Raw genomic sequence first — 71471 nt, 5'->3', positions numbered from 1 at the left:
GAAAGATCTCATGGAGTAAGATAATCACGGTTGCCACAAGATGCTCATGATTCTTCTTCCATGCTTAGAACAATGCTTAAGTATGGGGGAGGCAGTGCTACACTTCATTACGAGCATCGAGAAGGACGGTAATTCTTCCTCAACTCTCTCTTTTTCTAAATGCTTGTACATATATGCCTTCAACCATAGATGCAACCTTTGTATATACCTCTCAACCTATCACATGGCTTCTAGGAGGACAACCTAGTTTTGTTTTTTTTTTTGTTTTCAATAAGTGTAGGATCACCATCACTTTGAGCTCATCACATTGATACATTTTGGCAATGCCTTATGCTTATGGAAAAATGATGGAAGTTGCCGCTTTGTTTTACCTACGCTATGTTGTATATGACTTGACCATTTGCTCTCAATTAAATGGAATTAAAATGATTAAATACCGGCTCTTTTATTTGTGGAGTTTAAATGACTAAATTCTAAACCCACATATTCTATGTTGCTCTTTGATTTAAGTCTACCGATGACCTTACACCTTGTGATTGTTTAATTTGAAAACTTAATTCCTATGCTATCTACATTTGTGAATCTCTTGCAAATTTCTACCTACCAAAGCCTATACATACATATTCTTTCATGATGAAACCTTTAGATTGCAAACATATATTTTGATGAGTTGGATTAAGATTGATTTCTTTGGTATGAGACTAAGAAGCTGGTCATTCCGTTCTTTTTGTGTAACCTTCTTTTTGCCAGCTTATTTATCCATGCATTGTGAGTTTCTACTTCGGGAATCTTACAAACCTCGCTGGATATCCACCCTAAACCAAAAATATCTTTTTGTGATTACCTCCTTGACCACAACCCACTTTGAGTATGGATTATCATTTCGACGGAATCAAAAGAATCAAGGGCATCATATAAAGAAAAGTTTTGGGAGACAAGGCTCCCCGAGATTCAACTGGTTCTACGAAGAAGAAGGTGAATTTGAGATACTTACCCTAGCTAGTTGGTTCTCCTACTATTCATACTCGAGGACGAGCATTCGTTCAAGCATGGGGGATGGCTGGGTAAGTATTCTATGTTATCAAAAGTTCTAAGGAGCAAAAAGAAAGAAAAAAGAGAAAGAAAGAGGAAAATAGAAAAATGATAGAAAAAGAAAAAAAAGAGAAGAATAAAATGCTCCTTAGCTCTTTTTGGCTTCATTAATTTTCCAAGTTACTTTGAAGAACTATTCCATACTCAAATCTTCCAACCATGTGCAATCCGATAACGAGAACTTCATTTGTGTCTCGGGATCATCCATTTGCCACTTGCACATGTCCACCTATCTAAATGTGTGTGTTTCATCTTTCCCCCTCTCCAACATTATTTTCCAATGGCCTTTTTGACTAGTCTCTGTAAATCCAATAGATCTCTCTCTTAGTTTGACAATATTTCAGATGTAATGTTTTGCTAGGATTGTTTTTACCTACCAAGCTCCACATAAGCCTTCCACTTTTACATATGAGTAGAATAGGTTGAAGACAATCTAATGTAGGCTTGAGCGACTAGATGAGATGAGTATTTCCATGATCTTTTGCAAGAGAACCTCACTTATGTTTGATATGCATTCTTTAGAAAACTCTTCACGATGAAACAAGGTAAAGGTTTGAAGTTCGCTTAAGTTTAAGAGCATTGCATTTATTTATTATTGTGGCTTGTTCTTTAATTGCTAGTCTATCTTCCATAATGAAAAAGTAGCCAGTCACAACATGAACTTAAATGCTTGAGAGAGCAATATGTCTTGTTATGTATGACTAGGTGTAGAGAGGACATTGAGGGGCAACGCTGATTTCTTTATAAGCAAAGCTCCTGGACTTACTCGAGGATGAGCAAGGTTTAAGCATGGGGGGAATGTTGGCGCTCCTTAAGTACCCCTTTTATCCCTTGTTTATCCTTGATAATGGCATGAATTCAATATCAAAATCACTAACCGTCCTAACCCCGGCCTAATTATTGGTCATTTTCACATATGCACATATATTTTGGAGGAACTTCGTTTTTGCAGGTTTTTGGCCTATTTTGGAGCATGAAATGACGAGGCCCGTGATCGAACGCTAACACGGAGAAAGACGAAGGCCAAAGCCCAAAGGAAGGACCAAAAGCCCATGTTGATTCGAAGCACATTCATGCACATCCATCCTCCAAGAGAGAGCCCAAAGGACCAAACCCGCGAAGATGAGATCAAGATACTTCGGGATTAAGCAAAGCAAATGAAGATTTAAGGAAGGATTCCCTATCCTATCCTTTCCTCGAAGATATCTCCAAGATAACGACGTCAGAAGGGGTGCAATCGTGAAGGACATAAACTCTAGAAGATGCGAGGAGTCTGCACGCGAAAAATGAGACCGAGACGAGCCCGAAAGGGGGTAGGCCGGTCGGCCTAGGCCCATGGGGCCGGCCGGCCCAGCCCTTTTCTGAGGCGGTTTGGCCTCCCCTTCGACCGGTGGCTTCCTTGGCTTATAAATAGCTCGCACCTTATTCAACTCGAAGCATCCATCCACCCAGAACTCGACGAAAACCTAGGGTCAAGACCGGAGAGAGACGACGGCCGCCGCAAGTCTTCGAAGTTGTCTAGGAGATGGCTTAGGCCGACCCTAGCCGCCGTGGCCTCCCTGCGTGGTTGTGCCATGGCGGAGTTCAAGAGCTAGTTGGATTCATCTATGGTGTGCACATGGCGGTATTGATCCAAACGAATCTATTATGTGAGTAATGATAATCGTATCTTCCGAATCTATTAGCGATCATGTTCTCCTCTTTCGATTTCGTTCTTCTCTTTGGGTTTGCTTCATCTTAGATCTATTATCAAGATAGATCGCTTAGCGTGATCTTGTAGTCATGGTGGCTAGAGGTTCATGGCGGAACTACCAAAGGGGGTTCGACTTGCTTCAGGGTATCCCGTTGAAAGGGGTGGCGTCGTGACAGGCCGTTGCCACTTAGTAGGTTGAGTATCGAGGGATCGGATTGGAGATTTTGAGTTTAAAGATGCTTTTGATTGAGATGCATGATTTATCCGCTCGTTAGCTTGAACTACAACTAGATGACGATAGGCCTAGTCATATCTTTGGTTTTGCTATGATTAAGCCTATATTCATGGATGAGATCAACCTTTACATATCACTCATATCTATTAAAGGTTTACCCTTTATATGCAATCAATGCTTCATGTTAGGATAGATCCATTAGATTAGATGGAAAACCTTAGGTAGTTCTTTGTCGATCCACGGATTGATAAACCTTGGGGGAATACTCTAAGGGAAAAGCTACACGAACCGTGCGCTTGTGGTATACAAATCGGGGCGCTAAGGAGCGTCAACACCCGCCCTCCTGTGCTCGGGTCTGCTGGGCCGACTGGACCCCCCCGAGCCATCGTCTCTGTGGCGGAACCACCCAAAAGACTGGGCCCGGGTGCACTAATCTTTGTTGCTAAGCAACTCAGACCAAAATCGGCATGCACCGGTAGTTCCTCGAGTGAAGCATCGATAAGAGCCACGCTATTCCAGGATCGCGCAGACAACACTCACATGAAGGTGAGCCCAGAGATTACAACATAAAACATCTCATACATCTCAGAGTGATTGCAGCGGAAGGTAAATTTATTACAAACCGAGTTTAGAATAGTCAAGTACTACATAGTTCAACTACTCAAATTATTCAAGTCTCATTATTTTAGCAGAAGCAGTAAAAGATAACTAGCGAAAGGATGTGACGCATCAATAAAGCCCGTACGAAAGCGTCACTCAGCGGGGGGGTGGTCAGCACCGGCTGAAGGACCATCCCACTCAACAAACCAGCCCGGAGGCAAAGTACACGGTCAAGTAAGACTCGTAATCATATCCTCGAAGTTAATACCTGAAAATAGTGCCACAAGCAAGGCTGAGTATACTAATACTCAGCAAGACTTACCCGTCACCGGATATAACATAGTCCGATAACTAGACATGCAAGGCTTTTTGGTTTGTGGGTTTGCTTTGCCAAAAATGCCACTTATGTGTTGATCCTTACTTTCAGATTTTATTTTAGCCACTTTCTAGTTGAATTAACCATTCTAAGTTTGCAACTATCTCTACTCAAACATGGTAGAGCAGTCATTTAATCATACAGCAGTATTATCATCATCATGTTCCACTTGTTACAGGTGGACGATTCTAAATCGAATTTCAACCTGGCTAAGGGAACCTAGACCACACGCATGGGGATCGACTTCGCTTCCGCCCACGCTACTTTTCCCCTTTCTTTCCAGGTCATGGATCCGGAACACCCCCCCCCCCCCCCCGACTACAGAGTCCGACCACTCTACGCCCGTACGTCCGGACAAAAATAAACCTACTACTACCAAGGGGGTGCGAGATCGTTCCACTTGCTGGTCCAATCAGTTACTTAAGCTTATCGATTACCATATTTCTCGGTATGTGGCTAGTACTTTCAAACGTTTAACGAAATGAGCCACACACCGCGACCTTAACCAATTTGACGACACTAGCAGGGTATCACAACTACACAACCCCGCCCGTTGTCCATATATTTCAGCAGGAATTTAAAGTCAGTAAATTCCTATATGCTCGCGAGAGGCAGGAAACCACTCGACTTCTACCATTCCTAATTAGCAGGGCAACTAGTCGATAAAAAGATCCGGATGTCAAACATAGGTACCTAGGGGTCATGCACCTAAGATTTTCGATCAACACCTAGAAAAACTTAAATGCAGGAAATAAAATTATTACAACACATTATGAATAGTTAGATGAATAATAACTCTGAAAATAATGGGATTATGCACCGAAGCTTGCCTTCTTGGGCACTGTCAGGCAGAGAAACTTCTGGAGCATGGCCCAGGTCTTGAGCTAAGTTAGTGCAGTTCAAATTAAACTCCTGATCAACACGAGAATTCGCGGGCACCAATTCGTATTCTCCGTTAGCAAGATTAACCGTTTCTATATGCAGTGCAAGATGATGAGTTACAACATGATAACTGATTTCTTTTCTTCACGATAAAGTTGTAGTCCAACAAAAATAACTTAGAGATAATCTTTATGACATTATTTACTGGGCAGTCATTTATGGAGTAGTAATTATTATTATGTTTCTTCATGAATGAGTGTGTGGGTTGGTTTTCCTTTTCAACATTAAAACATAGCATGTTTTCACAATTTCATAACAGCAAATCTACTCACAAGCTAGTGTGAAAAATTAATGTAGAACAGTTCAGGTAATCTTGCATCTACTGAGTAATTTTCAGCATCTAACCAAAGAGCATTTAATCATGAAAATTTATGCAAATAGATTACTATGAATACTTCATGATTTTGTACAGAAAGATTAACGTGGGTTCTGGTGCTACTAATTTTACAGGAGCATCTATATAGAATTTACTCAGCATTTTAAAATTTGCAGATTTTATTTCCTTAAGCATCAGAGGTTATAAAATGAACAAAAATAGTAAGCCATTAAATAAGATTAATTTTACAGAGTGTTATACCAGGGATATAGTTCTCAAAATTTTACCAGAGCCTAGATATGAACTAGACATGTTCCAGAAAAATTATCAAGCCATATCTTTACAAGATAAATTATTTATGCATTTAACTATACATGGGCTAGCATATTAATTCAAGATTCAAGATGAGTACTGCATGTAAAACTTTTATCTTGCATTAGAACACAACCAAGACCAGTACCCGATGCATTGCAATAAACATCGTAGGACTTGCCGTTGTCTGGTTGAGCTAAGACTGGTGCTGTGGTAAGATGTGCTCTCAGTGTATGAAATGCTTCATCGCACTTTGCATCCCACTTAAATTTAACGTCCTTCTTTAACAGTTCCGTCAATGGTTTTGCTATTCTAGAGAAGTTCGGAATAAACCTACGGTAATATCCCGTCAATCCGAGGAAACTGAGAATCTGATGAACAGAAGTAGGAGGTTTCCAGTCCATCACCTCTTGGACTTTACTGAGGTCAACTGAAATACCTTCACTGGATATGGTGTGACCCAAAAATTTGACTGTGTTCAGCCAAAATTCACATTTAGAAAATTTAGCGTATAGCTGGTGATCGCGGAGGCGTTGAAGAACAATGCGTAGGTGTTTCTCATGTTCCTCCTCATTTTTGGAATAGATCAGGATGTCGTCGATGAAAACCACGACGAACTTATCAAGTTCCAGCATGAATACCGAGTTCATAAGATACATGAAATAGGCGGGAGCATTTGTGAGACCGAAAGACATAACCAAATACTCATAAAGACTATATCTGGTTGAGAAGGCTGTCTTGGGAATATCACAAGGTCTGATTTTTATTTGATGATACCCCGAACGAAGATCAATTTTAGAAAAGATCTTTGCCCCAGCTAACTGATCAAACAGTACATCAATGCGGGGAAGTGGGTATTTATTTTTTATGGTTACCGCATTGAGAGGCCGGTAATCAACACACAACCTCAGACTGTCATCTTTCTTATTTACAAACAATGCGGAACAGCCCCAAGGCGAAGCACTTGGGCAGATAAAACCTTTGTCTAGTAGTTCTTGCAATTGGATTTTCAGCTCTGCCAATTCTTTGGGTGGCATTCGGTACGGCCTTTTCGAGATAGGAGCGGTACCGGGTTGTAGTTCAATGACAAATTTGATATCCCGGTCTGGTGGCATACCAGGTAAATCATTCGGAAAAACATCTGCATATTCACGGACTACGGGAATATCTTCGATACGAACATCTTTCATGGCATAGGCACACGAATTGACATGTTCCGAATGAGGCAGATATAGAACCGAGTGGCCATAGGTGGGTGAATTAATTTCAACTGCTCGGGAAGAGATATCTAACAGTACCCCATGTCTTTTCATCCAATCCATTCCCAGAATAATATCCATCCCTTCTAGTGGCAATAGGATTAAAGTGGTAGGAACGGTTTTACTACCCAATCTAAGTGGTACATTATGCAGGATTTGGTTTGATGCGACCTTACCACCCAGAGTAGTTATCATGAATGACCCTTTCGTGTGACAAAAATCTAACCCAACCCTTGCTCCAAATTTTGAACTAATAAAGCTATGAGATGCACCAGAATCGAATAAGATAACTGCAGGTTGATGGTTTATAGAGAATGTACACGACATAATCTGTGCGCCTTCCGGAAGTTCAGCAAGATTGGTGAAGTTAAGTCGGCCTTGCCTAACTTGAATAGTTTGTTTCTTGCCCTTGTTTTGGTCATTTCTGCGAGAAGCCTGCCCCTGATTTTGTCCTACTTGCGGGCACATTTTGGCAAAGTGATTCGGGCTCCCACACTTGAAACAACGATTGTTGTTGTCAGGGCGAGCGGCTTGCTGAAAATTTGGCCTAGGGCCGGTCGGCTGCTGCTGCTGTGGTGGAGCATAGCGAGTTTGCTGCTGCTGCTTCTACCGCTGCTGAGGAGGTCGAATAACCTATCACCCTGGCTTAGGGGCCTTCTGAGAGGGTGCAGCTGGAGCATTCTGCACAATGCGATACCTCGGTACAGAGGCACTCGAGGGTCCAGCAAGTGCCTTGTGCTTCTTTTTAGCATGGAGTGCAGAGATAAGATCCTCCTGAGTGATAGCCAAATTCACCAAATCATTGAAAGAGTCCGCACGGACAAGATCTAGCCTTTCCTGTAACTTGGTACTAAGGCCTCGACGGAAGCGTTCACGCTTCTTAGCATCGGTATCCACGTGATGTCCAGCATATTGACACAAATGATTGAAAGATTGTGCATACTGCAACACAGTCCGAGTGCCCTGAGTTAATACCAAGAACTCGTTGAGCTTACGGTCAAGAAGTCCAGCTGGGATATGATGAGCTCGAAAAGCATTCTTGAACTCATTCCAATTAACCACATGATCAGCCGGTAGCATTCCGTGGTAATGATCCCACCACATACGTGCTGATCCGCGAAGCTGCTGCGCGGCATAGCGAGTCTTGTTCGCTTTGGAACAAGGAGCAGTCAATAGAGAAAACTTGGACTCGATTGTGCGAATCCAAGCATCCGCGTCAAGAGGCGCATCCGCTTTAGTGAACAGCGGAGGCTGCGTACTGAGGAAATCCTGGTAGCTCGCTTCTTGCGCTTGATGAACATGATGCCCACCCCGCGGTTGCTGCTGAGCTTGAACCAACTGCCGCAAAATTTCAGTATGTGCGGCAAGAACCTCAGCGATACCCACTGGTGGAGGAGGTGGAGGTGGATTGCCATTCCCTCCAGCTCCAAAACCACTGGGGCTGCCTCGAGTTGAACCAACCATCTGAAATGTGAGTAAGTTGCATTAGGCTCAATATTATCATCATTTCAAATGGAATATACAACTCAAGATATAATGAAAATGGTAAGAATTGCTTAAATCATGTTACATAGAAAAACTGGTGATACGGAAAAGCACATAACAGGAGTTCTGTACATGATATATACTTGAAATTTTTATAGTAGATAGATAAGTTCATGAGCTACAACTTTGGTAGTCAACGCAAAGTCAAATTCCTAGAGTAGTTTAGTCGAAAAATTCAATTACTCCTCCTCTGGTTTTCTGATTTTACAGAAAACAGAGTCTCTATAATTTGCGATTATCTCCTGCTATACCCGTCCGTTTGAGCTGCAATTTTGTGAACATTTCAATGATGAAATTTGGAACAACTTTGGTATTCAACTCATGAGCTAAATCGTAAATGAAGTAAGGATAAAAATTCGAACTAACTGCTGTGTTCAGCTTTTCACAGATTTCCGATATTTCACATGAGTAGCATTAGGGGTTCATTACATACACCACCTTCCCTTATCTACTTGGGTCTTCCTAACATCAGTACTAAGAGTTACTCAACTCTAAGTTAGCCTAGTAGCCATGATCCAAAAGTAGGCTACACTAAGAGCAGTCTACAAAAGCTAAGAAAACAGTGCCTCGGTCTACATGTTGACCGATGCCTCGCTCGCTACGGGAGTGTGAACCTCAACCGGCGCAGGTTGTGGCGCCTGGTCCTCAAAATCCATCTCCGAAACACCCTGGATCTCCTGAGGCTCCTCCTCACCATCCACCTGCATGGGGCCGGGTGGTGCGGGCTGATCGACCTGCATCTAGTGGAGCTGAGCCTGAGCGTCGTCCAGGTCAAGCTGAAGGTCGTGAAACTGGTCCTCCAGGAAGTTGATCGTAGCATCATGATAAATCACCATGTCTTGAAGCTCGTGGACCTGGCCATGGAGCTGAGTGATAAGAGCAGCCCTGCTCTCGAGCTCGGCACTGGCCTCCTGAAGCTGCTCATCCCTCAGCTAGACGGTCAGGTGTAAGGCCTGAGCCTGGTCAACCAGCTGAGCGACGGCGTAGCTCTGGAAAGTCTAAAGTCTGTAGAGACCGTCTAAGCACAATGCTGTCATCCAGAGTGCCCCGACTGGATCGAGGGTCGCGACTGCGTCCACGTGAGCCATCCGGTCAAGCCAAAGCGGGTCGGCCGGATCGGGTGCAAGGAACAATCCGTACGCGGTCAGAACCACCTCCAAAGGGTGCAAGGAGCAGAAAGTGGTCATTGCCCTCATGGCGGTGAGCTCCCAAGTGTCTAGCAGATGGTGTCCGACCACCTGAGTCTCGATCGGATCTCACCCATTGAGAGGGTGCTGCGGGATCACCATCGTCACACTGCAGCGACGAACTCTGTCCTCCACAAAATCGTGGCCATCGTAGAGCGGTGGCTGGAGGTAACCGGCTGCACTCAAAAGCACCCAGAGACGGCGAGGAAGTCCATCTCAGTGCAAGCAAGTGGAGTGCACGTGCCCCTGCTCGTCAACAAGCACCAGCTCGTCCATCTGTCCAACAAAAGTCCGATGGATCAGCTGATGGTAAACGAGAATAACTGATTCTGGACAGTGAAATAAATTGATCGAAACAATAGATAACCAGATCTGAAAATTCTCAAAACTTTATAGGAGATTCCCATGATAATAAGGAACATTTTATCTAGTCATCACTAAGATCAATTCGGATTCCAAGAGGGTGATATGCTCAGGTTTTCAGAGTGATGTCAACCAGGAAATCTGTGTGTCCAAAGAGGGTGTAATTTGACCATAACTACCAAACCAGTTGACCAAGATAATTCAAATTTTTATGGTAAGTTCATCATTAAGTTATCTACAACTTTCGTATTGTACGATTTTTCATTTGAGAAACTTATGTAGGTCGAAAAATTCAGTTTGTGCAAACTGCTCAAAGTTGACAGATTTACAAAGGGTTGTTATAAATTCAAAAACACCAAGCTAGAAGGCTTCAAAAATTCTCAAATGTTTACAGGAGTTTGTTGATTTATACAGCTTCATTTCATCTCACTAACCCAACTTGATTTGAGCAATTTATCATCTGTTTAAAATTCGAGGAAGCCAAATTCCCTGAATTTGCAGACTATCGAGATGATCCTTAGGATAGGATTTTAACCTTTTTGAATACGATTTCTTCCAAGGATTTCTTTGCTAATAAATTGAGGATGAATGCAGAACCTATCCGTCCTCACCAAGGAAAAGAATTGCCAAGTAGCCTTGGAGACTTTGGTGGCATACATATTACATCTCTCTCTATATAACAACTCGATATAGCTAGATAGCCTAAGATTCGTTTTCGAGTTAGCATACCTGCAGAAAATTAACAATATACAAAATGAACCTTTCGTGCCAGCACTCACGAAAGCGTTCCCATGCATTACCGATCACTATAGAACCGGCATCCATATAATTCCCGCCATATAGACAACGTTAAGCATACGTCATCGAAACAACATATTGACTGAGTACCGTCTTAGACGGGGAATTGATTTCCAATTTCGAACCATTACTCCCCATATATTCAACTGAAGTTGGTATATGGGCAGCAGCTCAAGTAGGCCACTGCTTGAGCTCCAGCGTTCGGCTCGCATCATCGATGGGAAGGTCAGACTCCCTCAGCTGACTGAGTAAACATACCTCCGCGGCGACGATGTAGTTGCAAAATTTAAATACAAAATTGTAAAGTGCTGGAAGTTAGCCATACAATATAAGCCACCTGAGTATACCCATAAGTTTTCCCTAGGGCTTTACGTTCTAGACTTGTCCTTGGAGGTCTTAGACTTTTCAAAAACTTTAGTAGTTTTGAAGTCAAATTTTAGTTTGTTGTTTTGAAAACAGGGGTTGCCATCTCTGGTAGGCTGTCGGCGAGCTTTGATACCAGCTGTGGCGGAACCACCCAAAAGACTGGGTCCGGGTGCACTGATCTTTGTTGCTAAGCAACTCGGACCCAAATCGGCACGCACCGGTAGTTCCTCGAGTGAAGCCTCGATAAGAGCCACGCTATTCCAGAATCGCGCAGACAACACTCACACGAAGGTGAGCCCAGAAATTACAACACAAAACATCTCATACATCTCAGAGTGATTGCAGCGGAAGATAAATTTATTACAAACCGAGTTCAAAATAGTCAAGTACTACAGAGTTCAACTACTCAAATTATTCAAGTCTCATTGTTTTAGCGGAAGCAGTAAAAGATAACTAGCAAAAGGATGTGACACATCGATAAAGCCCGTACGAAAGCGTCACTTCGCGGGGGGTGGTCAGCACCGGCTGAAGGACCATCCCACTCAACAGACCAGCCCGGAGGTAAAGTACATGGCCAAGTAAGACTCGCAATCATATCCTCGAAGTTAGTACCTAAAAACAGTGCCACAAGCAAGGCTGAGTATACTAATACACAGCAAGACTTACCCGTCACCGGATATAACATAGTCCGATAACTAGACATGCAAGGCTTTTTGGTTTGTGGGTTTGCTTTGCCAAAAATGCCACTTATGTGTTGATCCTTACTTTCAGATTTTATTTTAGCCACTTTCTAGTTGAATTAACCATTCTAAGTTTGCAACTATCTCTACTCAAACATGGTAGAGCAATCATTTAATCATACAACAGTATTATCATCATCATGTTCCACTTGTTACTCTGTGTGACCGAAAATATTAAGCAATCTCATGCCGTGAGAGGCGGACGATTCTGAATTGAATTTCAACCTGGCCAGGTGAATCTAAACCACACGCATGGGGATCGACTTCGCTCCTACCCACGCTACTTTTTCCCTTTCTTTCCAAGTCGTGGATCCGGAACACCCCCCCCCCCCCCCCTCCGACTACAGAGTCCGACCACTCTTCACCCGTACGTCCGGACAAAAATAAACCAACTACTACCAAGGGGGTGCGAGATCGTTCCACTTGCTGGTCCAATCAGGTACTTATGCTTACCGATTACCATATTTCTCGGTATGTGGCTAGTACTTTCAAACGCTTAACGAAATGAGCCACACACTGTGACCTTAACCAATTTGACTACACCAGCAGGGTATCACAACTACACAACCCCACCCGTTGTCCTTATATTTCAGCAGAAATTTAAAGTCAGTAAATTCCTATATACTCGCGAGAGGCAGGAAACCACTCGACTTCTACCGTTCCTAATTAGTAGGACAACTAGTCGATAAATCCAGATGTCAAACATAGGTACCTAGGGGTCATGCACCTAAGGTTTTCGATCAACGCCTAGAAAAACATAAATGCAGGAAATAAAATTATTACAATACATTATGAATAGTTAGATGAATAATAACTCTGAAAATAATGGGATTATGCACCAGAGCTTGCCTTCTTGGGCACTGTCAGGCAGACATACTTCTGGGGCTTGGCCCAGGTCTTGAGCTAAGTTAGTGCAATTCAAATTAAGCTCCTGATCAACATGAGAGTCCGCGGGCACCAATTCGTATTCTCCGTCAGCAAGATTAACTGTTTCTATATGCAGTGCAAGATGATGAGTTACAACATGATAATTGATTTCTTTGCTTCACGATAAAGTTGTAGTCCAACAAAAATAACTTAGATATAATCTTTGTGACATTATTTACTGGGCAGTCATTTATGGAGTAGTAATTATTATTATGTTTCTTCGTGAATGAGTGTGTGGGTTGGTTTTCCTTTTCAACATTAAAACATAGCATGTTTTCACAATTTCATAACAGCAAATCTACTCACAAGCTAGTGATGAAAAATTAATGTAGAATAGTTCAGGTAATCTTGCATCTACTGAGTAATTTTAAGCATCTAACCATAGAGCATTTAATCATGAAAGTTTATGCAAACAGATTACTTTGAATACTTCACAATTTTGCACAGAAATATTCACATATGTTCTGGTGCTAAAAATTTTACAGGAGCATCTATGTAGCATTTACTCAGTACTGTAAAATTTGTAGATTTTATTTCCTTAAACATCAGAGGTTATAAAATAAACAAAAATAGTAAGCTATTAAATATGATTAATTTTACAGAGAGTTATACCAGGGATATGGTTCTCAAAATTTTACCAGAGCCTAGATATGAACTCAACATGTTCGAGAAATATTATCAAGCCTTATATTTACCAGATATATTATTTATGCATTTAACTATACATGGGCTAGCATATTAATTCAAGATTCAAGATGACCAGTACTGCATGTAAAACTTTTATAATAGCAGATATGTGCTGTTACCACGAACATATCTGAAAATCATGATCAAATATGGTCTATTTTACTCTGAACAAAAATAGTAATCCTAACCATGATATATTAAACATGATTTTTAACTGAAGCAATACTCAACATCTATAGTTAAAACTTTGCAGGCATGATGCCAGAACCAAATTAAGACATCAGAAATAAATATAGATGTTTCTGAGCATAACAACTATATATAGCAAATAAATATAGATTTTTAACAGTCTTGAAATTTATGGATTAGCAAGGTTTCAGTTACACATGCATGTAGGAAAAATTTCAGAGCAAGATCAGGTCCATGTTTTCCAGCATTAAATCATGAAATACATCAATAGATTTGAGAATCTTGATTGTTCTAACAAGTTAACAGTTTTAGTTGAGTTCCATCTTTTTACCATAAGCCTAACATTCCAACAGAATCAACATATCCAAAAACCATGGTCATTTAGTGAACAGAACTTCTAGAACATCCATTAGTTGATTTTCTTATTCTTTTTCATAAATTAAAATAGATATAGTTTCTGCAGATTTAGTTGTTACAAAACTTGTAGATCGTGTTACCAGGATTCCATTTCAGTTGAGTTTGTATTTTTACAATTTTTCTGTGATTTGTTATGCATTTTTGAAGTTCACTGCCAAACTCTAGAAAACTTGCAACCAAACCCTTAACCGAAAAAGATAAATTACAACCGGGTCCTTCGCCGGCCTTCTCCGCCGTTGCATCTTGCCGGTGGTGTTCTACAAGGCAGGGCTTACCAGGGCTGCAACGGGGAGGCTCGTTGGAGAGAGGAGTTCGAGAACAACCTACCCAGGTCGATGTTCGGGTGGATGGTGGCCGGAAACGGGCTCGTTGGCGACGATGGCGGCAGTGGTGCTCGGGTCGTCGTCGGTGTAGGTGAAGGAGAGCTCGAGGTAGTCGAACGTCGCGCGCACGTGCACCATGAGAGCGTGAGGAAGCTCCTGGGGTAGCTGTCGTGCTCGGACTCCCCCGGATTTGGCCGGTCCGCGGCGAGCCTCGAGCTAGCCGGCGGCAGCGCGAAAGGGCAACGGTGCCTGGGTGGGTTCTGGTAGGATTCAGCGCGTGTGTGAGCTTCCTTGGGGTGTTGCGAGGCTGCTGGTGTGGTTGGGTGAGGCAATGTGGGTCTGGGTTGGCCTGCCCACGAGAGCTCGAGCTCGCCGGCAATGGCGGGTGGCGGAGGAAGGGGAAGGAGAGAGGGGTCGGTTGACGGCGGGGGCTCTAGTCCTATTTATAGGCAGGAGGGCATGGCGCGTCACCAGCAGGCCAAGGGCGCATGGCAAGTGATGGGGGCGCCAGCTAGCATGCCAGGCGGCGTGTTTGAGGTCCGCTGGGGGCCCAGATGGTCGTGGACGCGCGTCCACCATATGCCGGCGGCGAGTGGTGCGCCGCGGCAAAGAGCAGGGGAGGGGGAGATGAAGGTAGGGGCTCATTTGCAATTTCTGAAAGTTTAGGGACCTCTCAGTAAACTAAAATTTTCTCTATTTTTTGGGGCTCAAATGAAAAGTTGTTGAATACCAATCTTGCATAACTTTTCAAGATCTACAACTTTTGTTTCATGAAAATTTTCATTTGAAATCCACATTTTGAACGATTTTGAATTTCCAAATTTGCACAAAAGGGCTTTGAGTTTCATTCAGTTTTTGGATGGTTTTGGCTGAAAGTTCCAATGAGCACATGTCATTTAAGGTACCCTTTATGAGCCAAACTTATTTTTGTGCACCTTTTTGAATTGGATTTTGAGTAGGTTTTCACCTATTTTTCCTTCTCATTTTAATTTCTTTTGTGTAGTTTGACTTTTATTTGACATTTCCTTTTTGAATAATTCCCCAATTCTTCTTTAAGTTTTATTTGGATACAGTGTTCTATATTTAAGTGTACAGACACCAGAGGTGTCACAGTCTCTCGGAGCATTGCGGCCGCCGCCTCTAGGGTCTGGTCCCCTCCGGTTGGGGGTTGCGGCGCCTAATGTGGCATAGCACTCGCCCCGATCTTGAGGGCCTTGGTTGGCACGAGGCGGACCGGATCCTTAGTTGTGGCCCTGTGGCTGGACAAAGGGGGAAGAAAAATGCCAAGACCAGCAGGGGCCGCGAAATCAAACGAACATGTATGAAATCGGGATCTCTTACTCTCACAGGGAGCTCAGGCTACGCTTGCCCGTGCCGCTCCTCCGGGCTTGCGGCACACCGGCACCTCCTGACGACTGGCCTGAGGGCGTCACCCTCGGGCCGGCCCGAACCCTCGGGGCCATCCGCCCAGGCGTTTCCGCGCTCGCCGCGGATGCCCCGCCGCCCGTCAACGCCGCGGATGTGGGTGTCCGCCCGCCCGTCGCCAGCGAGGGAAACCTCTGCCCCACCGCAGGTGCGAGTGACCTTTGCCACGTCGCTGGCGAGGGTGAATCCCTGCCCGCCACGAGCGTGGGCGACCTTTGTCCTGTCGCCGGCGCGGGCGACCTCCAACCCGCCGCCGGCGTGGGCGACCTCCGCTCCGCCCTCTCTACGGGCGTCACCACAAGTGTTGCTGGCGCGAGCCTCCTCTCGCCCAGCGTCATCGTCGATGCCTCATCGCCGGCCCCTCACTGGGCCGGCGGGCGACTTGCACCCGTCACCACCTCGAAGTCATCCGACTCTGAGAAATTGACCCCGCCAGTCGAGGAATCCTCCTCCTCGGTGGACTCGGGCGTGGGCGGCGGTGGGACACCCTCCCTCCGCGCTCTGGCGCACGCCCTGTTGTGGTTCTCCTTCCTCTCCCTCTTCCTGGCAGCGGTCTCCTTCTCCTTGTCCTTCCTCTTCTTACTCGCCTCTGCGTGCAGGCGGTTCGCTTCGCGGACCTCGGGAAGTGGGGGTTTCGAGACATAGCCTTTATGGCTTAGTCCCTGCAAGCACAACCAGATCAAGAACATGAAGTAGGGGAAGAAACGATGCGAGATCAACGACAATCAAAATCCAGGCTTACCAAACTGATGTACCCCTTCTCGGGGCGCATCTTGATCTTCCAAAGATCCTCGGGGTCGGAGGGGAACCGCGCCACCGCGCTCCTCGCCCTCTGGGCAACGGCATCAAGGGAGAGCAGCTCGCTCGACATCCTCGAGCCCTCGGCCGTGGCCTCGGGGGTAAAGTCGAAGGTCGGCAACCTCCTCTCCATGAGGGAAATCACCCTCTACCGATGGAAATTCGCGATGACGGCAGCCGCCGTCAGCCCCTTCTTCACCAAATGCTGTAGTGCATCGATGAAAACCTCAAGCCAGGCTTGGCGCTCGTGGACCACCCCCCAAACCCACGAGTCTGGCTTCTCCCGGAGCACCTTGTCGGTGAATGCCAAGTGCCGCTCGTTGTCATTACGCAGGTAGAACCACCCTCAGGTCCACCCGGCGTTGTTCATGGTCATCTTGCTGGGGATGTACAGATTCGCCCTCTGCCCTCGCACATGGAGCATAAGGCCACCAGCGCTGGCATATCTCCTTGGCTGGCCCTGGACGGAGTCGGTGTAGAGCTCGCCGTGGAATAGATGGACCCACAGGTCCTAGTGTGCCTCCACCCCCAAGTAGCCCTCACAGAGGGCGACGAAGACCGCCGCCTGCAAGATGGTGTTGGGGGCGAAGTTGTGTAGCTCCACCTAGTAGTAGTCGCAGAGAGCCCGCACGAACCTGCCGGTGAGGACGCTGAACCCCCGCTCATGGAGCCGCACGAGGCTCACGATGTAGCCGCTCGGGGGCTTCGGATCCCTCTCCTCCGCCCATGGAGCGATCCACACTGGCCGCGACGGATCGGTGTTCGGCGGTAGGAGCCTGTCGCCGACCAATCCCTTCAAGACCGCCTCGGTGGCGGAAGACATCCCCCATGGCAGCGGCTCCTCGTACTGCACCATTACTCCGAATCGACGGGGAACGCAAGGGACAGGCTCGAACAAAGGCAAAGGTGTGTTCGCTCCTCTCTTCTTCCTCCTCTCGCTTCTTGGCTCTGGGATCTGGATGCAGGGGAGATGAAGAAGGCAGGGGAGGCGAAAGCAAATGGCTAGGTGAGCCACGCAAATCCCCCCTCTCTCGCTTTTATTCACCACCCCGGGTGGATTCACCGCGGCGGCCCCAATTCTACCATAATAAATGCGGGAGATTTCGCAAGCACCGACAGCTAGGCCCCACGCGCAGCAATAATCGCAGTGCGGTAACCGACGTGGGCGGTGGCACTGTAGTGCCGTCTCGTCAGCTAGCCACCACCCACGCCTCTCCACCTGCCCGAAATGACCGCCTAAAAAAGCACACCCGCACCGCGCCACACGCACCGGGCCACGTCGCCCACGCCCAGCGGAAGACCCGCGAGCGCGACCGGCAACTCCGTGCCGTTTGCAAACCGTGACGGAATACTCCCTCTGGGGGTTCCTTACCGTCGAAGGAACTTTATTCCGAGGCCTTACTAATTAGGGGTTCGAAGCCTAGCCCGTCGAGGGTTCGATAGGCACCCCAGATTGCCAGAGTCAAGGACTGCATGGATGTGTCGTACAAGCTACCCTTGAATGCGGAGTTCGAGACATCCTACGCAGTGTTCAAGGCCATTCGAGGGTGCCTAGCAGGGGGATCCTATCGAGGAAGAGCATTGAGCCCTCGGACCCTATCGAATGGGTCCAAGCCCCACCTAGCGAACCTTTGCGAGCGCTTTATGTGACATGTCCACGGACCACAAGACGACCCTTATCGAACGGGGCAAGGACGTCCACTTGAACCACCCGCTAACAGCTCACTCAAGCTACCATGGCTCGCGGCCCAGGCATGGGTAGCATGGCACGCTTCACCCCTCCTCCCTGCGGAAGGGCGACGAGGGTCGTAACGAAAAGTCAAGGGGCTCCTTGCACGCCGCGGCTCAGGCCGCACCCTCGAATGAATCGGCTACCGTCGATTGTGAAATCCCACGTGTCGAACAGAACTCCCGCGCTTACACGTGCCTACCGGATTGATCAACAGAGTTGCGGGCCGCCGTACCAGCACGGAAAACGCTGAGGCCGGCTGAAAGGAATGCCGAGGTTGGCTGAAAAAGAAGCTGGGCGATTGCGCACCTGATCAACCATGCAGGGCGACATTTATAGCCCTTGGACGAGAGCAAGCAATCCTCTAAGGCATTAGGGGCTACATCCGTGGGTGCGCTGACGCGCCCCCACGGAGGAAACATCACACATTCGAGGACCATAACCCCAGTCTAGCGCCCGAGCCTTCTCCTCGTTCCCGCTAGTGTTGGGTCCGGGGTCAGACCCGTCTCAACCCACAGCCCCCGGCTCCGAGTAAGGCCGCAAGCACCCGACTCTTCCCTTCGCTTCCATCTGGCTCTGCAACCCAGCTCGAACCTTCCCATCATTACGGCGGTGACACTCCCAGCGGCAACACCATGGTGCCAGAGGCGAACTCCAATCTTGAATGAATCTCCTCTAGCAATACCCGCAGGTGCGCCGACACGCCCTCGCGGGGCAAACCAAACCCACGGTCAGCACACGAGTCACGCCCTCGAGGGATCAAGCCTCTGTAGGGCTGATGCTCACCCAACAAAGGCTCGGGGCTACTGTCGGGTACCATAATTAGGGGCACCCTAACCAGGGGACTAAATCACCTTCAAAATGCAAAACACGTGTTGAGCAATCAGGCCCACAAAGGCCTACAGTCTCCTTCCGATCCAAAGGAAAGGAAAGGACTCAAAAAGGCCCAATACGCAGGCCACCTCCACAGTACGGCCCATTCGAAACCCCCTAGAACCCGGCGGAGCGATCTCCGCTTCGCTCGAGGCCTCCCCGCCGAGACCCTCGATAGCGCACCACAGCTCTGCCTCGCTCGAGGGTAGTGGACCTACCCTCGAGAGAGCAGACCAACTCTGCCTTGCTCGAGGCTACCCCTCGGCAGATGGAGTTAGCGATCTGCCGGCTCACCGTCCGCCTGACAGAAGCAATAAATGCCAACCACTCCACTGCGGAGTGGGAAGTCAGGCAGTGTCAGGCCACCAAACCGCACAACGGCTATGACCAGAATCCCATCCGCCAACTCTAGTCACTGCTCAGCCATCCCCGGCACTGTGGCGCCACTGTGGGAACCTGTGGCGCCCTGTACAAGACGTGCTCAGCACTGCTCCCTCCACTATGCTGCCAACTTCGTGTATTTCCCCACTGCAGAACCCTCGATCGGCATGGGTGCGACCCTCGGACACGGCCTGGGCCTTGACCGGAGCAAGACTCCCACCTGCAGGACCCTCGAGACGTCGCCACATCAAGCATGGAGGACGGTACCCTCAACAGGAGACACCATGACGCCCACAGGAGCCACAGAGACACCGGCGCGATCTCCGCAAGCCCAGGACGTCACCCAGGACGACCGCCACACCCAGCGCCTCACTCTCCAGTGCGGCACAGTGCACTTTCTATAGTAGGAATCCACTATGCGTCCCCGATTCGGGGAGAAGACGATGACTTTTACTACCCCCCCCCCATACATGTACTCCGCCCCTCCTTGTGTCTATAAAAGGGGGAGGCGGGCACTATCTTCTCAGGCCCTCTCATCCATGCTACCATGCTCACTCGCTACCGACTCTGCTAGCTTCACCCGCACACAGAGCACTCGCTCACTCCCCCTGATATTGGCACTTGCCTCAATCACTTAGCAGAGACTTGGGAGCTTCCCTCCCTCTCTCGCCTCGCTTGTACCCCCTACTACAGGAACTCCAGTGCAAGATAGTATAGTGCACTCGCACAACCCTTGCTAGATGTACGGCCCCGCGGCCAGAACCAGGATAAACCCGTATGTTACTGTGTTGTCTCTTGCATCAACCATCTAGGGTGAGGGATCACGCAGCATCTTCACTAGTTAGTGTCGGACCGCCGGGTCTGGACACTGACAGTACCCCAAAGGCACTAGTTTTACACTCTTGGGATACTCAGATTCGGACTTTACCGGATGTCGTGTGGATCGCAAGAGCACATTGGGTGGGTGCCACTTGCTAGGGCGTTCCTTAGTCTCTTGGTCTTCAAAGAAACAAAATTACGTGGCCTTGTCAACCGCGAAGGCAGAATACATTGCCGCCGGGGCTTGTTGTGCTCAAATCCTCTACATGAAGCAAAGCCTCTTTTACTATGGTGTGGTATTAGATAGGATCCCGCTCCTTTCTGATAATGAGAGCGCCGTAAAAATTGCTAATAACCCGGTTCAACACTCTCGCACAAAGCACATAGATATTCGCCATCACTTTCTAAGAGATCACGTGGCAAGGAATGATATATCACTTTGTGGTGTTCGTTCTGAAGATCAATTGGTGGATATCTTCACAAAACCTCTAGATGAGAGCACCTTTTGTAGGTTGCGAAATGAGCTTAACGTGCTAGATGCTTCTAACGTCATGTAATTGCCTTGTCATATAGATACATTTCATATGTACATACTAGGGGCTTGTCTAACCTTGTCAAGATAGTGATGAACATGGGTCTTGCATGAGTCGGTGGTTCCTTGTTTCGCTCATGGCATGTAGAAAGGTTCATCGTGAAGAAGCTTGCCGATGGTTCAAACTTGACAAGATAGATTTAAGTTTATGCAATGCATTCTTTTTGTCATATAGCGTGCATTCATATTTAAATTCCCGCTTTGCATGAGCATTGCATCACGCAAGTAGCATCACAAGGGAGCAAATCACACTTCGAGAATGATATTCATGCCATATATGATATATCAACTCCATAAGAGTGATAAGATCAATGTTGCGCTTTCATGCCTATTGGGTCATGTCCTAGCGAACTTAAAATCTCAATTTTTAAGTTCATAGGCAATAGGGCCCATACATTTCTTGGATCTTGTGTTTATCCTCGCTTGGTTCTTAATTTACCTATGTTATGTAAAAGCTTGCGAGCATCTATAAGTATGAGTGTTTGAGGTGAGAAGTTATCTCTCGAAAATGATCCAATTTCAGTGTTTATGGCTTTGGTTCTTCAGAAATTGGATCACGAGTAGAGTTTTTAGTTCAGCAAAAGCTTTCCTGTATCACTGGTTTAACCGAAGACAGACCACCGGTGCATCCGAAGGCAACCGGATGAACCGATGGTCAGCCAGCAGTCTAACCGGTGACACTGTGTGTTCACAACTCAAGAAAAAACCCTCTCTGTACACTACTCCGGTGGATGCACCGAAGACCACCGGTTACACCGTTGCCCCTCACCAGTGCAACCGGTGCCACTATGTTTGACCACGATTTCAAACATTTCAGATCTAGTCAATAATGCACCGGTGCTCTTCACCCAAACTGGTACAGGTGCATCCAGTGCTCTTAGATTTTGCGGGCCCGCACATCCAGTATCACTTAACCCCTTCGTGGGCCCCGCTTGTCAGTCCCTTTCACCCGTTCCCTTCTCCCTCTCGCGTCGCCCGCTCGCTTCGCCGCCGTTCCACGCCGCCGGCCCTGCTCCGCCGCGCGTCGCCGCCTCCACTGTGCCACCCTCGCCTGCACAGCACCGTTGCTCCACCGTGCTACGCGCTCGTGCCGCCCAGGCCGCCGCCGCCCTAACCGTAGTGCCGCCGTCTCTACTGGCAGCCGCCGCCGCTGCTTAGCTCTGCCGCCGCCGCACTCCTACGGCCGCCATCACCCATCTGCGGCGCCCGAGCAGTGCCCAAGCACCTCAGGCTCTGATCTTGTGCTCTCCTCCCACCTCGAGCACAAGGTGCTCGGTGCTTTGCCTAAGGGGCATCAATTCGTTGATTTCTTCCGATTCGTACTGGTATGGATGTCTAGCTGTTGACGGTGCTTAAGTGCCATTTTCACCCGTCAACTATACTCAATAATAAAGTAAAACTACATGCCTTACTCACATATTTGTATCACTAACCTCGCTCCACAGTTGTTTTCGAGTTTTGTACATTTCAGATGAGCAAGAGCAGAATAAGATGAAAACACACAGCAGACGCCACATAACTACGCAGAATATCGCATCTGGCGTCACACCCTTACAAAGAGAGCCCACATGTCAGAGGAAACGGGGCTTCCACGCAAGATGCACTAGAGGATAAGGATAAGATCCAACGAATCAACCACCTAGCAAAGGATCAGCACGAACGGCTGATAGGTGGGGTCGGCGGACCCCTAGGGTCGGCCGAACCTGGCCTGCAACGCGTCCAGGTGCATCTCGAGGAGGAGTCACGGCCAAGGCACCTGATCACCTTCCATATATGCGTTGGCGGGAAACCGACCTCCAAGTAGTATAAATAGGGCCTCTCCCCCCCCCCTCTCAACACACACACACACACACACACTTTATTCCATTCTCTCCAAGAAGGCTCTCCTCTCTCTTGCTCTCTTAGGAAGGTAGTGGAGCTAGGCTAGTTCTCTTTAGCGAGCAAGTCGTCATCAGAGTCGTTGAGCAATCCTCGGCTCCTGGTATGGCTTTGTATCCAACTTGTCAGACTTCTATTCATAATATAGAGTTCTTCCATGGTTGCTTTACTATCTTGATAGTTTATCAATTCATGCTTAGATCGTTCATAAGTTATGCTACGGTCTTGGTTAGGCCAGATGATCCGGGTACGGATAGAGGTTCGTTGTGCTTTCGGGCTTGCTCTAGTGTTTTACTCGTCCATCCGAAGGGTGGGAGACCTGGGGCCACTAGAGTAGTAACTTCATACACGAGCGTGGTGCTCGGGTATACGGGATCCTTCGGATATGACCGTGCTCCACGGTGGTGACAGCCCTGTCCGTCCAGCGTAACAGCGGTATCGCGTTTAGCATACTCCCTGACATTCGGGTTCAGTGTAGGAGTTCATGCAAAGAGGTAACGGGACTGGATGTACTCCGGTACGGGACCTTCTCCCCGCTATCCCATTTTCCTGGCACCTGCAGTCCTAACCATGATCTAACATGACCCCAGCTTTGGATAGAAGCACTAGGACACCTAACCTAGCCTAAGCTCCAGCTGACATGACGTAGGATAGAGTAGTTCCTTGTTTTATAGTTTCTCTCCTTTATTCCTTCCTCTTGGAGTGTGGATGTGTGCTGTGTCACATTACCCTTGCTTATTCTTTATCTGGACTTACCCCTGTTAGAGTATTGCCTATTGCTTGAGGCACAATGTCATGGTTAATGTTAAGTACAATACCTTTGCCGCTACCGTCCTTTGGGACACAAATAAATGACGATACCCTTACTCTCTGGGTGAAATGCTACAACGATATATCTGTGCGCTTGCGGATCTATCTGTAATCGTATTGATTATACCACGAGAGTGGCACCCCTTGGGCGCAGTTGCTAGGATGGGTTCGGCGCCCTCATTTCTAGTGATTGCACTAAGGACCGCCAATAGGTATTTCTGGCGCTGTTGCTAAGGATTAACCATTCCTAGTGATTGCGCTAAGAAATGTCAACACTAGCCTGTGTCATACACTTAATCATCTATCTTTTACATACACATGCTCACATTGTCACTCGACCATATAACTCACTAGAGATTTAGCCTACACTTTACTATCATTCATGTGCACACTTCACTCACATCTCATACCAAGAGCACTCTTGTCACTTTTGCACATGTTCTACACTAGATATATTTCACTTGTGCAATCATTGGCTTTAGTGGTTCTCTCACTCACTTCTTAGTTCAATCATGTCACAACTCTATTGCAAATCACTTGAGACACACCTTATCCACTAGAAGCACATGTTTAGCCTCAATCATATCCATGCTTTGTTTAGGATCTCTCGTCTCTAGTGTATGATTCTAGTATTCTTTTATATACTTCCCATCTTAATTCTAGAATCTTCCACCGCTCTCTCTGACAAATGGCAGGCGACAAGAAGGGAAAGGGCAAGGCAGTTGTTGAGCCGAAGAAGAAGAGGTCTCGCGATGAACGCGAGTGGGCCAGAGCACTTGCAGCCGCAGATGCAGCAGACCAGCCGCAACGCTCTGTCAGGATCAGAGGGTTAGAGGCAGAGGTAGTGGGAGCCACAAGGCACACCACAGTTACGCCGCTCAGCGCGTACCCGCACCACAGAGACAACTCAGCCCTCACCGCCTCCTCGTGGTGGTCCACGGACCCGATGGGGTGCAGTTCAGAGGCGAGGGACTCACATGCAGCAGACAGAGCAGCAGACAGAGGGTGACACTCAGGCTGGGGATCAGCCTGGATGTGACAGCTCTGAGTCCTACAGGGTTGACATCATTGACCTCAGAGGGATGCCATCGCACAAGATCCGGAGATTTCGGTTTGTCACTTCATAAGTCTGGTTTCTGGAGCAGAGAGAGCAGAACGTTGACCGCCGGTTCTACACACGGATACAGATGGCGTTCTAATATGCCTACTGTCAGTTGGGCGTCAGGTTCAGCGAGCACAGGAGACTCCACTGTGGTTCTCTCAGAGTGTCAGCAGGGGGAGTCCCTATACTCCCGTTCTTTGAGGTATACCCCGGACTGCGAGCACTAGTCGGCGACAGGGACCGATATGTCCGTGAGTGGGTCGGGATCTTCTACGCCACTCTGTTTGTTGACGAGGACTGAGAGTTCACTGAGTTTATGTTCCAGGGAAGGCACTGCACGTTGACACGAGAGAGGTTGGCTGAGGAGTGACACATACAGCAGAGTGTTGATGCTCACTAACGATCATTTCCAGGCGTCAACTTGATAAGAAAATCATGAGAGTTTATATTTCTTACATGTATCCTTATCCAATAAAGTCCCTAAACCACACTTTATCTTTTAGAATATGCCAGTTGTGTTTTCAAGCTAATATGCAGGTTACAAGCACACTTTGGCCTGACATAAAATCATAGAAATTATCAGAGCACCGATTCAGGCTCAGATGGACCAAAAGTGATGCAAGAACCCAATTCAAACAAGTCAAGACAGACAAACCCAAGCGTGGATCAGACAAAGAGGCCCAAGACAGCCTACCAAAAGAAGTTGGGGGCGGTTGGTGGCCCGAGCAGGCCGACCGACCTACTTGGTCGGTCGACCTGGCCTGTGGGCCCCACCGCCTCAACCAGGGCACGTGGCGCTTCCCCATTGGTCCCCTACGGCGGTTGTGCTGGCTTCACCCCATGGCTCCCTGCTATAAATACAAGGGGGTGGAGAATAGGACACACACACACCACACACCACTCACCTCTCCTCTCTTGCATTCCTTGCATAGTCTTTAGGCTTAGTGGAGTTTAGGAGAAGTCTAGGAGTCATCGAGTCGCCGGTGTTGCTCGAGAGTCTGGTATGGATTCATCTCTAGCTCTCTCTTGTAATATTCGGATGTTTGTAATAGAATTAGACTATGGTTACCGATATCTGCTTGAAGTATATTCTGAGTTATCGAGTATATGCTTCTTGTCATGGTTGCGTTATCATTCTATGCTTGCATTGTATGATCGCCCTGTGCTGGAGGTGGTTAGTCTTTTGTTCTTAGAACTCTATAAACTGCTCCAGTATTCGTATCATTGCTCTAGTGTGATGTCTGTCCATCTGGAGGGTGGGAGCTCCGCGCGGGACACTAGAGTATCCCTTACTAGTGTAGACTTGTCTAGATTAGCTAAGTGTTGCTGGATATCAACTATACCCACAGTTTGTAGAGGTAGCCAGCAGGTGGTGACAACCCTGTCCAAGCCTTTTAGTAATCCTCCATGTTCGGTATGGGGGGTAGGAGGTACATAAAGTTGCCGGGGAGTACAGGCTCCTTCCGTCGCTTCGATAGCGATCTCCCTGTTGTGTAGTTTAATCTCTGACGAGCTAACCAATGAGAAAGTGTAGATATAGCTAGCCTAGTACAGCTGACTCGAGCTCTGACTTTTTCCTTGCTCCCGGCCTAAAGCATCTTTTATCTTTCATGTATTTATTTATCCGAGAGGGTAGTTTGTGTGTGTGTCACAGTACCTCCTACCATGTTATTATCTTACCCCTATCTATACATGAGAATATCCAATCTAGATAGAGTTCACCCACTAATCTATATATTCTCTCACTCACCGCCTTCCCTGAGGAAATATAAATGACACCCCGGCATACTCCCGGGTAAAATGCTACAGCGGTATTCTGTGCGCTTGCGGATTTATTCGTGGTTCATGAAATACTGCCACCCCAAATTGGCATATGCGGGCGTCATCGCTGGTGACGTTGGTAGGCGCCAACAAGCATTTTTGGCATCGTTGCCGGGGAAGGTACAGAGTGAAATATATAGATAAAAGTTGTGAACAAAATCGAAATTGGTATTCGCTTGTCAAACAGGCTAACTTGGCTTTGTTTTCTTGTCTTTGTTGATATGAAAACAGGGTAGTGTATGACCGGTTTCGATCTGCCGCAAAACTTTCATTCCGATCCAGAGACACTTTTGAGAAGAGTTCGACCTCGTATCGTACCTCCTCAGATCTCACTCTCGGTAGTCGATCCAGTCATCGCATCATCGTCAGCTCCTAGAGCTATGGCCCAGAAGACACTCCGTGATTACTCTACTCCGTCTGCTAACCAGGTCCCTACTGGGTCCGAGGTTAACACCGGAGGAGAAAATTTCGAGATCCAGACGGGTCTCATTACGATGGTGCAGGCCATCCCATTCTGTGGCAAGGCCAATGAGGATGCTAGAGCTCATCTCCAACAGTTTCTGGAGCTCTGCGGTACTTTTGTTATCAAGGGTGTATCGCAAGATGCTATGCGGCTCTAACTATTTCCGTTCTCTCTCTTGGGGTGAGCGAAGCAATGGTTTTATGCTAACAAGGCTACTGTGGATACTTGGGACAAATGTGCCAAGGCGTTCCTCTCGAAGTTCTTCCCGACGGGCAAAACCAATGCTCTTCGTGATCGGATTTCGAACTTCCAGCAGGCGTCAAATGAGTCAATTCTGGAGGCTTGGGAGAGGCTTCAGGAGTACATTCTAGCGTGTCCGCACCATGGAATGGATAATTGGATCATTCTACAGAACTTCTACAACGGGTTGACACAGTAATCCCGTGATCATGTGGATGCCGCTGCGGGTGGAGCTTTCTTCTCGCTAACCATTGAAAGAGCTACATCATTGATCGAGAAGATGGTTTCCAACCAAGGTTGGAGCGATGATCGCCTCCAACCGCACCAGCGAGGTATGCACTCCGTTAAGGAGGCCGACATGCTCGCTGTGAAGATTGATCTCCTCCTCAAGAAATTTGAGGATTATTCCCAACATAAGGCTCAATTGCAAACACTTCAAGCCTTGGAGACTCGCATGACATGCGAGGTCTGCGGCAATGTTGGACATTCGGGCGATAATTGCCCAGAAACCCAAGAAGAAGCTCTATTCCTCAATGGCAGCAATGGGTTTCGTCCACAAGGAGGTCAGGGGTGGAATCAACCATGCCCATACTACCAAGGAGGTAATGGGAATTCGAATTCTTTCGGTCCTAACCAGCCTACCTTGAGAGATCTTGTCTACGGCCAAGCGAAGATCAATAAGTCCCTTCAGAAGAAGTTGGCCATTACAGACAAATCTATGGAGACCATCCATGCCAAGATGGACGGATTCTCCACTGCTATGAAGAACCAGCTGAGTTTCAATAAGGCGCTAGAAACTCAATTGGCTCAATTAGCTGTTGCAACACCTGCTGCTGAACTAGGGAAGATTCCAGGGCAACCCGAATCAACTCTAGAGAGCGTAAATGTCATCAATGCTATGTGGAAAGAGTCACTTAGCAAGACACCCCTCAGCTATGCAGAAAAGCTCACACGCCCGAGAAGAGGTGCGTGGGGCGAGTTAGCAGCCACAATAAGAGAAGATCCCGGAACCCCAGTGATCAGTTGATCAATCTTTGACTATGAATTTGATCATGCCCTTTGTGACCTTGGTGCCAGCATCAACATCATGCCCAATGTAACTTTCGAGAAGCTAGGCTATCCATCAATCTCCCCTACCACTATGTGTGTTCAGCTAGCGAATTCCACGATAAGATATCCAGAAGGAGTTGTGGAAAGGTTAATGGTAAAGGTCAAGAATACCTACATATTAGTGGACTTTGTAGTCCTTGATATGGAAGGAGATCTTAGAATTCCACTCATACTTGGGCGACCATTCCTCAAGGATACAAACGCCAGAATTGATGTGGGGACAGAAAGAATCAGCCTCCGTATCATGGGAAAGACCATGAAATTCAAGTTCCAGAACAAAAGGGAGGTATTCCTGATTCATGAGGATAGTGAGAAACAAGGGCTATGGGCAGAGCCAGGTTGGGATAATTAATATTATCATCCCCCTTCCAAGCCAGCTTGGGAGGATTGGGAAATTCATACTCCACCAACCGAGCTAGTGGAAGAGGACCAAAAGATCCCTGACTTAATCACCAATACAGTATGGGAAGATCTGCAAATTGTCTATCCTGCATCCGAGGATCCTGTTCCTGCACCGCCTACGCCACCAAAGAAGACCAAGAAGGTGTGGCGCAAGAAGAACAAGACCCCATCGACCGCTACTACTTCTCCAAGTACGGACGAAACGACCTCAACCTGATCAGGTATGGAGAAAGGTCCTGCTTTTTGGACCCTAAACCAAGAGCTAGCTTGGGGGAGGTTCCCTCCCCTAAGTCAATTGTATCCCTTTATTTGTTTTCAATAAAATTTGATAAAAAACTTTCAAAAACAAAATAAAAATTTACTGCTTTATTTCCCTTTTCATGATGCGCGGTAAGAATATTTTAACTCCTTTTGATAAGTTGAAAGGATGAGTTTTGCTTTGCTCTATCATGTCTGTTGTGCCTAGTTTGAAAATAAGAGTTCTCTTGAGTTTAAAACTGCTGGTTATGCAAATATCTTGTCAATTAACCTGAAAGTCCCGTGGGTTGCGTATGCTTGATTCAAGTCTAAGTTGTTGCGAGTTCAGATATGGTAAATAAGGTTGTGCAAGCTTGTTCTAGTGATGCTTGAAGTCTGGAGTTGTTTTCAAAAATTCTAAAAGAGGCAAGTTCCCCAGCGATATGCAATGTCCTACCAAAGCCATATGTCATATTCCATGAAAAACCCTTTACACATATGCTGCTTGATATTCTGTTGAGTTTTGTCAAATTGTGTGGCCCTAGAGAGATGCTTTTCATGCTTTCTCGATCATAAGCATGTACACGTCCCATCCAATTGCTACATTCCTACATTCATACACTGGGAATTGGCACCACCACCCATTCATTCCACATAAGTGCTCCATGTCTTAGTGATCTCTCTCGTCGAACATCCCTAAAATAAAATAAAGTCAGATTATGATTGCCCCAAAAAGAGAAAAGATGGCATGCCAAAGAAGCATGACCCAAAAAAAAAAGAGAGAGAGAGAAAGGGGTAGTCATGTCTCAAAAAAAAACAAAGAGACATAGGGATGATTCGAGAGAGAAAAGCCATTACCTCAAGGAGTAAGTCATCCATCCATCCATCCATCCACTCATACACTTGCACCTTTTGATCGAGATTGCATGACTTGTTTCTCCATGGATCCTCTCTTTGACTTTACAATAAATAGAATACAAGTGTGCCCTATTCTTATCCTACCTTGAGCTCCATAAAGGCTTGTAGTAGTAGGGAAGATCAAAGGCAGATACTGCCCTAGTAAGGAAATACAAGATGAGTGCCTCGAGAGAGTTATCCTGCGAGCTTTGCCATGTTTTTAAAATTCTTTCAAAAAAAAAGTATCTCCAGATGGATTGCGGATCTATGAACAAGTAAGTATCACTCTATGCACCGTTCTGACTTTCAACAGCCCAAGACAAGGAGATAGCTAAAAAGCCCCATGAAGGAGTAAGGTAATTGAGCAAAGGTATGCTAACCGACTTATTTAAGCTTATAGATGAATCCCTTTGCTTCAGACTATGACATGACAGGTAAGGTATGAGTCAAAGTTATTTTCTGATCAATAATCTGATTTGTCCTACTTTGCTCGGGACGATCATTTCCAGGCATCAACTTGATCAGAAAATCATCAGAGTTTGCATTTCTTACACGCATCCTTATCCAATAAAGTCCCTAAACCACACTTTACCTTTTAGAATATGCAAGTTGTGTTTTCAAGCTAATATGCAGGTTCCAAGCACACTTTGGCCCGATATAAAATCACAGAAATTATCAGAGCACCGATTCAGGCTCAGATGGACCAAAAGTGATGCAAGAACCCAATTCAAACAAGTCAAGACAGACCAACCCAAGTGTGGATCAGACAAAGAGGCCCAAGACAGCCCACCAGAAGAAGTTGGGGGCGGTTGGTGGCCCGGGCAGGCCGACCGACCTACCTGGTCGGCCGACCTGGCCCGTGGGCCCCACTACCTCAACCAGGGCACGTGGCGCTTCCCCATTGGTCCCCTACGTCGGTTGTGCTGGCTTCACCCCGTGGCTCCCTACTATAAATACAAGGGGGTGGAGAATAGGACACACACACACCACACACCACTCACCTCTCCTCTCTTGCATTCCTTGCATAGTCTTTAGGCTTAGTGGAGTTTAGGAGAAGTCTAGGAGTCATCGAGTCGCCGGTGTTGCTCGAGAGTCTGGTATGGGTTCATCTCTAGCTCTCTCTTGTAATATTCGGATGTTTGTAATAGAATTAGACTTTGGTTGCCGATATCTGCTTGAAGTATATTCTGAGTTATCGAGTATATGCTTCTTGTCAAGGTTGCGTTATCATTCTATGCTTGCATTGTATGATCGCCCTGTGCTAGAGATGGTTAGTCTTTTGTTCTTAGAACTCTATCAACTGTTCCAGTATTCGTATGATTGCTCTAGTGTGATGTCTGTCCATCCGGAGGGTGGGGGCTCCGCGCGAGACACTAGAGTATCCCTTACTAGTGTAGACATGGTGTCTAGATTAGCTAAGTGTTGCTGGATGTCAACTATACCCTCGGTTTGTAGAGGTAGCCTGCAGGTGGTGACAGCCATGTCCGAGCCTTTTAGTAATCCTCCACGTTCGGTATGGGGGTAGGAGGTACATAAAGTCGCCGGGGTGTACGGGCTCCTCCCGTCGCTTAGATAGCGATCTTCCTATTGTGTAGTTTAATCTCTAACGAGCTAACCAATGAGAAAGTGTAGATATAGCTAGCCTAGTTCAGCAGACTCGAGCTCTGACTTTTACCTTACTCCCGGCCTAAAGCATCTTTTATCTTTCTTTTATTTATTTATCCGAGAGTGTAGTTTGTATGTGTGTCACAGTACCTCCTACCATGTTATTATCTTACCCCTGTTTATGCATGAGAATATCCAATCTAGATAGAGTTCACCCACTAATCTATATATTCTCTCAATCATCGTCTTCCCTGCAGAAATATAAATGACATCCCGGTATACTCCCGGGTAAAATGCTTCAGTGGTATTCCGTGCGCTTGCGGATTTATTCGTGGTTCATGAAATACTGCCACCCCAAATTGGCGTCTGCGGGCGTCATCGCTGGTGATGTTGGTAGGCGCCAACACAGAGCCCCACTCTCTACACCACCTGACTTACAGTGATGTTGACCCTCCCCGTCGCCCTCACCAGCCGTACCCACCTCCAAATGAGGAGGCCAGCAGACTGTTCATTCAGCCGTTTTTGCCCGGGACACCGAGAGAACCAGACTGACTCACGCCGCTCGCCAAGACGATTCACCTAGCTCTATGGCAGAGTCTGCTCTATAGGATAGGGTACAATGAGGGGATTACATCTCTGCAGCAGTGGCTTCTGATTCACATCCTGACAGGCAGAGAGTTCGATATTGTAGATCTTTTTATCTGTGAGTTAGAGGAGGTGATCTATGACGGGATGATAGCTCACCGTCAGCAGCCGTTCGCACACTGGATCAGCTGGATCCTAGCTCAGCTCGGGGAGAACGCCCATATGGACGAACTGCAGCACTCCAGGACGAGCTTCAAGGAGTACTCACCACATGCAACTCGAGATGGCAGATGTGGCCCGAGGGGCCAGCGCCTAGCACAGAGGACTCTAGACGAGCATGCTGTGGCCGAGGGCAGAGTCCGAGACGAGGAGAGGGCTGCCGAGGACACCGCTTTGGACGAGGCAGAGGCGCAGCTCCCCGAGTTCTTGGCTGTGGACACAGACGACTCGGAGGACGACGAGGACTACACTCCGACTATTTCCGTCCCCCGAGCTGCTCACAATGACGAGGCAGGCACTTCACGTGGTTCGGCACCAGTGCCACCACCAGTTACAGCCGCCCAGGTGTCTCAGCCAGATACACTTGCAGCTCTTCTCCAGGCAGTTACAAAGGAGCAGCACTCATAGAGGGGGATACAGAACCGTTTGCTAGCAGAGCAGGCACGCCAGGCGGAGGCTCAGATACTCCTCTTCTAGGAGTTGAGGCAGCAGCAGACGTCCATCTTCCTCTGGCTGTTTTGGGACACTTTACCACCACCTGGGTCTGCCAGAGCCTCAGTTCCCTACTTCACAGTAGCTCCAGTTCAACCCGTCTGGCCCTCCTCCTCCGATCGGCGGATTTGTTCAGACACCTTTGGCCTCATACCCGATGTCACCACTTCTTCAGATCGGGGTGTTTGTGATGCCTTCTCCAGCACCAGCTCCAGAACAGCAGCAGTTTGGGATGACTACAGAGCAGCGGGACCTCTTTCAGTCACAGCAGCAGTTCCATCACGGCCTTCAACACTCGTCTGCTCAGTCTCTACCAGTCACAACTCTCACTTTCGAGCCGATTCGTCCGACAGTTGTTCATCCTTCCTCGGCGGACACTGTTCTAGTCTCGACAGCTCCTCTGACGGATTCCACCAGTGTCGTCACGGAGGCAGTCACATCTTCAGCTTAGCCTACCTCTTCTGCTCCTCCTTCGACGACTCCCGTCACGCCTACTGTCTCCTCGGACGACGACCCCGACCGCTTCATCACCGCACCCAGCCAGTCGACAACGCGTTCTCCACCCCAGGAGTAGCTTCGCCTTCCTTTTTGGTGCTTTGTTGCCTAAGGGGGAGATAGATAGGGGGAGTAGAGATAGGGGAGCAGGGGGTTTGTGGCGTGTTTTGGCTCTTCATTGCTTTTGATGTATCAGACATGTCATTTGGATATTGTGTATGCTCTTGTGTTGACATGTCTATACATGTGCTTTTATTTCAGTTATTGCATGCTTGTTCAGTTCCTTGTTTATCTTGTATCTTGCATGTGTTGTAGCGCTTTCAATTTCATATTTCGCTGTCTCTACTTTGTGTTGTCATCAATCACCAAAAAGGAGGAGATTGAAGCGCATCTAGGCCCGTAGATGCAATCGGTAAGTTTCGGTGATTAATGACGACCGTATGCGACTAACGTGTATTTTGAAGGAAATAATCTTTGAGAGTTAAGTCTCATATGAAATGTGAAAGGGGACCCCTCAAAATTCATGATCAATCGATTCACGGACTCAATTTTCAAGATCAAGGACTATTCTAGATTCAAGTGTCACAAGGAGATGAAGGACACTTAATTTAGTTTGAGTTTTATAGAGTTAAGTTAGTGATCGTATTATTAAGAGGGGTTCTTGGGTTAGTAGCTTGACTCGAAATGATCTGGCCTTAGAAACAATGCACACTTGCTCAATTCAGTCCAAGACGGCTCAAAAGAAGTCCAGAAAATACTTGGAAGAACAAAAGCTCAAAGAATGAATCAACTCCAACTCATTCTAGTCGAAAACAGCAAAACACAGTTGCACCGGTTACACCGGTGGGACAGCACCGGTGCATCCGATGCCAACCGGTTGCACCGGTGCCTCACCACCGGTCTAACTGGACAGTGGCATCTGGGATCAAGCAAAACATATTAGTTGCACCGGATACACCGGTGACCCCATGACAAAGCACCGGTCTATACACATTGTCATCACTCAGAGAGCATATTTTCGGGCATGGGAAGTTCTCTTCCGTACCGGTTACACAGGTGGCTTGATTTTGGACCACCGGTGCATTCACAGTGGCATTGATCAGAGGCTTTGCAGTGGCAGTGAAGAAAATTCTTCAGCACCGGTTACACCGGTGCCGCACCTTAGCAGGCACCGGCGCATTGCTGTTAGACTGTCACTGATTCAGATGTCAACGGCTACTATTTGGATTCAGTGTGACCGGATACACCGGTGTTATGGTTTTAGTCTATCCGGTGCCTACGACTTTTGTGCAGATTGTTCCCAACGGCTAGAGGTGCCTCTCCACTCTATATAAGTCGACCCCCTGGCTCATTTATGATGTTTTTGATGCATTGAATACCTGAGGCCACCCTAGAGAAGAAGAGAGAAGTGTTTGGAGCCATTGAATGAAGATCTAGTGATTGCAATTTGCAAGTGATCCAACTTGAAGAAATCAATCATTCCTTGAGTAGCAAGTGTGCTAGTGCTTAGGGTCATCTCAGTGAGGGTCAAGTGAAGCCTTGAGAGCTTGTTACTCTTGGTGTTTGACGGCACCTAGACGATCTTGGTGATCGGGTGACTCTTGGTGAGCTCTTGGAGATTGTGGGAGCCCCAAGATAAGGAGATTGTACATAGTGTGAAGCTCCCCATTTCGGAGATGAAGAAAGAGCATTCTTAGTGAAGATTTGCTTCTTGGTGATGCAAGGGAGCGATACCCTTAGTGGGTGCTCCAATGTGGATTAGGGGGGAGCGTCAACTCCTCGATACCACGGAAAAATATCCGATTGTCTCGTGTTTCCCTCATTTCCTTTACTAGCATTTCTTATCTATAAAGTTTGTTTTTGTGCTTCCTTGGTTGCTCATTGCCTAGATTTACTACTTGCTAGTTTACTCTGTTGCATATTTGTTAGTGTGATCTTTTTTAAAGATGATGAACATGTTAGTGTTTTATCCTACCTAGTTTGATTATGCTAGTGTGCTCTATTTGATATAATCAAATTCGTAGATTAGACAACACTAGTCTAGGATAAGGACTTAATAAAAATTTGAAAAAATCCCAATTCAATCCCCTTCTTAGACCTCGATCTTTTCAGAAATGAAGGTAGTACACATCATAATTAAGACGACAACCGCACGATTGAATGGAATTGTGCTAACTAAAGTCAACGAGCAAATCGTGGTCACTCCTCTGCTCCGACGACCAATCCTACCGACCGCGGCGGCGCCGACTTGGTCCGGCCGATGTCCGCCCGCGGCCTGGCCGTGTCGAGGATGTCGTGCGGCACGGGCAGCGCGCCTCCCTGGGCCGCCTTGTGGACGAAGGGCACGTGCACGACGAGGCCCCAGAGCTTGGGCAGGAACTGCGCCGTGTAGACGACGTAGAGGAAGACGACGACGGTGAGGACGATGATGTAGATGGAGGAGGAGACCTCGCGGGTGCAGCCAGCGATGTAGGCGCCCATGAGCCCAGCCATGTCGAGCACCACGATGATCTCCAGCGCCTCCACCTTGGCCTCCGAGTGGTAGAAGGACTCGTTCATGAGCAGGACGATGATGACCACCGACGTCACGAACGCCGTCGAGTTGAAGTAGAAGAACACCGTGTACCTGCAGCAGGAAGATAGATTAAGCCCAAAGAATGTTTGTAATGGCAGCCAATGGAAGAAATGATTACAATTATTCTGACCGCTTGGGGAACTTTGACTGGAGCACGGGCGTGCCGGCGACGTTGCCCTGGGGGTCGTCCTGCTGCCAGAAGCCGCCGGGCGGGTTGAGCCCGGCCTGGTAGGTGACGGAGGCGGCGAGCACGGCGAGCACCATGAGCCAGCCGCGCATCTCCTTGAGCCACTTCTCCCGCTTCTTGCCAGGGTCGTCGACCACCACGGGCCACTTGTGGTGGTGCGTGTACAGCACGCCGGTGTACGCCGGCGGCAGCGCGGCGGCAGCAGAAGAACCAGCCGGGGCGGCGCCGTCGGCGGGGACGGCGACGATGGGCGAGATAAGCACGGGGACGGGCCTGGCACTGGCCGGGGGCGGCGGCGCCCCGTCCTCGGCCACGTCGCCGCAGGCGGCGCCCGGAGGTGGCGAGGAGACAGGACGATCCACGGGGATCTGCACGGACATGGACATGGTGGGTGGAAGTGAAATTGGGCGAGATGGTTCTTGGGAGTTTTGATGATCCCTTTTGGTTGTGCGGTCCCTCCGAGCAGTTGACCTACCTAGATCATCATGCACTGATGTGTTCGAGCACTAGTGAAGACTAAAAGGCGGCCGGGGTCAGGTCTTTGTCGTGGATGGGGGTGGGACTGTGAAGAGCACCGGAGGCCGGAGGGAGGGGAGCCTCTCACGTTCGCGATTGACCAATAGCAACAGATGGGCTTGTTTTGGTTTGGCGCTACAAACCTAGCGCTAGAACAGAATTTTTCCTGCACGAAGGACTGAATAAAGTCTATTTGTAAAAAAATTTAGAGATGGGTGTAATTTTTCGTGACGAATCTAATGACGTTAATTAACCGCTGATTTGCTGCAGTTATGTTACAGTAACCATTCTCTAATCGCGCGTCAAAAGCCTCATTAGATTCTTTAGGGTCACTAGCGCGGGGGTTTTGAAGATGGTTTTGTAAACAGACTTTATTTGACACTGTAATTAGCAGTCAAACTGTCACTATTCACTAGCACGCTGCAAATCAAACGGGACCAGACAAACCCTGCTCCACTGCCCAGACCACTTCACTTCAGTTCACCCACTTTTCTGCAATAGTTTACTCCATCTTGATTGGCGCGACTACCCAAGAAGCAAAGAAAAATAGTGGAGTCTAGGCCTTTCCATCGGTTTTTTAGTCCCTATCACATTAATACAAATCTTATTATTTAAAAGTATTAAATAAAAAAATTTTATAAAATTTTTTTGACAGATGGGTGCTAATTTGTGAGATGAATCTAATGAGTTTAATTAATATATGATTTGCTACAATGATGCTACAGTAACCATCCGTTAATTACGAATTAATATATCTTATTAGATTCGTCTCGCAATTTAACCCAAGTCTCTGTAGTTAATTTTGTAATCATATTTTATTTAATATTAATAAATATTAAGATTTTTTTATATGACATAGTTTAAAATTTAGCCCATGAAACCAAACAACTCCTACCGATTATACCATACCTGGTACACTGCGTAGATCCATGTATCTTCTTATTACATGTATTTTCTTACGTAGGTCCACGTGACGTCAGCAGCGGCAAACAATGGTACTACCGTACTAGTGGTAGTACACATTTGCACACAGTGGCTTTACGCTAGGATCCTAGCGCCCCTCTTTCTAGCCCCTCATAAAAGACCAAATAAAGTCTATTTACAATTTTTTTTAGAAATGGGTGTAACTTTTCGCGATGAATCTAATGACGGAAATTAATCGATGATTTGCTACAGTGATACTACAGTAACCATCCTCTAATCGCGCGGCAAAGATCTCATTAAATTCTTCAGAGTCACTAGCATGGGGTTCTGAAGTTAGTTTTGTAAATTAACTTTATTTAATACCATAATTAGCTATCAAAATATCACTATTTAATAACACACTGCAAATCAAACGGGCCAGTGTGTAATATTATTGGGACGATGAGGGCTCGTGGTACTGACAAACTGGCACTAACAATGAATGTTGCTGAGGCTTGCGCACGCAGCTCGCAACTTGCAAGACGGAGCTAGATTCAGTGACTTTCCTCTGGCAAGTCACGGTGTAACTGGCGCCCAACTATCCGCCGTCCGCAGTCCATCAAACGCTCCAGATGAATTCAAAGCATCTGACTCAAAGGTCCCACACAACCACGCACGCAGCTGAGTCTCATCTTCCTTGCTTTCTCCGCCGAGCCAGTTACGCCACGCGGACGGCGGCGGACTGGCCGCCGCATTTGCCTCAGTCTCTGCGCACTCCTCTCCGCCTCAACGAGTCAGCGACCTACGCCGCGACGTCACGCTGCTCAACCTTCCTCATGCCGGACCTCCCGCCCCCGCGCTCCTCAGTCCTCATCCCGTACAACCTCCTCCACTCCGCCTGCCGTGCTGGCGACCTCCGCCTCGCCTCCGGCCTCCTCCTCCCACGCGCTCACCTTCCTGCCGCTCATGGAGGATGACGCCGTGGCCCCGGACCTCATTCTCTTCTCCAACCTCATCCACCTCGCTTCCGCAGCGGCGCCTCGCCCAAGGAGCAGAGCAGAGCAGCATCCTCCCGCATCCATGGCGTTGCTCAACACCAACGTGCGGGCCAACAGCGACGGCAAGAAGGAGCAGCAGTTCTACCTCTGGTTCGACCCGGCCGCCGACAATTTGGTTCTTGGATTTGACGGAGACGGTGGCTTTAGCCTGGAAAGCTTCGGGTGGGGATTGTTGAAGAATGTTGGCCTGCTTGGTCGATTGTGCCATGCCGCTCAGGTTTTTGGAGAAAGAAACGAGTAGGAAAAATGGAGCAAGCACGAGCTGCGGTGACGCTGGCAGTGGAGCAGCGCCGGCTGTGTGGATGGTGGCGACGGGTGGCCTCGGCGTCGCCAGTCCCCGCCCCGGCGCGGGACCTCCGGCTGTTGCGCGGAGAAGACGCGCCGCGGTTCCTTATGTCCGTGGGTCCGTTGGGCGACAGTCGTTCGATTCATATTTTACGGTGGATGCATAGCCGCCAGTTATGCCGTGACTTGCAGGCAAGTCACTGAATCTGAGTCCTTGCAAGACGGGGTGATGAGATGCCGTTCCTCTATGCAGTAATGCCCTGACATGGGTGGGGCGGTTCGGATGAGTCTCCGCTGGTCAGCGGGACTCGGGCCACACGTCTGTGGGCTTCATGGGAGCGTGGCTCACACGTCTGCCACAATTTCCCGCTGACTTAAAGTCAGCGGATCCGGTTCCGGGTGGTTCACGGACATGGTGGACAGCTACCTGTGAATTTAATACTTTTTTTCAGTTCGATGAAGTAGACGTATAAGGTTCCCAAATGCTAAAGTTGCCACCACGGCTCATACGAAACAAGAAGTTTCGCAAAATACGCTATAATACCATTATATTCATTTAGTTTCTCTCTAATCTCATACCTGAATGTGCCGGCGGGGAGGGTTGGAAGTTTGGAATAGTGCGGACCCGCTCCCACCGTCATTGATACTCACTCCAGATTGTAAGTTGTTTTGTTTTTTTATATACATAGCATTTGTTATGCATCTAAATATACACTACATCTAATAAATATATAGAAAAATTATGTATGAAGAAAACCTAAAAAGATATGTAATTGGAACTGAGAGAGTACGTTCCTTATACTTCCCTAATTCCATTCGTTGTGTTCGCTTGGCTGTGGCTGGTCGCTGGTGCTGATTTGTTATGAGAGAATAGTACTACTGACTAGCTGTTAGCTAGTGGCTGGTGCTGATTTAGTATGAGAGAACAGTACTACTAGTTGATTGGCCGACAAGCTAAACAAACACAACGATTAGCATATTTGCCCCACCATGTATATGTCCATCACAAACTCACTCATCGGCTCATCACTCCACGTCTCCGCTTGTTGCCCTGCTGGTCCAACCAGTTCCCACAAACCCTCTAGGCCAGCTGCCCCCACGGACATGATGAACCACCATCTCGAGTTAAATCGTCCAAACCTTAATCATTGATCTTCTTTGTCTTGGTGGATCTGGATCCTATCTGATTTAGCAGCGATAGATTACTATAGCAAACTTTGACCATCAATTAGCGATATTAAATAAAGATAGTTTATAAAATTAACTCCACAATCCCTACGCTACTTCGCGAGACAAATCTAATGAGACATTTGACCGCATAATTAGAAGATTGTTACTGTAGTATTATTGTAGCAAATCATTGATTAATTAGGTTTATTATATTCATTGCACAAAGTTGCATTCATATGTGAAAAAAATTGCAAATAAAATTCGTTTAATACTCTATGCATGCAAGATTCTTTTCTAGCCCTAGGTGTGCTAGGGTGAACCAAGGCTCTGAATAGCGTCAAGCTACTTAGCAACACACATGGTCTCTATATGATTTTCACTACCTGTGGCGGCGTGGGGAAAAAAAGTACCGGCAAGCTCCAATGCCATATTTGGTGCATGGCTTATTATGTCTGTGTTCTATAACGTTTCATTCTTTTCCAGAATTTTTACAATGGAGGCCTACCTTTACATGACGGTTTCCATAGATCTAAACGAGATCTAGATGACTAAAACTTAGTGCATACATGTTTTGATCTATGGACTAAATTTTAGATCGGATATACATGCAACTATTCGTTTTCCCTTGGATTTTCCTGCCGCTGTTCCCGCATGAGCATAGTGAGTGATAGTTTGAAATTTTCATAGTTTATTGGTTGGTTTAGCTTGAATTAGATGGATTTTGATGACTAATGAACTACACTTTAGTTGCATAATATATTAGTTTACCTGTTTGGATCACCCAATGGACTTAATTTTAGATGAGCCTAAAAGAACTAAGCTAAATGCTTGTGTTATGCGTAATTCACATTCATCTGTTTTTTTTAAAGGTAAATTCACATTCATCTGTTGCTCGTCTCCGAATTCCATTGTTTTTAGTTTCGCTGTGCGTGGATTGGTGAAACGCCGGCCCAACCTCCGCTTGAAAACCACATACATAAAGGCCATAACCTCCAATTTAGCCCACGCAGAAGCCTTTCGAGCCCAGCAGCCCCGGCTCTGCATCTGAGCCCTGTTTAACCGACAGCCCACTCAGTTTTCTCTCACAGTGACAGTCACAGCACATCCAGTTCCTCCAAACCAAACGCAAAGTGCTGCCACGTGCACGTTCAACTCCACATCTCTGACCAAGCCAAGTCACCCGCGAACCCGCGCAGCCGATCCCCACACTCCCCCTCTGAGTCCCCCTCCCTACATAAACCGGCCTCCCGCAGATAGAGCCCACGCTGATCCGATCGCGAGAGGCGAAGCGCTGCGTCCTGCGTGCGTGCCATCCGTCATCGCACTTCGTCGATCGAGAAGCGGCAGCTCGATCGCGACGCGGTCGGCGGCGTTAGCGGGGCCATGGGCGGCGGCGTCGCGTTCCCGGCTGTCGTCGTCGCCTGCGCCGCCGTCTTCCTCGTGGGCACTGCGTCGGCGTCCTGGCACGCGCAGGTGTTCGAGGTCGGCGGCGCGAGAGGGTGGGAGAAGCCGGCGGCGCCCAGCGACGAGAGCTACGACCACTGGGCCGCGAGGAACCGCTTCCACGTCGGCGACTTCCTCCGTAAGCGCAGCACCGAATCACCGATAGATCGTCGCACTCATATGATCACATTCGCCGGCGGTGCTGATCCGATCCGATCCGTGCCCGCATCATCTGCAGACTTCAAGTACGACATGAACGACTCGGTGCTGGTGGTCACCCGCGACGACTACAAGCTCTGCGGCGCCTCCAGGCCGGCGCAGCGGTTCGACGGCGGGGACACCAGGTTCTGCCTCGACCACGGCGGCTCCTGCTACTTCATCAGCGGCGCGCCGGGCCACTGCCAGGCGGGCCAGCGGATGATGCTGCGCGTCCTGGAGCAAGGGCGGCAGGAGGGCGGCGGCGATCCCGCCCCGCCCGCGGAGGCGCCCGACGACGCCATGGCGCCCGGCGGCGAGGACGAAGGCGGCTCGTACGAGCCGTCGCCCGGCTCCGGCTCCGGCAGCGGTGGCGGGTCGTCGAAGCCGGGGCACGGAGGCGGCGGTTCCGGCTTGGGGTCGGGGTCGGCGTCCACGCTGCCGCCGCGCGCGGTGGCAGGCGCTGGTGGGAACGAGACCAATGGCGCTGCGCCAGCGCGTGCACCATCCTCGTTTGGTGGTTGCTACCGTTACCGTCACGTCGTTTGGGCGGTTGCTCTTGATGCCATGCTGCTATTCCTGGCCGCTTGACTTGATTCGCGCACTGCTTATGGTAATGTTAGGAAATATAGCGAAATTACGAGATGCAGGCCCGTTTATTTCCCACTCCATAAACCCCGTAAACATAAAAAAATCATCACATCGAATATTTCGACACATGCATGGAGTACTAAATGAAGTCTATTTACAAAACTTTTTGCATAGATGGGTTGTAAATCACGAGACGAATCTAATGAGCCTACTTAATCCATGATTTTGCAACAGTGATGCTACAATAACCATCCGCTAATTATTGATTAATCATGGATTATTTATCATCATTAGATTCGTCTCGCGATTTACAACACATCTATGTAAAAAGTTTTGTAAATAGACTTCATTTAGTACTTCAAATTAATAAGATTCCAACAAAAAAAAATTGCTCTTGAACTAAACTGGGCCGTAGTTTTGTTTGTTCGTTGAATCAGTGGCTGACCTGATAATTTCACTAAATCTTATGGGAAAATACTGTTCAGCCATATAGTCCACATCCTTGGCTGGATTTGTGTAACCGTCATGATTCCTTATGTGAAGCATTACATTTTAGAGATGTCGGATTAATCATCTACGCTAAAATATTTACATGATCCGAGGAAAACACTATGCTAATGTTTAGATGATGGAAAAATATTTTCAACCTTTTCTTTAAAAAAAGACAAACAATTATTTTTATCTTTCGTCCAACTGACAAAAGAATCATAATATATGTCTACTTTAGAACATCATTGCAAATGTCATACTCGATGATTTATGTTATATTTGTTTAATTTCATCAAAATAACAATTTATTTTTTATACTTTATTACGTGGCTTGGCAGATGCCATCAAAATTCTTTTTTCCCTCCTTCGTATTGTCCTAAACCAAGATATTTCTCTTAGCCGTACCTACTTCAATTATGCAAGTATAATTTTTTCATATTTCTAATCAAAATAGTTTGATCAACAGTTAAAACTTCTAATCCAAACATTTTGATCCAACACACCATGTTTCTTGATTAAAGGAGATAAGTTATAAAATCATTTTTGAGTCTTTGTTATTTGCTACTGTATATAGAAGAAGAAAGTCTCACTCCAACATATCAAAAATTTCAATCACCTTCTCTTTAATCAATCAATAGAAATTAAAAACAGCTTGTTGAGTATGCGTCTTCTTACTCGATTTGGGGCTTGTTAGCGCCCGGACGTCCGATGGGAACTTTTTCCGTCGGACGCTCCGTCAGACCAACGCAACATCGAATAATAACATTCGCAACATAGAAAAAAATATTTACAACATAGAAAACCATTATTTGCAACATCAAAAAATATTGAAAAAAATGTTAACCATCCATTGATAATAGGAAAACACCTACCGCAACATCTGTTTCATATTACATGGGACATTTAAATCTCTCGTTGAAGACGCAACATACAAACTAAACACTTGCAACATCTAAATAAAACACTTGCAACAAAATGCAACACCTCGTCTAACTTTGCTTTTGCAACATCCGCTCAAAATACTTGCAACATTTCAAAATCTCTACTACAATATCGTAAGATATCTATTGCCACGTGACCATTCAGACGTTTAGGTCATTTTCAACCTCCCGGAGCTGCTCGCCATGGCCGCCGCCCAGAGCTCCTCCGGCGGCCGACGCGGCATACCCCTGGCGCGGGACAGCGACCAGGGCGAGGGGAGGTGCGGGGGAGCGGCGGCCCAGCCCCACCACCGAGCAGCCGTCCGGAGCTGCTCCCATGTCGTGCTTGCCTGGAAGAAGCCGAACTCCTTACCAGCATCGAGAATGGCTCGGCAGACATTGTGGTGACTGCTGGACATGTCGATGACCGACAGGCCGGCAGAGACACGGCGGTAGAGGCATCCGGCGCCCGACGGGAGGCCGGAGCTCCCGCGGCCGTCCTCGCGCGCGGGCGTGCTTGCCGCCCCGGAGCTCCCGCACGGTGCTCCTCGAGGGGATTGGTGAGCAACCATGGCTAGAGGGAGAGGCATCGAATGGGAGACGATAACGGAGAAGACATGTGCGGTGCCGGAGGGAAAAAGGTCAAGGGATTAGATATTTTGTTGCATGCGCTGACTAGTCAGCGTCCGATCCGTCGGACGTATGACTTCTAGCATTTCCGTTTGCGTAAAATAGTGGCCTGTATTCATCAGTCGCTCGCGCTGGTGCCTTGTCTTCCGCCTCCGCAGCTCCGTGCCCCCCTGTCCCGCCGCACGGCCTCGCCGCCTCCACCCCTCCCTTCACCGCCGCACCGCCAATGGCTTCGCGCCTCCGCCTCGTCGCCCCGACCCTAGGCTCCGTCCCTAAACCCGGCGTCTCCGGAAAGGCGGAGGGGGAACGAGAGGGAGAGGCGAAGCGGCCGGAGCCGCCGCGGCGGGAGGTGACGGACCTGGGCGGCGGCAGCGTGGTGGTGCACGTCCCGCGGTTCGTGGCCCGCGACAAGGCGTGGGAGTGGTTCGACTGCCTCGACAGGACCATCCCCTGGAGGCGCCCCGACATCCGCATCTTCGGCCGCTTCGGCCCCCAGGTCCGCGCCGTCTCGGTTAGCCATTTCTTCAGTTCAGCCGCGTTCGGTGCTCTCTTGGGCAAATTGTAGCCCTACTGTTGTATTGGCGAAATGATCAGGTGCTAATAGGGGAGGGGGGGTGGTGGGCAAACCCCCTTAGGCCGTCAGGCGTGGTGCCCGATTGAGAATTTTGCATTTAGGCATTGCGGCATTGATCCGGCTTTGGGAAACCAATGTATGTCGTTTCAGTGTAGCATTGGGTTACAGTGTCTTTAGCAATTTAGCTATAAAATCCTGATCATATGTTGGGCTCCAGGTCGTGCCACGCCATATGGTTTAGATAATAGATGTGCCTTCCAGGATTCCTGGGTTAGGGAATTGGAAATTTTTGCTTCGAAATTTCTCTTAACTATGTGAACTTCTTGCAATGGAAGTAAAATAGATGAAAACCATGGGGTTTGAGCAACCAAAAACTAGGATGACCGAAATCTCTGAAAACAGCATAATTCATCATTATGTCATAGTTCAACAAACAAAAAATTACACCAGTTCCGAGCAGGGACTCAAACTTGTAGTCAGTAGTGTGAAGCAGTAGTGGACAAGCTGAGATGTGGTTGGGAGAGGCTAAGTGTGCTCTTATGTATCGCCGCTGCAACAGAAGTCTCCAGTGCTACAGTCTAGATGTAACTTGCTGGGAAGTCACTGGTTAACTTTAGCCCCTCTCTTGACCGTCCGATCAGGAAATAGCGACCAGATCTACAATGCTCAAGTTAAGCAATGACTTGATGAAGGTAAGTCACTGAATCCTTCTCCCACGCTGAGCTGTGGTTGAGAGAGACTAAGGGTAAAGCTCATATGTATCGCCAATGCAACAGAAGTCTCCAGTGCTACAGTTAAGGGTGGGGTCCCTTACCAATCGTATTAGGGCATTTTGATATTTGTTACGTAAACTGGTTGATAAACTGGACGTCTTCATCTGGCACAAGAGATGGTTGATAAACTGGAGCTCTAATGTAAATGTGTAATTTGGTAGAAAGCTGCTAATCCAAATACCTTTTCCTCTTGCTTTTTCTGCAGCCTAGAGATATGTGCTATGTTGCAGATGAAGGGCTAACAGATCTGAAATACAGTGGTCATCAAGCTGATGCACATTCTTGGGATGAATTCCCTGTGCTCAAGGACATCTTGAAAGAGGTAAGGAGTGTTCCGTCGTATTGTTAGTTTGTATTTGAAAACCAGACAGTAGGAACATTGCGAAATATCAGCATTCAATGTTTGTAGTGATTCGCTGATACATTAATCTTCATTAGGTGCTTGAAGCCCTTCCGGGGAGCTATTTTAACAGCGTGCTCCTGAACAGATACAAGACCGGTTCAGACTACGTTTCATGGCATGCTGACGATGAGGCACTCTACGGACCAACTCCAGAGATAGCATCTGTCAGCTTTGGGTGTGAACGTGACTTCGTTCTTAGGAAAAAGCCTACCAAATCACAAGGTACCTTCTGTTTTGTGATTTTTGCTCATTGCCGACCAGGCATTGATTCGGTCTAAACATCTACCAGCCACTTCTGGATCTGGACAAGCTGCTCGAAAGCGGTGCAAAGTCGATGCTCCTCAACAGCAGCATTCTTTCCTTCTGAAGCATGGCTCGCTGCTTGTGATGAGAGGCTACACCCAGCGGACTGCAGCACTCTGTTCCGAAGCGAGCCAAAGCAAGCTCAACAAGGATCAATCTGACTTTCCGGCATGTACTGACCTAAACAAGACAGTTTTTTTTTTCTTTTGAGAGGATAAACAAGTCCTGCTGAGTCCAAGTTTTGTGGCTCTTGCTCAGTTCAACTTTTGGGGCAAGTTTGTGCGCGTTTATATCGTGTAGTAAGTAGTATCTGCTCGCTGGCCTTCGCGCTAGGCGGGAACGCGCATATCTGCGTAAAAAACAAATTGTTGCAACCATAATAAGGTCGTGCGCGTTCGATCAAACGGATGTCAGCTTCTCACGCGGCATGCATAGCTTCCTATGTTCAAAATCATTGCTTCAACAAAAGCCCAAGCCTACTAAATATCAATGGCATCAAAATGTAATTGTGAACTAGACAGTGCATCAGTTTCCGAATCAATTTTGTTTTGGTCTGTTCAATCTCAATCTCCTATATCAAGCACAGCTTTACTATCGATGCCTCATCAACTGTTAGGCAACTTTAAAAATACACAAGGGCCTTGTTTAGTTGCAAAATTCCAAATCTATCACATCCAAAAAATATCTTACATGCATAGAATATTAAATCTAAACGAGGTAAAAAATAAATTACATAGTTTGCTTATAAATTGCTAGACGAATCTAATGAGCCTAACTAGATTATGATTAGACACTAAATTACTACAGTAATTGCTATAATACACATGTTCTAATGATAAATTAATTAGACTCATTAGATTCGTCTTGTAGTTTACAGATGAGTTCTATAATTAATTTTGTGATTAGTCTATATTTAATACATCAAATATGCAAAGATTTTATTTTTACAACTTTACGCAACTAAACGAGGCAAAGGGTAAACAAAACTATCGATGCAGAATTATAGGCTAACATTACCCAAAAAAAAACTGTAATAGCACACACCTTAAATACTACCAGATTCTACATCCAAAGTACGGTTCTTTAGAAAGGGTGCCAAAAATTGGATGCCCACAGCTAGTTATACAACACGAGCCACTAGTTTATTGCCTACAACATTTCTACACGAGTTCAACAACAAAGCACCATCTTCTCCTGCAAAAGAACCAACAGATATGTTACAGAGCCTCTTACCCTCTCCTCTCAAGGTTTTACAAGACGGAACCCAAGGATGCCATGCCACAGCTTAATGGGCAAACAAGTGCCCGCATCTAATAACATTACAAGCAAATTCTATTCCACTGTTCTTCTATACTAACGTGTTGCTATTGAAACGAACATTTTCTACATTACAACTGTCAATTGCGAAGGGTCAATCAATGAGATATCCACATTCCCGAACTGCGTCCTACTATGAATGGTCAGCTGAGAAAGCAAGACTATGTTGCTTTTGCTGTGCGTTTTTTCCACACGCTCTGCACAGTCAAAACAAAGCAAATTGGTAAGAATCATAAATTACAAGATGAGAAATTTAGGTCCAATATGGAAACATAGGCTCAGGAGTCGGGGCACAAGAGTGCACTCACGAGGGTTTCATTGTCTGATTCCTCCTTGCTGCTCAAACTATGCTCATCCTGCTTTTCCGCCTCTTTGGACTCTTTCCCTGCCTTTTGCTTCATTTTTACATCTTTGGACTCTTTTCCAGCCTTCTCTTTCATTTCCACATCATTCGAGTCCTTCCCTGCCTTCTCATTCACTTCCACATCTTCCGACTCTTTTGCTGCCTTCTCTTTCATTTTTACATCTTTTGAGTCCTTCCCTGCCTTCTCTTTCCCTTCCACATCTTTGGACTCTTTTGTTTTTACATTTTTGGAGTCCTTCCCTGCCTTCTCTTTCATTCCCACATCTTTGGACTCCTTCCCTGCCTTCACTTCTGTTTCCACATCTTTGGTATCCTTCCCTGCCCTCTCTTTCATCTCCACATCTTTGGACCCCTTCTGCACCTTCTCTTTTATTTCCACATCTTTGGAGTCTTTCCTGGCCTTCTCTTTCTTAGCTGAGCTAATTACTACTTCTTCCTCCATTTGGGCATCTGTTGTATAAAGTACATGTTAGGATCATCTATGAAAAAGCCATATGCATTCATGAAAACAACAGGCCCATGTAGTCAACGCTAACTCGTTAAACAATCGTACCTGAGTTTACATCTTTATCAACATCTGAGCGAGCAAGGGAACTGGATGAATCTGAATCGTTACCACCAGCTCCACTTCTCGCTTCAACAGACTTGTTCCCTCCTGCAGTCTTTCTTCGTTTGTTCTTTGGCTGCCCTTTCCTCTTTGGAGGTAAGGACCTAGAAAGATGGATTAAACAGATGAATTGCACCATGGTTTGGAGGCTGAATCATTACAGTACTTCATTCCATATGGGCTTACCTCTTTTTTGACTTCTGTTGGCTAGGCGAAGACTTGCTGCTGCTAGTTGTTCTCTCCTGTGCTCTGCAAGGTGATTAGAGATCAATGGTTATAAATGACACACAGATTTCTATAATTACGAACAATTTATAAGCATAAAAGAACAATTTATCTTTAATAATTTATGTTGATCCGATGTTTGATCCTGTTTTCTTTGATCTCAACAGTTGCACTGCAGTTTACTATAGAGTAGATTCTAGGGCAAGGCAGGTGCTAAAGGGCTGAGTGCATTGGTTGCTGTCGCGCCCCCTGATTAGGGGTTAGAGTGACAGCCCAGTTGGTCACAGTGTTAGCTGTCATTCGGCGCAATTGTAATACTATAAATCCCCAGTGAAGGGGGCAGGTAGCGTGTGTGTGTTTGTGCGTTGTATGGCTATTTATTATCTTGACGCAATGATAGGCAGCTCTCCTGCATATTCGAGAAGAAAAAAACGATTCTAGGGCAAGGAAAATATCAGCTTACCTTCCTTGGTTTGTCAAAAGATGATCTTTCTTTTGGTTCTGCAATAATGAGCAAACTAAAGTGAACCAAACAGTTTCTTCTTTGAAAAGACAACAAAAGAACTAGAAAGATTCTACCTTCACTGATGAATCATTACTTTCAATAGGCATCCATTTCTCTTTAGACAAGTTAAGCACTTCAACATCTCCATCATCGTATAGCACCTATTTAAGTATTTATGGAGGTAAAATCATATTAGTACATCCGATACATCAACAAAATTTCTAATGGAGTGGACTTAAATTATCATTTCTACAACTTTAACATGTTGAAATGGCAACTAGTTGATACTAGGCATGATTGGAAGTTGCTATTACTGCAGTTATACTAGTGTTACAGCACTGTTCACCATCTAGAAAGGAAACCTATAGCTTACACACTGTTAAAGTACAGCTGCTACTGTGGCATAGCAATTTACATGTAGCATAAACAGAAGCAGTTAATTATCATTTTGTACTTGCCCAATGGCATAAATGCCCAATGGCATAAATAGAAGCAGGTAATGGTGACTGAATGGCTACTTACGTGTTGCATATACAACAAAGTACAATGGTGACTGAATGCCTACTTAAATGTTGCATATACAACAAAGTACAAAGACACTGCATATCAAACACTAAAAAAGGAACCAGGTATTCGCAGCAGCTTTAGATGCCATGTCCATGTCATTACAATAAGTGAGACTTTTAAACATTAGTATAAACAAATCTTTTTTTCTCTAAGGCACTGAAGTTTTTAAGCAACAAAAGTAGTCCCTTAATTATTCAATCCAAGGAAGACCGGAAAATGTCTTATTAGAAATAGACAGTGTACAAACACAAAGCAAACTGCTGCTTTTCATGGTTGTACTTGCAGCAATAAAGATGAATTAATCATTACGGAAAATGAATTATTAATGCATTGTTTGGGGGAGCTTACCGTATGTTTTTTCTTGGATGAATCGTATGATTGCACAACACCTCCATAAAATCTAATAACAAAAAACAAAACCTTAAAACCAACCCCACCTTCAGGAATCAACTAACTGCAAATAACATATGTTCAGATGACATTAATTAGAGAACATACCTCTTATCCAATGGCCACCAAACTTTTATTCGGTGTCCTACCAAGTCTGTGCTGCTTGAGTCGTGCGTTGAGCACTGCAGGCATAAACAAACTCTTAGCAGACACAAGACACTAGAAGGAAACTTGCTTGCACAAATTTGAATATGACCAAGAACATATATGCTTCCTTCCAGTGATTGGTATTATTCGTACAAAAGCTGTGGCTAATTCAAGATCCAATCTACGTAGTTGATTTAGGTGACAAGTAACTTCCTCTATCAATAGTCTACAGGTAAAGATTAAGCAGATAGAAGGAATCTCCTCTCTCAATCTCGCTCTCTCCGAACAGTCCATGCAGTACTGTTCACATAAAGAGTACCATGAGAACAACTCCAACCCACCTCCTATTTTTGACCCCCCCCCCCCCGGGCCGGGGCCATTCCACCCATATGAGGGCCTCTCATCCTATTTCTCTCCCCTATTTCACAATGAATTCCAACAGACCTCTCATACTTGCTCCCATATCTCCAACTCCCTCATTCTTTATTCATATCAAGTAACTACCATGAGGGTTATTTTAAACAACTGTTTTATTTTTGGAAAAAGTCCATTTTTAGCCCCTCAACTCTTTGCGAAGTCTAATTTTCCTAACTGCCAAACCGTCTAATTTAGGTACCTCAACTTTACAAACCGGTCAATTTATACCCTGAGGCCGGTTTTGGGGATTTCACGCTGACGTGGCAGCGGTTTTCGGCGGTTAAACGCCATGTGGCGCTGATGTGGCAGGCCGACGCCGAGCATGGCCAGAGAGAGAGGGGGAGACTCAGAGAGAGAGAGAGGGGGGGAGCAGAGCTGAGCTGAGCTCGGCGGCGGCGCTACCTTTGCCAGTTTCCTACCTCCTCGCGCTGCCGCCACCCATCGTGGCCATGCTGCCCGTTGAGGTCGGCGTGGTTCAGCCACCTCGTGCGCCGACGCCATTGCCGCCGTCATGGTCATGGCTGCCTGCCTACTCCGGAGATGTGGTGGCCCACCTGCTTCGCTCCACTCTGGCGCGCCTCCCCTTCCTGGGCCCCCGCTGCTGCTCCCCGCCCGCACCTAGGTGGCACCTGCGCGCCGGCCACCATGGCCGCCAGGAGCGCGAGGTGGTGGCTCCCGCCACCGCCACGCAGGAGCAGCGCGGCGAGCACGAGGACGCTCGGCGGATGGTGGCGGCCTGAGCAGAGGACCCGACACGCGCCCATCCCCTATTTTTTGCTCCTCACGAGGAGGTGGCCGGCGCTGCAGCCCTGGCCCTGGCGGCGCTCGACTCGCGCGACGATGCAGACGGGGCGGACAGCCAGGAGGCGCACAAGGAGGCGACCGGCACAGGCGGGCTGGGGGCCCAAGCTGAGGAGGCCGGCGTGGGTGGATACGGGCGGCGTCATCATCATCTCGGCGTCCTCGGGCCCCGCTGCCTCGCCCGCGCCACCGGATCCGTGGCGCGGCGCACGCGTGGTACGGCTGGGAGCCCCGGTCGGAGCGTGTCGAGTACCTCCGCCGCCGCGCAACCTTCTTCCCCAAATCCGGCCATCCGCGATTTGCCTCCTCCGATGAGCCCCATCTCGATTCCTCGCGTCCACACCTTCTCCTTCCTCCTCTCCGTCGATTTTAGCGCTCACCCGACCGATTCCCCTCCTGCAGCACCTCCCCGCCGTCGGCTTCCGCTCATCGCCGCCGTTGCTCTCCGCGCCGCTCCTCCGCTACAGCTTCCCTCCGCCCGAGCCCCTGGTGAGCTTTGCCCCGTCCCAGACCATGCCGTGCGTGCGCCAGGGCACCAGAGATGCACTGGGGCTCGCCGGGGAGAGGGAGGCACGGGAAAGGGAGGGAGAGAGGCGCCGCCGCACGAGCTCAGGAGAGGGAGGGGAGGCGCTGTGCGCACCTGGATGGAGGAGGGGATGAGTGGGCGACGCGCGGGCCCCCACATGCCTACGTGGCGGTCAACGCCAGCGTGGCATGGTCGAAACCACTAAACATCGGTCAAAACAGCCTGTCCCTCGCCCAGGTGCTAAAAGTGAACGGTTTTAACAGTTGAGGTATCGGTACTAGACGGTTTTATAGTTGAGGGTTAAAATTAGACTTCACAAAGAGTTGAGGGGCCAAAAGTGGACTTTTTCCTTTATTTTTATAGGTTTATTTCCAACAGCTATACTTCGGACGACATGTTCACCCAATTTCCCATCTTCCTCCCTGCATTACAAGATCCAAGTATATCCGAAAAAATGGAAGAAACCTGAAGGAATCAATTGCTCTGTTGAAGCTACGAGATAAAATGGAACTGTGGTTCCCAAACACTCCCCTCTCTCTTTCCAATCTGCTTCTATTCTCCTCAATCTCCCTCTCTGCTCAAGCATAGCAAGCGGCAGCCCATGTTTTTTTCCTGCCCGACCTCCCTCCCCTTCCAGCACTGCCTCGCCTTCCCATCCTCACTGCGCTTCTTAGCAGGCGGCAGCAAGCAGCTGCTGGGCGGCCGGCCGGCAGCCAGAACGAGCACCCCCCTGGTCCCTCCTAGACCTCCTGATTCCCTGCACCCTGCTAGCTTGCCCCGCCCAGCTGTTCAGGAGTGCGTGTCCCCTACTCCCGCTGGCAGTACGGGCTCGGCGCGAGCTGATCCGTGCGTGCCGCGTGGGGGCCATGCGGCCCGGGTTGCTTCGGATGGGCGGCGCAGATCCAGCCGCCGGGGTGCCTCGGTCCACTATAGTTGGCTGGCTGCCCCGAGCGGACCTGGCAGGAGTGGCTTCCGCTCCGGCGCAGGAAGGGCAGTTGCTCCTCGACTCGGATGAGAGTCCAAAGCGGGGCGGCTCCTAGATGTAGGAGGCCGGAGCTCCCGGATGAGAGCTCTCCTATCCTTAGGAGGCTGATGAGAGCTCAGTTGGAGAGGATTTTTTTCGTCTCTCTCTCCTAAATACGGAATAGGAGGTCGGAAAGGAGGTGGGTTGGAGCTGCTCTCACCGCCTTCCCTCCCTTTTCTCCAACAAATCTAAGCCCATAACAATGTGGCTTACAGAATAGAATAGAATACTACTTAAATACAAAGGTACGCAAATCTCCGTCATGTCCGAAAAACAAAGAGTAGAATATTAAGTATTACCTTTACTAAACCAGAAATCGGTTTTGGTTTCTGCCTTTTGAGTGACCCATTTAGACTTCTTGGTTCAACAGTTCTTTTAGTACTGTCTGCATCAGCAGACTTCTGGAAAAAAAAAATGAAAAAGGATGGACAAATCAGAAACTGAACTTCGTAAGTTTTGTAGACATATAAATAGGATAGGGATGGAAGAAATTACCTTTGGACCACTATTTAAAATGTCAGTATGGGATTTCTTAGCACCCTTATTTACTTTAGATACAGGGGTTTTACTAGTAGGAGATACTAGCAGCCCTGTATCAGTTGAATCATGCCTGTCTTTCTTCTCCTTTAACTTAGTTTCCAATGAGGTATAAGTCCTATCTTTGCTTGGAGTATGCAATAGATGTTCATCACTATTTTTACTACCTTTTGCTGAATGTGGTCTATTGTTAGAAATTGATCTTTTGCGTTTAGGTGAAGAAAAATCAAGTGGCTTCTCATTAGTCTCATTTGTCTCAGTCTGACGCTTCTTAGGCTTACTCTTTTGCGATTCCCCCAAATCTCCTTGGTTGTCCAAGTTAATTTCTCTTACTAAACCCAGGACATCATCAACATTGCCAGTATTTACTGAGCTAGATGACGTCTTCTGCTTTCTTCCCGTCTTCTTTTCTCCTTGCAATTTAAGAAGTTTAACAATTTTCCCAAGTGGTACTTCATTTCCAAATTCATCAGTCTCGTCAATAAGCATCTTATGTTTGGGAGATTTGACCTGGAAACACAAAAAAAGGACACTAGTGCAGTTGAGACACAGCAGGCAAAGGTGAGCTATATATCAGCAGTTAATTATTCATTACATACCTTATCAATGTTTGCTGTCATTACATCCTCGAAATGCGCCAGTACTTTCTCACATCCCAACCACATCTTCTCATCACTCTTCTCCTGCACATTATTAGATAACTATCAATGCCGGAAAACTTATTAACTATCAAGAAATAATTTCATGCTTTATTGGAGTGCATACCACAGAACTTTCATTTTGGTCATCCTGAAGTGGCATGTAAAGTTGAGAAGGCAATGGGACCGTTTGAGCATCTGATAAATTTGTTTGATCGTTCCATAACCTCTTTGCAATAAGGAAACCAAGATCACATATAGCATGCAGAGTCTGTCAATATAAGAACATTAAGTTGTACTGAGTAGCAATAGAAATGTACAGAAACCCAAATGAAGAAAAAATACAATCAAACACATTGTTACTTGTACTGAGTAGCAACAGAAGTACAGTAACCCAAATGAAGAAAAAAATACAATCAAACACATTGTTACCTTCGTCTTATTTCCATCAACCACATCTTGTGAACATTTGATGCTTTTGAATATAGATATTATTGTAGTGAAGCTCTCCTTTTTCATGCTTGGAACACTGTGTTGCAAACCCTCTTCTCCCAGGAGAATTGAAAGAATCAGATGCAACCGCCTGGCGGAAAGCTTCTTGATAAATATATGTACAAGCACACACTTGATAAATATATGTACAAGCACACGACTATTTCAGCTAGAAGGGTCAAGGTAAGAACATTTTCTTTTGATTCCTATAGCCCAATAACTCCAAGTTTTACAAAATAAACTAGACTGGACCTTAGATTAACAGCTAAAGGCGCATCATTGGGAATAAACCACTTAAAACCTAACCATCTAGCAAATATGTGGGGTCTGCTTGGCCTATGCCAAGCAAATCCTTCACAACCTTGAAGCCAATAATCTACATTTTCAAGAATATAGCAGAATGCAAAATTTGTTGGCATCAAAATAATGTCTCATGTACAAGCAATGCCATCAACATTACAAAGGCATGCAATGTTCAAGCAGTGCTACTAATTGCATCCAATATATGATATCCTAATATATTTCAGTGCAAGGGTGCAGGTTATCAAATAATATTTTGTAGACAAGTAAATTCTTGATAACAAGAGAGCAGCATATAAAGAGCTATATTAGATACCAGTAGATTGGACCAAATGCTTTGACATTCTCATGATCCTCAATGTCTGGGGATGAAGGATCATGAGCAAGGCCATGAACCAAAAAGGAAATTATATATTCTGGGTAAGCCGTCAGCAAATTCATATCTGCTTGGACCGAAAGTTGGCGCATCTTAACTTGTTGGCATATCTGAACCACTTCAATCAGATTGTGCTTGAACTGAGAAATGCATGGAAACAAGAGAAACTCAGGGAGACTTGATAGATTATCTTGCCAAAAGAAAAGAAGGAATCAATTCATTGTCGTGTTTAGAATATGAACCTCTTCGTACTGAGGGGCATGATAATCGTTAACGCCAAACAAGAAGGCACAAGCATATTTTGCATCCAATGCCCTCTCCTTGATATATTGATGTACTTTACAAAGAAATAATTTCCTCATCTGAGGAAAATCATCCTGAAAGTGAATAGAAATATGAATCTCCAAAGATGATGAAATACAAAACAGAACAATAACAAAGGCCTGCCAAGCAGCATTGTCCCCAATGAAATACCTGTGAAATCCTCAGAGTCAAATAAAATACATCAACAGGTACTTTGTGGTCCCATTGTCTTGATAAGCGGAGAACAGCTTTCGCTGCGGCAAGCCTCAAATGGGCCTTATCAGCAGCACTGCAGAGCAGCAAGATAAAATATTATACGGTGCGGAACGTTTACATTGCAATTGAAGGGCATGTATCTACTGGTACCTTGAGACCATATTTGGAGAAATATCACCATAGGTAAGAATATTCTTCAGAATATCAAATAACTTTTCTATTCCTGGGTGTGCATGAGCATCTTTGCAAGGTAGATAGCTCTTCACCAAAGTTTTGATGCCATAAATCTGCAAAAGAAAATACCACAACAGAACGAACTGACAGTCAAGGAGCTTTGAGATTGAATTGTTAGTCAGACCTTGAATAGCATAATTTCACTAACCTTCAGCAAGCAATTCTGTGTACTATCACCCCATTCAGATTTATGAGCAGAATTTTCAACCATATCCTGCTGAAACTTGGAATTGTGATGACAATGGTATAAAAGATAGAATAGAACTGAGAATTCAAAAAGAAAAGGTCTTACATCATTGCACTCAAGAATTTTTGTAATTATGAAACTTATTATCTCTTCTTCCCGCGTTTCAAAAATTGGCATGGATATCTGAGCTATACACCCCAAAGATTGCAATATAGATGGTAAATGCACTTTCTTCTCTTCCAACAAATCCACAAGCCTCTACAAGGTTGCAAATGCAACAGATAATTTTCCCAAAATGTCAATAATATACACCGTAGCACAAGAAATAAATAACAGGAGAGAATTAAGTTTGTAACTGATACCTTGTAAAGAACAGATAGGGACATAAGACCATCATCTTTTGTAATTGCAGCAAGTGCATGAACAGAGTATTTAGCTTGTCTCCTTGTGCCCTCTAAGCATAAACGCTCTAATAGAAGATCAAGGGTACTGAAATAGAAGCCACATCAATTCAGTTCCATAACCTTAGTAGTTAGTATTAAGACAAATCCTATAATCACAAAATCAAGAGGCTCTCAACAAGCAGAACCTTGATGAGGCTAGCTGTTCCCGAATATTGCCACCAGCCTTCGATAAGACGTGAGCAATACCCTCTTTAAGCACTTCATTATCCTCCTTCAGGAGTTCAACAATGTCTTCTTCAAGTCCAGACAAAAGTGATGGAAAGAAACTAGAAATTGCCTGCACACAGAAAGCATTGAGAGGTTATAAGCTTTAGAACAATATTTGAATGAAGGGACGTCAGGCAGTCCGTTGGAGATACAAGTGTTTCCACTAGAGTTTTTTTTTTATATACACATGAGTAATATAGTTGTTAGCAGAACTGGTTCGGCTAGCCCTTTGGGCCCAAGGATATTAGCTGTGCCGGCATCCCTGCCCCCCCCCCCCCCCCCACACACACACACACAAAAATACGGTATTAGGCAAGGATCTCCTCTAATTGGTGCTATTTCTATAAACCAAACCCTATGACATCCTTGCCTATATATACATGAGCTTTGCCTCTCCATTAATCAATCCACCAAATCCCGAGTTTTTTTCTCGAACGCGCAGGAGAGCTGCGCATCAATATATTAAGAAGAATGAAAAGGGGGGAAAGAGCCCCCAAAACAAAAATGTTACAAGGATAAAGGGTCTATAACACACCCTAGGAAGAACACACTCTCTTAGACACACTAAGCACTTAAAGGACCAGACCACCTGCACAGGGCAATTAGGAGGTGGGAGCTAGGGCAAGAAGATAAGAAACTCCTCGAGCCCCAGCTACAGACCACTGTTGGACCTCATCTCTAAAGGCTGCCATGACCCGGGATAAATTAGGAGTTCCTCCATCAAACACACAGTAATTCCTGTGCTTCCACACTAACCAAGATCCTAGAATAATGATGGAATTGATTCCTTTTTGAACCTGACCCGAGAACTTGCTGCTAGTTTCCCCCCACCAATGAATAAAGCAGTGATCATCCAACTGTGGCGCCAAGGTTTGCAGCCCAAACTGCTGCAAGGTGTGGACCCAGAACTGTCGGGTGAAGACACAGGAGACCAATAAGTGATCAATTGTTTCTCCAACCTGATCACAAAGTGAGCATTTCGGTGGGTGGTCAAATCCCGAGTTATATTGCTTTCAATAGTCATTAATGTTAGGGGATGCCATGAACACTGTGTTATGTTCTTGAAATTCTGTTACTGAGTGAGCGAGATAACCACCGGCACTGGCCACTGGGTGCAAGACTCCACGGGAAGCAAGGACTTCTCGTTCTAACCATTCCTTAACTTTATTGAAGGTCCTATCAATATATAGATATTACTTGAAATCGAAGCAACTCAGAATTGGATCTAATCTAATCTAGCTCTAAGCAATTCATAAATTGGATCTAATATAACCTGAGTACCTGACCTTAAATATCAGATGGCTGCTTTTTAGCTACATTATATCTAAAGCATCAGACTACAACAAATGAATAGACCTAAGAGTTTTCAAACACTCAAAAGATATCCTCTGAAAGAGATTGTTCGCTTCATCTAGAATACAGCATGGCCAATACGTTCCATTAAAAAAACATTGATTCAGAAAATTGTGTTACCGTTAGAAGATCCATGCATGCTGAGATGAGCTTTGTATTCCCAGAAGTCTTCTGTTCAGAAGCTTCTGACAGGATCTCTTTGGCATACTCCTTGTTTACAAGTAAATATGAACATCTCATTGCTAATGTGGCCACAAAATCATAAAGCGCATGTTTTTCACCAAGTATCTTAAGCAAGTCTGCCTGCAGATTACACATAAATTCAAATTGTTTAACCATGGAATAATCAGAAAACAAGTCAAACAGGTTTAATTATTGCAAACATTGTCAACCACTGGCAGGCAAACATCTCGTCTGAATGTAGCAATTGATGAAATAAATGGGATGAAAAACGGCAAAAAATCGAATCAGGAACAGGACAGAGGCAATTTTTCTCACTTTTCCTTTCTATTTTACATTTAGCTTACAAAAAAATGAAATAGAAGGTACCCGAAGAGACCAAGCTTTCTCGAATGAAGTTGAGCAATCAAGCAGGTTAGTGAATAATTTCCAGATATTGTCATCTTTTAGCTGATGAAGCATGTTCAAGTTCTCCTCACACTTTGCAGGGTCACTGAATGAGCGAGACATGCTCCGGAAACATCCAACGATTCTTTTTTGCAGATCAGGGGCATCTTCCTGCATTACAAATGGAATTAACAAGGTAACCTAATCGACCACACAGTGATGTTGCAATACATTCAAAATTCACACTAACCTGGCTTAGTTGCCGAAGTGACATGTATTTCAGCATTTCTTGTTGCAGTCTGATAATTAGATAAGAGGGGCAAATGCATATCAGAACCATATTCAGAAAGAGCTCAGTATGAATTTAAACAATCTACAGACAGAAAATCAGACCTTTGCTTTTGCAGAAGAATCGATTCAAGAGCTTTCATCTCAACTTTATCAAAGTGCGTCACAGCTGTAACCCAATGTTTCACTCTTCCCTTCGTTGGAAACTCCGGTGGGAACAAGGAAGCACACAAAATGGATTCGATTGACTCTGACCTGCACCAAATAATAAAGCTATCATATGGGTGATCAAATAGTCTCACACTACATGATACAAATAACCGGATAAACACTAAGGCCTTCCCCTACTTCATTAAAAAAAATACTTGACAAAAAATCATTTCACCTCAAGGAAAAAGCTATACCATTTTACAAGCTTACACGTAAGAAACTAAGAATATGCACACATCTGATGTCCACACTGGGCTAAAAATGACTATACGCACAACAGAACTTGGACATAATCTCCTAAATTTTCAGTACACTACACAACTATGCATGAAGAAAGTACTCACTCCTGTAAGGCAGACACTAAAGAGACATGTGAGAAACCAAAACCAGCAATGAACTTGCAAAGAAATTACAGAAAGAGCATGTCTTACTGGTAAGAAAGGACAACAGGACTGTTGACATATGTAAGCATATACCACACTTTAGATTACTATCACACTTCTCCGCACTAGGCATAGCAATCATGGAAGCCACACGTGCACATAATTGGATATTTTTGAAAGATTAATTGAACAAGTGCACTAAGTTGTAGGAAATGCTGCAGACGCAACTTTTGAGGTGACCAAATCAGGCACCACCAGTTAGACAGAGTTGAGCAAGAAAATGTGTATATCGCAGATCGACTGGGTGCTCAGAAACTGTGTCCTGCCACAACTCAGTGGTGCCAAATGATATAACAAGAAAACATATGGCCCAAGAATAGTCATGTTCTTACCTAAAATCTTTGTCATAAATACATCTTAATATTTTTCCAGGTATCCACTCAAAATCATCAGAATAGCTATCAGAACCCCTCTGGCAATATAGCTTATAAATATCTGCCAACCTCTCCATGGCATAGCACTTCACAGCCACCTGCAAATTTTTCAAGAATCACATACTTTAGAGTAAATCATACAGATGGGAAAAAATGAAAAAGAAATTGTTGTTTGTGGAGAAGGGCAAAGAAAAAATAACCGATTTATCGCGAACACGCTCCGCTACTACTTTAATTGTGTCAATTGGAATTGCATCAGGTGAATGGCAAGCTACATCACAAAGTGCAGCCACCACTCCCTTTCGCACATTTTCTTCATAATCAAGCAATCTGTCACAAAGTGCCTCTGCCAGACAGACAACCATCAGGGCAAGCACAATTTATTGATCAGTCAAATTTAATGAGCAATTACGGGAGAAAATTATCCTTACTGAGAATTTCAGGAGCTTCAGGTCGGGAAGGATTTGATATTAGACATCTCTTCAAATGCTCAACCATAGAAATACGGATTTCAACTATTCTATCAGTCAGCCTCTTCAGAAACTCAGAGAAGAGAGTTTTGAAATATTCCACAATAGGGGCTCCAGGTAAAGAAAAAATTTCCCCAAGTAATTCAACTGACTTAGACCGAATATCTACTTCATCTGCCTAGAAAATATTAAATACAAACTTTAATCAACAAAGTATATTAAATACAAACTTTAATCAACAAAGTATGACCATCCAAAAGAAACAAGTCGCTTAAACTCAGAATGATATTTTGAATTGATTTTGAGAAAAATGTGATTGATCCAGAGTAAGATCGTACCAGCAGTTCCCCAGTAATATAAGGCACAACCACCTTAAGAACCTTCGGAGCACACTGATAAATGTCAAATATGATTCCGTGGTGGTCAATTTGATCATTCGAAGAACTGCCATCCCCAGCCCATGAAGATGTCAGAAACTTCTTTATGTATGGTTCAAGTTTTCCTGCAGAATGCTTGATGACACTGCGAGCAAGCTTACGCCCAGACATTGCAGCACCCTAGTTATCAGAAGTGGAAGAAATAAATAACTCAGAGAAGGCAAACATAAAAATAGGTGAAACAGTAGATGAAGCTGACAGCGATCATCTGAAAATTTGAAAAATATCACCTAAACACCTGAAAAGGAAAGGTACTCACAGTTTTCTTCTGCCCCAGTGCTGACAACAGCACATGTAGAAGACTCTCCTGTATATCTTCACTCTCATCTACAATAAGGGTCATTATTGTCTGCATTGACTTTACAATTTTTTCTTCATGACTGTCACTGCATCGCACAAGAAACTGAAGTTAAACAAAATGGAAAATAAAATAAAATATAACCTATATATAAAATTCTATCAAGAATTACAGGACTAACAGAATGTTGCATGAAGAAAGTTATCTGGCATTATGTTACCATATGGCAGCAGATAAACCTTCGGGTTTCTGCTTAGGCTTAGAACAATATTCCAACTATTTGTTAACCAGGTTTCACAAAAAAAAAAGGTATGATCCGACTAAAATTGTATGAAACTCCAAACTGCAAATAAGTTCTTCATACAATTCACATTTCGAAGTGACAATAAGAGTTCTAGATACTAATACCTTTGTTGTCAAGCAGTATATCTTTTGCAAGGATTCTGAAATACTTATACTACCGGCTTGATAGTAGTACGAACTATGGAAGTTATTTAGCAGTGAGGATTTTGAAAGCCCCAGTAGACACTTATTGAAGTAAGGATAGATTGCGTATGAATCGTGGGTTGTATTGCATTGAGCCTCGAGGGTGAATATATAGAGGTACAAGACTTGGAGGGCATTGAGCCAATGGCGCAGAAGCCCGGCGCCCACTCGTACAACCTCCGCAGCCTTGCACAGCGGCACAGGAGGAGATAGCGGTGTTGGGCCAGATGTGCAGGAAGGTGCGACGAGGGAAGGGGGCAACAAGGCAGCCTGACGAGATCGAATCGCCACAGGAGAGGTAGGTCATCTGCTACTTCTTGACCACGACAGGCGAGGCAGATCAGAGGGATCAGCAGCGCATCCTACGAGGGCGCTGCCCCCCGTGGTGATCTCCCAGGGGGCGGCACGAGGGCAGCAGAAGCCTTCGGTCTAGGATCAGTAACCTAAACTCGTGATACCATGTAGGAAGGATAGATGGCGTATGAACCGTAGGTTGTCTTGCATTGAGCCTTGAGGACGAATATATAGGGGTATAGGGCAAGAAGCCTCCTCGAGATATTTTCTATACTACCAAATATACTCTAACACTTATAAGTTTACAAATAAACATGACAAAAGGATCCAAATGAAATCACATTCATTTGTGAAGTAACAGAAATCATGGTCAGAGAAGAACAAGTAAATTTTATCGGAATAATTTTTGTGGGATATCTTCACAGCACAACTAACAGTGAGAAAATAAAGCAGCAATATTTGAACATTCATGCTCTAGCGCAAGGCACTACCTAGTTGACAAAGTAGAATTGTTAAATTACCTGACAACTTCTAAGAACGTTCGAAACATGTCTGTGATAAGATAGTCGCATTCAAGATCTAACATCACAACACATGCTCGGTATCTAGCAACTGTTTCGAGAATAGCAACTCTCCTGCCAAAGGTTTGACTATTAACATCACTGAGCCCACGAAATGTACCTACAATTAGATAGAATATGTCCTGCAAAAGGGGGAAAAATCTCAAATACCAAATAAACATCGTAAACTCAATAAAATTTGGCCAATCCAGTCATTTGGTGCCTCAAGAATACAATAGTTACCCTTAGAACATCATCGTCGTAGGGAGCATCAGGTGCAGTTATTCTTGTAATTTCACAGAAGCAGGTTGCCAATAGAACTTTGATATCTTCATCTTCATGCTTCAGAAATTCTTCTCTGGTGAAAGCCTTTAAACTGGGTTGAAGAGCTTCCATTACCGAGGACCCTGGCGACTGCTCTATTCCATGTAAGCATTCCGCAGCTTTCTGCAGTAATAATAGCATCAATAGAGTATCTAGGGAACACTTACCAAGAGAAAAAGATTTCAGTCGAAGCATCAAACCAGTATCTATGACCAACCATTTAATACTAAAAAAACAGCATTGAGAGATTGTGTCATCACGCAGTTAATTCCTGGTGGCATAGTGCTATACTAACTCTGGTAACAGTTAGATATGAGTAATGAGTTAAGCTTTGGTGGCATGGTTAGATGTGAGTTAAATCTTGGTGGCATAGTGCATTCGATTAGGATAGTTATATATATGTGTGCAACCGCACACACACATTTTCAATGGAAATCACAAGATATAACAATAGCTACAAATTATATTATTACCACCAAAAGATCAAACCCATGAATCTCTATGCATGAGAACACATGTGTGGTGTGGTGGCGCGGCACCCAGGTGTGGAGCTGGCAGACCAGGGCTCGAATCATGGGTCTCGAAAAAAAAAAGACCCCTCAACCATGGAAATTTTCAGAGGTATAAATTCTGCTGGTACGTCCTGGGTAGCTTCAGGGCCTATTCTCAATCCTGCAGCTCAAGAAAATTTCTTCTTACTGCAATACCTCGGGGGAGGTCCTCCCTAGGGTGCTGTTTGGACCTCTCCGCGTCCTAAATTCTAACAGAGAGCAGTCAACATCAGAACGCACAAGGCTCAAATGTGAAATCCAGAGTACAGGATTCACTGGACAGTTTCCTTCTCTAACAAGTTGGATGGAATTTGCTGTTTACTGACAAACATAGGTGTGTATGTGTAAAAATGCATGCACAGGTGTCCTGCCCATTTGGTTCTACAAGGCATGATTCTAGGGCAAACTGAATAAAATAGTTTCCTGCAATAAACAGTACTCCCTCCGCCCCAAAAGACAAGTCATCCTAGGAAGTCTAGGACAACTTAACAAGAAGGTAAAATGACCATGTTTGCTCCAATATATTATCCATATTTGGAACTAATTGATTCTTGCATGCACATGCACTTCTAAACAGGGTAAGATGACTTGTTTTTTGGGACAAATTTTGAATCCTAGAGTGATTTTTTTTTGGGACGGAGGGAGTATAAAGAAATTACCAAACTGAAACCGTCATATACACACAGCATTCATGGTGATGCTAGACAAAACAGTATCCTCATAACAGCATTTCCATGTACCATGCCCTAGGTTTAAAAGAAGTACTGCCATAAACCCCCACCAAATTCACAGACCAATCTTCAACTTCCCTTAGCTACTGTCACTCCTCTATTGTAACTGAAATAACTAGTCTAACTGAAACGGCCGCCAACCACTAGAAAGGTGAAGCTTCTTGTTCCACTAAAAGCCCCCTAAACCCTAACCAACAGCAATCCCCTTTTCAACACAGAAGAAATTAAAAGTTTGGGTGCCGACCTGCGACGCTGCAATTCACGCCTCTAGTGTAACCAAGGAAACTAGTGTAACTGAAACAACCGGCAACCCCCAGAAAGGTGAGGCCACTCGTTCCACTAAAACCCCATAAACCCTAAGTCCTTTTTTTTTAAAAGCCATAAACCCTAAGTCCTAACCATTAGCAATCCCCTCTTCAACAAAGCAGAAAATAAAATGCCAGGTGCCGCACTGCAACAGTGCCATTGAGCATCGAAAACCACCAAAACACTCAAGCTGCACTCAGTGCTTCCCCCAACCAAAGCCGAACTTTTCCTGCCCAAACAAGCAAAATCGAAAATCCACCTGAAATCTCGCCAAATTCACGAAGCACTACAGCATCTACAGCACAATCTCGCCGAAACCGAACTTCTTGCCTCCTAATTACCCAGCCCAGCGCGCAGAAAGCTTGCTCCTCCAGAACCCTCACAGCAGCTGAATTGACGCGCAGCCATCAAAACCAGGCACCCCCGCCGCCCCCCGATTCGCAAGGGAAACGCAACCGCCAGCACCGCACCTTCCAGCGCCCTAAACCCTAAACCTGCTGAATTCCCGCGCCTCGCGCACAGATCCACCCGAAACCCACCCAGCGCCACCCGCCTCCACGGCTGGGAGGCGCGGGCGGCCGCCCCCGGGGCACGAGAGCTTCCTGAGGGTTCCGGCCGTCTCACCTCGAGGAGCTTGGCGAGCTCGTCCGCGGGCGCCGGCGCCGCCGCCTGCAGCTTCTCCCCCAGCTCCTTGAGCTGCTCCGCGGCCGCCATCCCCGGCCGCCGCGCCGGATCGACGCCCAATTCGCGCTCCAAAGCTCCCGCCTCCGCCTCCCTGGGTTCTAATCTGAGACCGGAAGGCTCCCTCGGCTTTTGGCTGCTCTCGCGCTGTTTCGAAATTGGCGTGAGGGTGGTGGAGGAGAGAGAAGAAGAGGGGCGAGGCGGAGAGCTCGTGAGCGGAATGCCAAGGCTGGCTTGCTGGGTTGGGATCGGGCTGTTCTCGCTTTTGCTTGGGTCTCGGAGTCCAGCCCACAGCCAGTATGCTGTCCGGGTACGCTGCCACGCTCCTGCTGCGGCGGTATCGAAATTAATCGCGGCGCCCGTCTGTCACGCGGCGGATGCGACTGAGGTGTGGCGCCGGCGCCGCGCTGGACCCACGTGTCGGTAGGTGATGCTGGGCCGGAGACGGTGGGGAGGGGATTCCAGGGGCAGTTTTAGGACAGTGTTCACTGATTCCGGAAGAGGCGTGCACCGATGGTATTTTCAGTTTTCTTTTGAGACCCTTCCCACCCCCATAAATCCCATAAACTAAAAAAACATCACACCAAATATTTTGACACATACATAAAGTACTAAATAAAATTTATTTATAAAACTTTTTCATGATGGACTGTAAATCGCGAAACGAATCTAATGAGTATACTTAATCTATGATTTGCAACAGTGATGCTATAGTAACCATCCGCTAATTATGGATTAATTAGCATCATTAGATTCGTTTCGCAATTTACAACCCATCTGTGCAAAAAGTTTTGTAAATAGACTTCATTTAGTACTTCAAATTAGCAAGATTCTTTCGCAAAAAATTTTGCGTTCCAACTAAATATGGCCTGAAGTGAGGATGGTATTTTCAGTTTTTTTCCGAGAAGGATGTACCATATATATTAAAAAGGAACAAGTGCAGTACAATCCATTCTTGCGGAAAGAACCCTGACGAAAACAAGATTTACATCAAGACCCCTAATACTGCTACTGTTCTTCGTCAACCTCTCACCGAGCCAACGCCGCCCAGTCGCTCGCAGCTCTGTAGATCGAAGCAGCCAACCTCCATCCACCGTCCCCCAGATCGAAGATCGGACACGAAATTTGAAAGCTGCAAAAGATCTCCGCTGAAAGAGTAGCAGCCGTCGGACCTCCCAATCTGGCACTCCCCACGCCTCCGCACACCCTTCCACTTCAAACCACACCATTAAGAAAACGAACAAGGCGAGCATCAACTCAAACAAAAGCGAGGAACGAAGAACCTGGGCCGCCGCCATCACTGGCCGATGGCACACTCCTGCACAAGCCTCGAGTAGATCTGAAGCACTGGCGTGGTCTCCAAATCCGGCGAGGACCCCACAAGCTCATCGCCGGCCTCGGAGCAGAGGACGACGAGGTTGAGGAAGAGCCGGAGGACCTTATTCCACTGTAGCGCCGCCGCCCTCACCTTGCAACCGACGCCGAGCAACGAAACCCTAGAACTACATAGACCTATTCTACATCACCGGTTGGAGAACCAACGTTCCCCTACCGGAAGAGAACGGCGGCCTCGCCGGCGAGAAGACACGTCGCCCCCTCGTTCGCCTCTCTTTTCGCCTCTTTGTCCTGTAACGAAGGGTGAGGATTCGAGAAGGCATCCGGTATTTTCAGTTTTAACTAGGATGATGTCATTTGTATGTAGTCTCGATAGGGACCGTTTAGTTTGGGATGTTGGAAAAATAGACAACTGTAAGTTTAAATTCCGAACTAGATTTATCATGACGAGAATTAAACCTAGCATGCATGACTCTAACATACTAGACAATATATATATCATAAACATGATCTCAGAAAACATGATTATGAAACATATCTGATCACAAAATATGTACTGTGCGGGAGCCGCCGGGAAGACGAAAGGCATAGACGAGACGAAGACGGTCCTTCGAACGGAGCGCAGCAACCGGCATTGCAGACAACGGTACGCCGCAGCTCCTGACTCGGACGGAGGATGAGCCGTGGCGAAGAAGATGAGCAATCGCGCTTAGCGCTTCCCAAAAATCTTATTCGCCCTCTCCCGGTGCAGGATCACAAGACCGAGCGGTTCCGGAGACCTGCTCTCCCGTTCGCCGGTGCACGCCGGTGCTCAGGATGGAGAAGACTACGGTGGCGGCGCAGCAACGAGAGGAGGCAAAACCCTAACTCAGATTAGATCTTCTTATGAATTCCCAAACCTTGGGTACTTCACGTATAACGATCTATAGTGCACTTTTTCCATGAGGGAGGTGGTCCGTATTTAAAGGGAGAAAAACCCCCTACACCCTCGTCCATTAGTAATTCGAGACTAATAGATGGTGTACCTCCTCTTAGCGCTAATGGGCCTTTGAGATTTATTAGGATTATTTATATGGGCCAAGCCCATAAATCTAACAATCCCCACCAGATCTCAAATACCCATTTATAGATTTTGTCTGTTTCTCACTACTGTTTGATATACCAATGTTTTAGTGAGGACTATTAAGTTGAACTCTCAACTAGAGCTCCAAGCTACACTTATCCACAACATGAACAATAGACTACGCCTTGAATTGCAAGTTTGGTGCGAACAAGTTTCACTTAAAGTCATAACCAGTACATGGCTGCCAGTAGCCTTCTCCGCGGGTGGAGCATATATGTCGTACTCCCTGGTCTCTTCATGAGTTTACTAGAGATCACCCAAATCTCACAGACTGAGACGTTAGACAGTCAGACTCATATAGGTGTGTTCTTTCAAGAATGCTCTGTAAGACAGTACCTTTGCTCATTAGAGCCAACAGAAACACATTAAGACAAATAGCCAACCTGCCTTACAGCAACTAAGAGTATTGCATCTTTTCTTAGAGAGGGTTTAACCATTACTCTCCTCAGTTCACCATCAGCTTGTTCTCCCCAAGTCCTAATTCACGGGATCTCCGATCACATAAGTTGGGTTACCACTGTGGCAACTTATACGGGTTTCATACCCATCTCCCTTGATGCACTATCTATCACATTCCGTGATAATCCTTTTGTAAAGGGATCTGCCAGGTTTTTGTCTGTTTGAATATAAGTCACACTTATCACTCCGGAGTTTCTCAACTTCCTGATAGACTTCAGTCGTCTTTTAACATGTCTTGATGACTTTGCATTATCCTTAGCACTGTTCACTTTTACTATCACCGTTTGATTGTCACAGTTCATAAGGATGGCCGACACTGGTTTCTCAACCACAGGCAAGTCCATCAAGAGCTCATACAGCCACTCTGCCTCAACAGTGGCTGTGTCCAAAGCAGTAAGTTCTGCTTCCATGGTTGACCGTGTCAAAATGGTCTGTTTGCAAGACCTCCATGATATCGCACCACCTCCAAGGGTAAACACATACCCACTCGTGGCATATAGCTCATCAGCGTCAGATATCCAGTTTGAATCACTATATCCCTCAAGTACAGCAGGGTGCCCAAAATAGTGAATCTCATAACTCATAGTACCTGCTAGATAGCACATAACCCTTTCAAGTGCATGCCAATGATCAGTACCCGGGTTTGACATGAACCTGCTCAATTTGCTCACCGCAAAAGATATGTCGGGTCTCGTTGCGCTAGCTAAGTACATGAGTGAACCAATAATCTGCGAATATCTCTATTGATCTTTGGCAATTTTTCTGTTCTTTATCAACATCACACTAGAGTCATAAGGTGTTGGAGAAGGCTTGCTGTCGATATAGTCAAAACGGCTCAAGACCTTTTCCACATAATGGGATTGTGAAAGAGTAATCTCATTCTCAACCTTAATAAGCTTGATGTTAAGGATAACATCAGCTTCTCCTAGATCCTTCATATCAAAGCTCTTTGAAAGAAAAGACTTGACCTCATTGATCACATCAATGTTTGTGCCAAAGATCAGTATGTCATCCACATACAAGCATAATATCACTCCTCCACCCCCACCATAGCGATAGTACACACATCTATCAGTCTCATTAATGACAAAGCCCGCAGAAAGTTAAAGTTCTGTCGAACTTCTCATGCCATTGCTTAGGTGCTTGTTTCAACCCATACAAAGACTTCAAAAGCTTACACACCTTGTTTTCTTGACCTTTCATTACAAATCCATCAGGCTGATCCATGTAGATCTCCTCATCCAACTCTCCATTTATGAAAGTTGTCTTAACATCCATTTGATGAATGATAAGACCATATAAGGCAGCCAAGGGAATTAATGCTCGAATAGTGGTCAATCTAGCGACAGGTGAATAAGTATCAAAGAAGTCTTCGCCTTCCTTTTGTGTGTACCCTTTAGCAACAAGCCGAGCCTTGTACTTGTCAATAGTACCGTCAGGCTTAAGCTTCTTCTTGAATATCCACTTACATCCTACTGGCTTGCAACCATAGGGTCGTTCAGTGAGCTCCCATGTTCCATTAGAAAGAATTGAGTCCATCTCACTTTGGACTGCTTCTTTCTAATCATCTGCATCTGAAGATGCATATGCCTCTGCAATGGACGTGGGAGTATTGTCCACAAGGTACACAGTGAAATCGTCATCAAAGGATTTTACAATCCTTTGTCTCTTCCTCCTTCTAGGAGCTTCACTGTCATCCTTCTCTAGGACATGCTCATGTTCATCGGATTGTTCAGAAGACTCGATAGGTACTGCAGGTTGAGGAGTTATCTCTGTCGAAAATCTAGAATTGCTATGCATATCTTTCATAGGAAAAATATTCTCAAAAAATGTTGCATCACGAGATTCCATAATAGTATCAACATGCATATCTGGTATCTCAGATTAACCTCTAAGAATCTATAAGCAATGCTCCTCTGAGCATATCCTAGAAAGACACAATTCACTATGTTAGGTCCCAACTTGTGCTTCTTTGGAATAGGCACATTAACTTTCGCTAAGCACCCCCACGTGCGCAGATAAGAAAGTGATGGTTTTCTCCCATTCCACATCTCATATGGAGTTTGATCTTGATTCTTGTTTGGAACTTTATTCAAAACATGACACAAAGTCAATACAGCCTCCCCCCACCATGCCTTAGAAAGACCAGCTGTGTCTAACATTGAGTTAACCAAGTCAGTCACGATGCGGTTTTTCCTCTCGGCAATCCTGTTTGATTCGGGAGAATAGGGAGGCGTCCTCTCATGAATAATTCCATGCTCCTCACAGAATTCATCAAATATTTTGGGAAAATACTTGTCACCACGATCTGACCTTAGACGCTTGATGTTTCTCTCTAGTTGATTCTCAACTTCAGCTTTACAGATTTTAAAGTAGTCTAATGCTTCGCCCTTAGTTCGCAACAAATAAATATAGCAAAATCTAGTCGCATCGTCAATTAACGTCATGAAGTATCTTTTTCCACCTTTTGTCAACACACCATTCATCTCACATAGATCAGAATGTATGAGTTCTAGATGTGCCAAGTGTCTCTCCTCAGCAGCCTTGTGAGGCTTCCGAGGTTGCTTTGATTGCACACAACTATGGCACTTAGAACCTTTAGCAATGGTGAATTTCGGAATTAAACACATACTTGAAAGCCGAGACATCAAACCAAAATTAACATGACATAAACGTGAATGCCAAACACTCGCATCATCACTAACGTTGCCACAAATATGGTTCACCGACTTATTACAAAATTCAGCAAGAGAAAAGCGGAACAAGCCTCCGCAATCATAGCCTTTACCAACAAATTGTCCATGTTTCGACACGACAAATTTATTGGACTCTAACACTACCTTAAACCCGTCCTTGCATAGGACTGACCCTCTGACCAGATTCTTGTTGATAGTGGGCACATGCTGCACGTTCCTCAGCTGCACGATCTTCCCCGAAGTAAACTTCAGATCTACCGTGACAACACCATGAATAGAAGCATGT

The 71471-nt window shown here is 46.2% G+C and overlaps 3 protein-coding genes, 1 non-coding gene and 1 pseudogene across 6 annotated transcripts; 2 read left to right on the top strand and 3 right to left on the bottom strand.

Moving 5' to 3' along the window:
• Positions 1 to 27341: 27341 nt before the first annotated feature.
• LOC120671675 lies at positions 27342 to 27448 on the bottom strand. The gene has a single exon (XR_005673774.1). It is a non-coding gene; the product is annotated as a small nucleolar RNA R71 (small nucleolar RNA).
• A 7955-nt stretch (positions 27449 to 35403) lies between these two features.
• Positions 35404 to 36651, bottom strand: LOC120671610. Its single transcript, XM_039951996.1, has 2 exons — positions 36046 to 36651; positions 35404 to 35966 (listed from the first exon to the last, which is right to left on the bottom strand). Exons 1-2 carry the CDS (start codon positions 36486 to 36488, stop codon positions 35540 to 35542), a joined length of 870 nt encoding a protein of 289 aa, XP_039807930.1. The 5' UTR covers positions 36489 to 36651; the 3' UTR covers positions 35404 to 35539.
• Positions 36652 to 41367: 4716 nt separating this feature from the next.
• On the top strand, positions 41368 to 42265 carry LOC120670680 (early nodulin-like protein 1). The gene is made up of 2 exons (XM_039950832.1): positions 41368 to 41616; positions 41716 to 42265. The coding sequence occupies exons 1-2, from the start codon at positions 41418 to 41420 to the stop codon at positions 42261 to 42263; spliced, it is 747 nt and encodes a 248-aa protein (XP_039806766.1). The 5' UTR covers positions 41368 to 41417; the 3' UTR covers positions 42264 to 42265.
• A 2140-nt stretch (positions 42266 to 44405) lies between these two features.
• LOC120670679 lies at positions 44406 to 46759 on the top strand (annotated as a pseudogene).
• Positions 46760 to 47405: 646 nt separating this feature from the next.
• On the bottom strand, positions 47406 to 65837 carry LOC120669536 (sister chromatid cohesion protein PDS5 homolog A-like). 3 transcript variants are annotated; one of them, XM_039949307.1, is made up of 33 exons: positions 65516 to 65837; positions 63223 to 63426; positions 62941 to 63122; positions 61601 to 61727; positions 61243 to 61461; positions 60866 to 61082; positions 60635 to 60780; positions 60393 to 60532; positions 59513 to 59662; positions 59370 to 59418; positions 59102 to 59290; positions 58673 to 58855; positions 57118 to 57269; positions 56891 to 57017; positions 56634 to 56786; positions 56490 to 56558; positions 56258 to 56394; positions 56063 to 56180; positions 55831 to 55965; positions 55529 to 55728; positions 54853 to 55003; positions 54548 to 54691; positions 54382 to 54465; positions 53741 to 54292; positions 53545 to 53646; positions 50439 to 50512; positions 50289 to 50340; positions 49448 to 49534; positions 49332 to 49369; positions 48830 to 48892; positions 48590 to 48747; positions 47981 to 48486; positions 47416 to 47869 (listed from the first exon to the last, which is right to left on the bottom strand). In XM_039949307.1, exons 1-33 carry the CDS (start codon positions 65603 to 65605, stop codon positions 47834 to 47836), a joined length of 5034 nt encoding a protein of 1677 aa, XP_039805241.1. In that variant the 5' UTR covers positions 65606 to 65837; the 3' UTR covers positions 47416 to 47833. The 3 variants fall into 3 exon arrangements, with proteins under 3 accessions (XP_039805240.1, XP_039805241.1, XP_039805242.1); XM_039949308.1 differs by having other exon boundaries at positions 56490 to 56555; XM_039949306.1 differs by having other exon boundaries at positions 47406 to 47869; positions 56490 to 56786; positions 65516 to 65811.
• Positions 65838 to 71471: the final 5634 nt, after the last annotated feature.

The sequence above is a fragment of the Panicum virgatum genome, chromosome 4N (assembly GCF_016808335.1).
Source record: "Panicum virgatum strain AP13 chromosome 4N, P.virgatum_v5, whole genome shotgun sequence".
Taxonomy (NCBI): domain Eukaryota; kingdom Viridiplantae; phylum Streptophyta; class Magnoliopsida; order Poales; family Poaceae; genus Panicum; species Panicum virgatum.
The sequence above is the reverse complement of the archived record's forward strand: the minus strand, read 5'-3'. Positions and strand labels throughout refer to the sequence as shown.

Bases quoted from the DNA above. Each gene is read 5' to 3' on its own strand.
- LOC120671610 (XM_039951996.1), bottom strand. From the start codon at position 36,488: ATGTCCATGTCCGTGCAGATCCCCGTGGATCGTCCTGTCTCCTCGCCA. The intron at 35,967-36,045 runs GTCAGAATAATT...TTCCTGCTGCAG, and splicing joins CAGTCAAAGTTCCCCAAGCG to GTACACGGTGTTCTTCTACT.
- LOC120670680 (XM_039950832.1), top strand. From the start codon at position 41,418: ATGGGCGGCGGCGTCGCGTTCCCGGCTGTCGTCGTCGCCTGCGCCGCC. The intron at 41,617-41,715 runs GTAAGCGCAGCA...CATCATCTGCAG, and splicing joins CCACGTCGGCGACTTCCTCC to ACTTCAAGTACGACATGAAC.
- LOC120669536 (XM_039949306.1), bottom strand. From the start codon at position 65,605: ATGGCGGCCGCGGAGCAGCTCAAGGAGCTGGGGGAGAAGCTGCAGGCG. The intron at 56,787-56,890 runs GTATCAGTTACA...GCAACCTTGTAG, and splicing joins CCCTATCTGTTCTTTACAAG to AGGCTTGTGGATTTGTTGGA. The intron at 54,692-54,852 runs GTAACAATGTGT...TTATATTGACAG, and splicing joins TTGATGGAAATAAGACGAAG to ACTCTGCATGCTATATGTGA.